Here is a 72089-nt window from a genome sequence, read left to right on the forward strand (position 1 = left end):
GAGCTTAGAGAGTTTTAGGTCAGTTGTCTAAGGTCAACAGCTAACATAGTACAGATCAGGAGTCCCATGTGGGTCTGTCTGACCCCAGAGGTGGTTCTTAGCAGAATGCTGCTTCAGGGCCTGGCCGGGCTGGGACTGGACATGACAGCCAGAGCCTCAGATCACGAGGCAAGATCAGACTTGGCCCTGGGGAGTGTTCTCTTGCTGAAGGGAGGGGAAGCAGAGGGCTGGGAGTGCCTGCGACTTCTTTCTTGTGGCACTGAGGTACCAAACCCAACATCAGTCCCGAACTGAAAATGCCACAGGCCGGTTCAAGCAGGTGTGTACCTAGGGCAGATGTGCTATATATGGGACACCTTTGCTTCACTACACACATAACTGGCCACTTAAAACATTTCTTTTCCAAATAGCTACCCCCACATATTTGGGCAGTTTAAAGGGTGGGGTGAGCTACAGATCATTACAACTCTTTGATCCTGATTTCTTACTGTTCATTCATAACTTATAAGTTACTGCCTGAAAAAGGAAAGGAAGAAGAAAGAAAGAAAACAAGTGGGAAGAAAGAAAGAAAGTTTATTCAAGGAAGGTAGGAAAAGAAGACAAGGAATGGGGGAAAACTATGTGATCCAGAGTGGAATAAAGTGGCGTGAAACCGAGGTCTTTGACATCTTCTCCCCCCACCCAATACCATCCCATAAATCTTTACATTACATTCCACTAAATGTGTCAGAAATGTAACTGCACTTGCAAATAATTGCTGCTATTGAATGAATCCACCCTGGCGTATCCATTTGAGCTCAAAATAACCCGTGTAACCTAAGAGTAAATCAGTGACTGGACACCCAGTGCCAAGCATAATCTCAAGCAACATTTAACTAGGTTCAATATTTATTTCCCTGCCTTGAGTCACTTTGAAATGATCTGGACTCAGTTCAGACAGGACCAGCCCTAATTTTATGGTGCTCTTGGAACCCTTCCAGCAGCACAAGGGCTCAGATGTCAGGGAGTTCCAGAAAAATGAGATCCCTCACAGAAGATTTCACAATTTAAGGCACCCTCCTTTCAATATTTTGCAACATGTGGGCCTTTTGACTGAAGATATAATTTTTTGAGAAGGCTTTGAGCATCCTTAAGAAGTATGCCTCACCCACACCCTGACTCCTACCTCCTCCCTAGGGATGGGGTGGGTAAAACTAACCGGGTTAACAGCTTGCGTAAATAAAATCTCTGAATATCCACAAGTAGGAAAAGAGTAGCCCACAATTTACCACCATTTTCCAAACAAGTGCCATTTTCCACACAATCATGGAAGCCAGATTTGGGAAGCTTTGAGACACATTCAAACAGCAGATAACGTGGCTCCAAGTTTGATGGATACAGGAACACATCAAATAAATAGCAGCCAATTCTCAAGCTTTTGTATCTCAAATGCTCAATCAATAGAAAACCAACCAATTTTAGTGTACATCAGAGATAACTCTCAAGATGGCAGGATTGACTTATAGCTCCCTGTTAAAGGGGGTATTGAGCTGACATTGAGTGACCTCACACTCAGCCAAAACATTTATTTTAGAAGTCTGACGTGGTTAAGTGAAATGATTGATATCGGCCCATTCTGCTCTAAGTGCAGGCTTTCATGTGTTTTAGTTGGGAGAAGAGTCAAAGACCTCACTTATGAAATCAAACATTTCCCTTTTGTTTCTCCTTTATCTATAGATGATTAATCTTAATACAGAATAACAGCATGCATTCTGGAGCCTGAGAGACCTAGTTCATGTCCTAGGAGCATCATTTGCCAGCTTTTGAGCAAAATTTTAAGTTTCTTGCAGGGGCAGTTTTCTTATCTATAGAGTTAGGAGGATGGGGATGGAAGAATGTATTTAAAGCAATTAGTAAAGTGTGCAGGCACATACTCAAGAAATTCTAGTCATACTATTGTTCTAATAATAATGTCATTGCCATTACTAAAGCAATGACATTATTATTATTATTAAGATGTTGGGGGTAGGAGTTTTATTAATTAATTAATTTATTTTTGCTGTGTTGGGTCTTCGTTTCTGTGCGAGGGCTTTCTCTAGTTGTGGCAAGCGGGGTCCACTCTTCATCGCAGTGTGCGGGCCTCTCACTATCGCGGCCTCTCTTGTTGTGGAGCACAGGCTCCAGACGCGCAGGCTCAGTAGTTGTGGCTCACGGGCCTAGTTGCTCCGCGGCATGTGGGATCCTCCCAGCCCAGGGCTCGAACCCGTGTCCCCTGCATTAGCAGGCAGATTCTCAACCACTGCACCACCAGGGAAGCCCCAGCAATGACATTATTAACTAAAGTTATTTTGGCTCCTGACTTCACAGTTCCATAGACTGTTATGCTATCAGCAAAGATAATAATGACAATAACAACAATAATAATTATATTACTTTCTCCATACCTGCTAGTTACCAGGCACTACACTCAATGCTTAAAATATATTTTCTCATTTAAATCTTACGACAACCCTTTGAAGTTGGTTGTTGTTATTATCCCAGTTGTTAGAAATGAGGAAACTGGGGTTCAGGGAAATGAACAAAATTACTTGAGATCACACAGTTGGCAAACATCCAAACACACTACATTACACTGGCCTCCCTGCCCCACGTCACATAGATTATTGCTTTTTGTATTATTACAATCCATAGGGGAATAGAAAACTTTAATAATTTGGGGGAAGTCGTTTTATCTCTCTGGACCTTAGGTTTTCCATCTGCCAAATGAAAAAGTTGGAATGGATTATATCCAAGATTTTAGGATTTCAGGATTCTAATGCAGTAAGTTGCTGTCAAGGGAGAAATGCTTGGAAAATGTGTGTATTGGATTTTTTTTTTTTTTATGATTGAAAAGGAGATGGTGTACAAGTCTGACGTGGTTGCTTCCTCCAATAGGGCTGGAAGGAAGAACATCATTGCCCTTTCCATAATGGCCTGATTCCCTCTTCTCAAGCTGTCCTTTCAGACTCTACTGTGGAGGAAGCTGTCAGCTCACCCAGTTACATTTGTCTGCTGTGTCCATGGTATCGTAGCAGAAGCTAGGACGATCCTTCATTTGGATTGACCTTTACTCCCTGATCCCAACCTTGATTCCTCTGAGATGCTTAACAATATCTCCTTCTTCCCAAATGCTAAAGTAAATCCTCCTGTCATTCTGGGACTAATGTTGAGATTAAAAAGTTATTGATATTGGGTCCTCACACTTCAGGGTAGCTGTAAAATGAAACCACTGATCACTGTTGTTGTTGGGTTAGAGTGTTTAAAATATTTCACATCCTGGCCACAAGCTAAGCAGTTTCCAGATACAGCCTGTTTTGGGGCTGGGCTTCCAGGCTAGAGAAGGTCGGCAAATGTAGGGAGAAGTGGCTTGAGGATGGAAGGGTCTGGAGGTTATAGAGGGGAGTCTGAGCCTCAGTTTCTGGCTGGATGCAAGCCCTGGGCATTTCCTGGTGACCTGTGTCTAGTGCCATGACATAGACCTAGTGTCCTGGCTCTGAGCCCTCAATTTCGCTTCTTGACCATGGCTGTCTGCTGGTTTTGGCGTCTTGAACCATTGTTTTATCCTGGTAGTGAGAAGGGCATGCAGAAATATTGTATATGATGGATTGGCTCTTCAGAAATAGTCAGGACTCCACATTTTGGCCTTTCACTCTTTTGGGTTTAGACTAAGGAAAAAAAAAAAAACCCATCTGTCTTCAGGTCCTAGGGCTAATCCCTGTATAATGTGTTTATATAGACAGGAACCTGTGAAGAGGATCATTTGATCACTCCAATAATTTCAATCAAACCATAGATTGTTGGGGGAAAATCAGAATTAAACAACTTATTGAAACTAGGGATACTAAAAAAAAAATTTTTTTTTTAATGTGTGTGCTTTAATCGACTTACATGTGAGGACCCAGACCAGGTCAGGGTCCAGGCAGATGCATGGGAAGTTCCAGATGGCCATTTCATAACTTCTGACAATTTGAGGAATATAAATAGAAATAGGCATTGGGGAGGGGGACAGAAGTTGATGGTGTGCTTTATGGAATATTCTTTCAACATGGCATTAGAAACCAAGAAAACTCTTGAATATTTGCTATTGATTTATCTTTAAAATAAATAAGGATATATATATATATATATATATATATATATATATATATATATATATATATATATATATATATATATTTAAAAAAAGAAACCAAAACAACTCTTAATCTGAGAGTGATTGGTTCTGTTACTTTGTGCCTGCCCATTAAAATTCAGAAAATTACTCATTTTTTGGTATTTTCCATGGGAGGATTAGAATTAAGTTTTTAAGCAAGATTTTTTGTCTTTTAAATATTATTTACTGAAAATGTGACCCAACTTTTTATGGAAAATGTACAAAAGACATTAAAATGTTTTTTTTTTTTTTTTTTTTCTTGAGGTCTCGCTAATCCTTGCAGTTCAAGTCTTGTAGAGATTTTACCAAACCTGTTTTTCAGGGACTTGAAATCTGCTCATAAAAATTAACTGCAGGCCTTTATTCAGGTTAAAAACAGAATTCATGTGGTTTTTAAAAAAACTTGTAAGCCTTTAAAAGAAGGACTAAGAAAAATATACCTTCCTAGATGGCTTTTCCTGTGGCTACATGGCCTGCTTAAGGAACCATTACAGTTCAGTAGATCATCTTACCCCTGCCCCCCAGCAGGACGAAGTATTTCCGGTTTTATTCGAAGCCCTCAATGGAAAATGCCAGCTGTTCTTTTTGTTTGTTTGCTTTTCCTACTGAAAATTGAATTAAGAGCTCAGGAAAAGTATAAGATAACTTCACAGTGCAGAGCTTGAATTCTTGTGTGGGTCCCAAGGGGGCTGAGGTCTCACTCACCCTGTGCTCAAGAACGGATTATATTGTCCTTGGAGCCACAGTGTGGAACATCAATCTTATCCTCCCAGGCGTTGGAGGCCAGACCTGTCCATGGCCCAATCCGGTTTCTTTTGGGTCCCCATAACAAAGGAGGATGTGCTTTCAAGGTCATAGATCATCTCCCGATCCAGGGTCAGCTTGGCCCAATGGGAAGCTAAGAAAATACCTCTGGGCTACTTCAGTCATTCTTAGGAGAAGGAGAAACTTCCATGACTGCTGAGGACAGCCTCTTTGGACTCTGCTCAGTACAGCTCCTGCTGATGCTTTTGGCTTGTCTTAGGGTGATGTCACAATGCCCTACCCCTGTGGGATTATGGGAATGAACCAAGATTAGCTCTTTGGTGGGAGGAAGAACTATATTACAGAAGATACAAAGGTACATTCATTCATTTACTCATTCATTCAAGCTTATAGTGAACATGTACCCTGCGCAAGACACAATTCTCAGTGCTGAAGTCACGAGCTGAGAGATGTAAGCCTTGTCCTCATGGAGCTGGAGCCTCCAGGTGAGGAGAAGCACACTGATATGGTACAGTGTGTATAGTGAGTAACTCAGTACTAGGATAGGGGGCTGTGGGGTGGAGGAGTGGCATCTAACCCACTCCTCTCCCCACAGGTGAGGAGGGGTTTATGGAAGGCTTCCTGGAGGGCATAACTCATGGGTGAGGTTTGAGGAACAGATACAAATGAAAAGTCTGGTATCATCATTACAATCAATAATTCATTTCCAAGATAGGGATTTTGATGTGATGACTGTAATTGAGTCCCAAAGGGTATAGCCTTTTAGGATGTAGCCTGGAATCCTTCCTTTCTAGCTGCTTCTTCTTTTTTTTTTTTTTTACATCTTTATTGGAGTATAATCGCTTTACAATGGTGTGTTAGTTTCTGCTTTATAACAAACTGAATCAGTTATACATATACATATGTCCCCATATCTCTTCCCTCTTGCGTCTCCCTCCCTCCCACCCTCCCTATCCCACCCCTCTAGGTGGTCACAAAGCACTGAGCTGATCTCCCTGTGCTATGCGACTGCCTCCCACTAGCTACCTGTTTTACGTTTGGTAGTGTATACATGTCCATGCCACTCTCTCCCTTTGTCACAGCTTACCCTGCCCCCTCCCCATATCCTCAAGTCCATTCTCTAGTAGGTCTGTGTCTTTATTCCTGTCTTACCCCTAGGTTCTTCATGACATTTTTTTTCTTAAATTCCATATATATGTGTTGGCATACAGTATTTGTCTTTCTCTTTCTGACTTCACTCTGTATGACAGACTCTAGGTCCATCCACCTCATTACAAATAGCTCTATTTCGTTTCTTTTTATGGCTGAGTAATATTCCATTGTATATACGTGCCACATCTTCATAAGCTCAAAATGGATTAAAGACCTAAATGTAAGGCCAGAAACTATCAAACTCCTAGAGGAAAACATAGGCAGAACACTCCATGACATAATCACAGCAAGATCCTTTTTGACCCACCTCCTAGAGAAATGGAAATAAAAACGAAAATAAACAAATGAGACCTAATGAAACTTCAGAGCTCTAGCTGCTTCTTTGAAGAAGGAACCATTTTATTCCCTAACACCCAGTGTGGTCTCCAAAGGACTTTATCCCATTTACTATCAAAGCCCCTAAGATTAGATTACAACTTGACCAAGCTCAGATACCCATCCCTACTTTCTGTTATTTCTATATGTAGGACTAGACTTGTCACTGCTGCTTGGCCAGGTCACACTGTCTGTCTCATAAAGGATCTTACCAGAGATGCGTCTCAGGAAAGGGACTCTATCCGTTACGTGTCCCAGCATAGTGCTTTAACTACAGTTCCCATGGAGTAAGAATTAACTACTATGTGGTATCAAGGAGGGTTCCTGCCCCCAAAGCTGAGACAGAAATCTAAATGATGTTGCCTTCTGAGTGAAGAAAAGCTTCCTTATTCTGAAAGGGAGAAATCCAGTAGCTTCACCCATCTATGACTTAGAGCCTAGTAACTAGCAGGTAACATGAGCTCATGCCCTTTCCTCAAGGGGGCAGCTCAGGTCCCCTCTAGACTTGTAACTTTATTCCTGATTTTAATAGGTTTGGGTCTCTTGTTTCTCAGCCCCCAGATGTTAGCTGCAACAAGCAAAGAAAGGGGAAGGAATGAAGGAGTTGGCTTCTAGAGAGGACCAGCAGAGACTGTAGTCAGTGGGGCAACAGGGAAAGAGGAAGAGGAGACCCATGAGAAGCAGACACTAGAATTTAAAACATAAGGAAGTTCTGGCCAAGTGGGCTGGAGGTAGAGATTCGGTAAGAACCTTGAGTTTTTCCTTTCTTCAATGAGTCTTGGATTCTGCTTTCCTGGCATTTTGTCCAATTGAAAAATGCACTAAGCATTTTCCTAATTTTTAATTGACATGAAAATTATGGTAATTTGTGAGAAGAAAGGACTTTCTCAAGTCACTTTATAAGTCATTACAAAGGTATTGCTCTCCTTGAGGAGAACTAAGGTAGAACCATATTCTTTTAAGTACTCTTTACTTAAAGGAAAGTAACAAGGCTTAATGGATGAGCAGCAGATTGTTTATCTGGAACCTGTTTCTAAACTGTTTCTGGCTTTGCTTTCTCTAACTCTGAAAATAACTCTACCCTCCTCTTCTGTGTTGTTGTTGTTGTTTTTAATGGGGCTGGTTGCCCTGACAGAAACTTATGAGTGATACACTCTTGTAACAGAGGTGTGCATGCAGAGAGGTTTTTAGAAACATAGTGTATATTTATATGAGACTTGGGAAAGGAAACTCAGGCCATCAAATGAATATCAGATGATATCTAGAAGGTAATAAGGGAATAAAAGAGGTTGCGTTCTTCATCGTACAGATGGGGAGACTGACGCACAGCAAGGTGAAGTAATCTGGTTGAGGTTCTATGAAGGGCAATGATGGAATTTATATGAACCCCCTCGGATCCTGAGATTTTCCATCAGATTATGATATTAACATTAAATTTGTATGCCATTCAAACTAGTTGACCCTCCCTTTAATTTTTATGCATGTCCTATATTTTATTTATTATGTGTTGGAACTCTTCTCTTGACACTGCATTTGAAATTATGTTATGGCTCAAGCTTGAAGGTTTATAATGCAATGGCCAGACTTTCATTTGGCACTATTTCCCAATGATCTAACTAAGCCATTTAAAGCTTAGCAAGGGAGCCCAGTAAGACATTGAAGTTCTGTCCTGGAGCTGATTGGCTGGATGAGTCTTGGCTCCCCAGAAAAACCTCAGGAACAATGATTGGCACCATCACACTACTTTTGTGGCCAAGGTGGTACATCTCCTGGGAACTTCCCTGACACTGCTTCTGTGCCAGGTTTCACATGGCCCCACCTGGTACTGAGGGGCTAAGAGAACCACAGTGAACCCAAGCAAGAGGATTTATCGACTATTAGGGGCTCTTTCCACACATCACCATCACCCGGCCCTTTCTTCTCCATCCATCACAGTCTATTAGGATCGTTCTTATAAAGCCTTTGAGAACCTTGAAGAAATATGCCCATCCATTCATTCTATATCCATTCACAAATACTAGGCACCTACTAAGTGTCTTGCCCCATGCTAGACAAATATAACATGTGATCCCCATTCACCAGTGGAGTAAATGCCATTGTCCAGGTGAGGCATAAGCACATAGAATAAGGTATAAAAGGATACAATGCAAGTATATTGTGAGGTAGTGCAGAGAATGGAGTATGGAATGTGGGAAAGAGCATGGGCTTTACAGATGACAGATCTGGGTTGAAATCCCATCCCTGCCGCTCACTGATTCTGTCACCACAGTTTCCTCTAATGTAAAATAGGTTGTGGTAGCTATGAAGATTCAATAAGATAGCATATATGAACTGCTTAATATAGGCCCTAGTATGTAGCGAGTAGTCAATACATATGTGCATGCATAAAATATTATTATTCTATAGATTGTAAGAACTACAAGAATTCAGAAAAGTGGGAGCTCAGTGCAGGCTGGCTGAGAGGAAGAGACCTATACACTGGGAAGCTGTTGGTCCTTGAGGAATGAGTTCAAATTAGACAAGGATGGGGTTAGAAGAAGGGCACCCCAGGCAGTCCCAGACACACAGGAGAGCAAAGGTCTGGAGGCATCAGGGAAGGTCTGGAGGGCTTCCTGGGAGAATCCAGGGGTGGGGCCCTTGGGGAGCACGGAGATGAGGTGTAACCAGATTTTGGCGAGGCAAAGCCTCCATCTCCTCTCTCAGGTAGCCTTTACTGGCCTTGGTCTGCTTCAAAAGCTACAGGCTTTCGAAATGTTCTTATAACTGTCACTTCTACCACGTTTTAGCAGAGGTAATCCAAAGTCTAATAAGCAAGAATGTTTTTTGTTGTTGTTGTTGGGGGAAGTGGAAATACCAGATATACTGACTGAGAAGAAAGAGCTAGCAGAGGAAAAAAGATCATGGAAGTGAAAGAGCATCTGTCATTTTCTTACGGGGTCTCCCTCTCTCCTTCCAAGGCCCTTGTAAAGTCCTGCTGATTTATGACTTTGGCAGACTTATGACGTTCTTGACACTAGAAAATTATCCTCTACCTCTACTCCCAAATGGCACAATGAATATGGTTTAGACTTATTTGTTAGTGTATTTTCAGTTGGGCTTCTACAAGTTGTCTTCTTCTGCTATTTCTTCCTAATTACATATCATGGTAAATTCCTCCCACCCCCAGAAAACCCAGAGGCATTAGCTATCTCCATTACCATTCACAGACCTGCTTAGCTGAATGGGCAGAAGCCTGCTATAGCCAACTTGCTATCCTGAAAGAATGATTATGTGTCCCTTGGGAATTTTGTGAAGTGTGTTTCTTGACAGCCTCGCAGAGCAGAGAAGCAATATACATTTCCCACCCAGATCTGTGTGCAAAGCTCCTTGCAAATGAGTTTCTGAAGTTAGGGGTCAATAATAGCTGGCACCTGGGTCATCTAGCTAGTGCTTTTCTTAAAATAGGGTAATGGAAATAGCTCAGTTCCCAATGTCCACCCTCAGCAACCCCTTGCTCTTTTATTTTAAAAAGGAATTAGTATAACCTTTGGAATTGTCATTGTGACTCATTAGGTCACAGAGAAACAGCCTGCAAAATCCATGGGTTGCAAACTCATTACATATTAGCTGCAAACTAGAGAGACCAAGCTATTTGGTGCAAGGATGTCATTTTATCCCCTCTTCCCTCCGTGATCCATGTTGTGCAAACAGAAAATAAGATGTTATTTACCTACTGATCTCTTGGGATGATGCAGAGCTGTCCAAAAACAACGTGTAGGGGGTTGTTTAAATTTGTTTGAAAGTTGGTATTATTCCGTTTATTTCTTCTATTTATTTATTTATGGCTGCATTGGGTCTTCGTTGCTGCGTGAAGGCTTTCTCTAGTTGAGGCGAGCGGGGGGCTACTCTTCGTGTGGTGCGCGGGCTTCTCATTGCAGTGGTTTCTCTTGCTGCAGAGCACGGGCTCTAGGCACACGGGCTTCAGTAGTTATGGCTCGCAGGCTCTAGAGCGCAGGCTCAGTAGTTGTGGCGCACAGGCTTAGTTGCTCCACGGCATGTGGTATCTTCCCAGACCAGGGCTCGAACCTGTGTCCCTTGCATTGGCAGATGGATTCTTAACCACTGCGTCACCAGGGAAGTCCCTCTTCTATTTTTAAAATAACTGTTTCCTTTGCTGCATTGGCTTCAGGTACAGCAACAAAGAATGAACATTTTCTAATAAATAAGATGTTAAATAGCAACAGTGATTCAACTTATTGTTTTAAGTACATAAACTGCATTCCTGGGTTTTTCCTATGGGGAGAGAGGGTAATGAAAATGAATGGCTCCCAAGCTTGATATCTATTTGAGAGTCACAGGGATTCTGTATCATTATTAAAAAGACGAGTGCCCTAACCTCATATGCTTCTTAGTGACTCAACCATAACCAACTCCAAACAAATCAGCAGATCTAACTTGTGATTAAGAAAGAGGCAGCTTCTCTGTTATAAATGTGTTAATATTTATTGTGCTACGGGGGTGGTGACGTGGAGGAGGGAGAGGCTGGGGACTCTACTTGTAGCAAAAATGATAGGAAAACCTCCAGGCAGAGGCTTCAAGAGGAACAGTACAATCCCGTGCTAAGGTCCTAATTCACAGGTGCTTCCCAAGAAATAAAAGAAGGGGCTTCTCTCTTGTGTGTGATGTGGAGGTCATGTCAAGTCTCTTTCATGGGCAGCGTCTGCCACAGCAGACAAGCATCCTGTCTGCCAAAATATTTATGGTGAAAGAAATCCTAAGGATGGGCCCATTAAAGGGGAAAAAACAAAACAAAATAAAACAAAATACCTCATTTTAGAATTCAGCTATCTCTTGCATAAAACAAGCCCAGTCTCTTGATTTCAATTTTCTTTTTTTAATCACCACCTCTTCAATTTTTAATCCCTGAGAAAACAGACAATTGCTAGTACCTTAGGCCTCTTTGGGGGGATATTAAGAATGACTCCTACATTTAGCCCTATTTTCAGAGCTGATTATTCCATTTTCTTGGAATCTTATGTCAAGGAGCTCTTGAAATAGTCTCTTTCTCAAGAACAAATCTTGGTCAGTTTCCCCAATTTGTCAGGTCCTGGTGCCGATTAATTACAGTCTCTTTGATTATCTCTTTCTGTTTTTTTTTTTTTTTGTGTGTGTGTGTGTATGTGTGTGTGTGTGTGTGCTTTTTTCCCTCCTGATCACTTTTCTCTTGTATTTTATTTTCTGCTGCCATGTTGCAGCAAGCCTCAAGTTGATATTTCTCCCATTATTTCTCTGGCGTTAGTCTGTCAATTTCGTGCCCATCAGAACATATCAACAACTAAGACTAAAACTTAGGTCCCACAGCTACAGGTTCTATAGCAAGAAATACAAAGATAACATCCCACTGTAATTAGGGAATGTGGCCATGCATCACAATTACAAAAAGGAAGCAGGTCCCCTGCTGCAAGTGCAGTGACTTATTGAAAGTTCATCATGAGTATTAATTGGTGCAACTCTTTTGGAAGACAATTAGACAATATCTATCGCATTGGAAAAGGCACATACATTTGACTCAGCAATTCCACTGTTAGGAATTTATCTTATTGATATATAATAGGTCTACAATACATAAATATGTACACAGGAATTTAATCGAGCGTTGTTTGAATAAGACTAAAAATTAAACTGACTTAAATATATTAAAAATAGGACTAAATAAATAAAATATGAAACATCTTTACAGTGAAATATCAATGCTGATATGGAAAGTACAGATTATGAGATTCAAAAAGTTTCAGAACTATTCGCATAAAATGGTTTTATTTATATTAAGAATAGTGGCATAGTATCACACTATAACCCAGGGTATAAAGTAAATACACGAGTCCATACTGATATAAGTAAATAAATAAGGATTTTTTTCCTTCAGAAGAATTCCAAATAATATATATAGATATCATCCCCTCAGGAGGTAGAGCTTAATTCTGTTTTCTTTGAGTGTGGGCCAGAGTAAGTGACCTACTTCCAAAGAATGGAGTATGGAAAGGGAACAATACTAATGTAACAGAGGAGAAAATGGGTAGATATTACCCATATCACCATTATCAACATGGTGATAAGCCATGTTGATAGTATGTACCCTCTGATATAGAGTGATGAGAAGGGCACTTCAACTCTGTGGTATTCTGCTTCCCAACCCATAACACCAATGAATTCATGAGAAAAACACCAGGCAAATACAAATTGAGAGGCATTCTATAAAATATCTGACCAGTACTCCTCAGAACTGCCTGTGGTAATGATAAAAACAAAAGATCAGAAAACAGAGCAGAGGAGATTAGGAGAGATGACAACTTAATGCAGTGTAGATCCTGGTTGGACTCTTGGAACAGTAAAAAGGACGTTAGTGAAAAAAGGAGTGAAATCTCAATGAAATCTGTAGTTCAATTAATAGTAATGATTCCATGTTAATTTCTTAGCTTTGATAAATGTACCATGACTATGTAAAATGTTAACAATAAGGGTACCTAGATGAAGGGTATATGGGAATTCTCTGTAACTTTTCTGTACATCTAAAATTATTTTTTTGAAGTTAATCTTCAAAAGGCAAGGGAGGGTTTTGATAAAACACTCACGCACAGAAATTTCTGGAAGTCTAGCCAAGAAACTGTTAATATAGTTTACTTCTGAGAAGCAGGATCGTGGGGAGGGCCTGGGAAATGAAGAGAGAGAGAGAAAGACAGAGAGAGACAGAGACAGAAAGAGAACAAGAAGGGCAAAAGTAGGAATTTTATATTTTCACTTTTACTACTTTTCACTCTTTGATTTTTTCCCCGTGTTTGACTTTTATATGGCCACCATGACTGTCAAACCACTCTCCTCCCTCAACACACTCTCAGCTCATCTTTCCAAAACAAAAGGGGAGACATTTCATTTAGCCATTGTGCTTAAGAACAACTGTGGGCATATAGCTCTGTGCACTGGTATTAGCTTAATATCTATGCCTGTCATATAATGGATCTCATACCCTGCATCTCACATTTCAAGGTTTTAGTTCTCCTCAGATTGCCATTTATCATAACATTAGTTATAAGGGAACAATCCTTCAAATCAACAATCCCCCTTGCTAGAGATTTATTCAAGCCCAAAACATTTATGTTCCATCCCTAGTAAATTTTTTTTAAGTTGACTCTTGCGTATAGATTGCCATACCTAATTCATTGTAATAATAACAAAAAGTCGTTAGTCCTCACTGGCATCATCTTGAGGTCATGGATTGTTTTAGCAGAGGAGAACTTCTCAGTGAGAATCACATCCAATTAATTGTTTGGGAAGAGGAGAAAATGATTGTCAATTAGAGGATGTTAAACTTCTAGCTATCTAGAAAACAATAAAATAGATAATGGAAGTGAAAGCCACTTGATATAATTTAGTTCATAAATAGAAGTCAATCAGAGACCACCTTTCCTACCTCGTCTCAAGATGCAACAAAGATTGTAATGTTCAATTAAAGAGTTTGGGCTGGGGTCAAGAATTTTTGAGACTGTGTAAGAAAACTGGTGCACACACCTTGCCTGATGATTAGGCTTGAGGAGAAGAAGGAGGAGCATGTTTGCTCAAAGAGGAGTTAGAAGGAAGGGAATAAGACTAGTGATGTCTCACTTCTGGGTAGAATAATTATATGTTAATGGAGGTAGGTTGAATGTAGAAAATTATCTTGGCATCTGGCTAAAAATCAGTGAATTGTGTCTGCTGTTCTGACCATAAAGTTCAAAAAGTTGACAGAGACTGTTTTCTCAAACACGGACTTTTGTGTAGATTTGTCAAGTTTTCTTCGTAGTTTTGCTTTATTTTTGTTTTATGGTTTAGACAGGACAGGTTCTCTTTTGTTTCTTGGTTTCTTTATATTTAAACTACATCTCTAGTAACTGGGTCTCTTTTTCTCCATTCTAACTATCTCTGTTTAGTCTGTAAACAATTAATGAAACTATTGATATGGTTGGATTTAGGTCTACCATTTTATTATTTTCTGTTTTGTTGTTTCTCTTTTCTTTGTTTTTCTTCTTTTGTCATATTTGAATTGGCTTAAAAATGTTTATAATTCTCTACTGTATTTTCAGATAATACCTCTTTACCTTGTTTCTAGTGGCTATTCTGGTGATTAAAATATACATACATGCGTACCTTGGAGATATTGCAGGTTAGGTTGCAGACCACTGCAATAAAGCTAATATGACAATAAAGCAAGTCACATGAATTTTTTGGTTTCCCAGTGCATATAAAAGTAATGTTTATTCTATTATAGTCTATTAACTGTGCAAATACTTTATGTCTAAGAAAACAATGTACATACCTTGATTAAGGATACTTTATTGCTAAAAACTGCTAACCATTCATTTCAGCCTTCATTGAGTGATAATCTTTTTGCAATAGTAACATCAAAGACCACAGATGACCATAACAAATATAATAATAATGAAAAAGTTCAAAATTTTTGGAGAATTACCAAAACGTGACACAGAGACAAGAGGCAAGCAAATGCTGTTGGAAAAATGGCACCAATAGACTTGCTCAATGCAGCGTTGTCACAAATCTTCAATTGGTAAAAAAGTGCAGTATCTGTGAAGCATAATAAAACAAGGAATGCCTGTACTTAACTTTTCACAGTCTACTACTTAGAGTTAATATTCTACCACTTCATGTAAAATATAGAAACCTTACAACTGTGTGAGTCCATTTTCTGCCTTCCTATCCTTTGTGCTATAATTTACATGTATCATCAACACACATTATGAGATATGAGACAATGTATATATATATATATATTTTTTAAATTAATTAATTAATTAATTTATTTATTTTGCTTTGTAACAAATTTAATCAGTTATACATACACATATGTTCCCATATCCCCTCCCTTTTGCGTCTCCCTCCCACCCTCCCTATCCCACCCCTCCAGGCGGTCACAAAGCACCGAGCTGATCTCCCTGTGCTATGCGGCTGCTTCCCACTAGCTATCTACCTTACGTTTGGTAGTGTATATATGTCCATGCCGCTCTTTCACTTTGTCACAGCTTACCCTTCCCCCTCCCCATATCCTCAAGTCCATTCTCTAGTAGGTCTGTGTCTTTATTCCTGTCTTACCCCTATGTTCTTCATGACATTTTTTTTTTCTTAAATTCCATATATATGTGTCAGCATACAGTATTTGTCTTTCTCTTTCTGACTTACTTCACTCTGTATGACAGACTCTAGGTCCATCCACCTCATTACAAATAGCTCAATTTCATTTCTTTTTATGGCTGAGTAATATTCCATTGTATATATGTGCCACATCTTCTTTATCCATTCATCCGATGATGGACACTTAGGTTGTTTCCATCTCCGGGCTATTGTAAATAGGGCTGCTATGAACATTTTGGTACATGTCTCTTTTTGAATTATGGTTTTCTCAGGGTATATGCCCAGTAGTGGGATTGCTGGGTCATATGGTAGTTCTATTTGTAGTTTTTTAAGGAACCTCCATACCGTTCTCCATAGTGGCTGTACCAATTCACATTCCCACCAGCAGTGCAAGAGTGTTCCCTTTTTTCCACACCCTCTCCAGCATTTATTGTTTCTAGATTTTTTGATGATGGCCATTCTGACTGGTGTGAGATGATATCTCATTGTAGTTTTGATTTGCATTTCTCTAATGAGTAAAGATGTTGAGCATCCTTTCATGTGTTTGTTGGCAGTCTGTATATCTTCTGTGGAGAAATGTCTATTTAGCTCTTCTGCCCATTTTTGGATTGGGCTGTTTGTTTTTTTGTTATTGAGCTGCATGAGCTGCTTATAAATTTTGGAGATTAATCCTTTGTCAGTTGCTTCATTTGCAAATATTTTCTCCCATTCTGAGGGTTGTCTTTTCGTCTTGTTTATGGTTTCCTTTACTGTGCAAAAGCTTTTAAGTTTCATTAGGTCCCATGTGTTTATTTTTGTCTTTATTTCCATTTCTCTAGGAGGTGGGTCAAAAAGGATCTTGCTGTGATTTATGTCATAGAGTGTTCTGCCTATGTTTTCCTCTAAGAGTTTGATAGTGTCTGGCCTTACATTTAGGTCTTTAATCCATTTTGAGCTTATTTTTGTGTATGGTGTTAGGGAGTGATCTAATCTCATACTTTTACATGTCCCTATCCAGTTTTCCCAGCACCACTTATTGAAGAGACTGTCCTTTCTCCACTGTACATTCCTGCCTCCTTTATCAAAGATAAGTTGACCATATGTGTGTGGGTTTATCTCTGGGCTTTCTATCCTGTTCCATTGATCTATCTTTCTGTTTTTGTGCCAGTACCATACTGTCTTGATTACTGTAGCTTTGTAGTATCATCTGAAGTCAGGGAGCCTGATTCCTCCAGCTCCATTTTTCGTTCTCAAGATTGCTTTGGCTATTCGGGGTCTTTTGTGTTTCCATACAAATTGTGAAATTTTTTGCTCTAGTTCTGTGAAAAATGCCAGTGGTAGTTTGATAGGGATTGCATTGAATCTGTAGATTGCTTTGGGTAGTAGAGTCATTTTCACAATGTTGATTCTTCCAATCCAAGAACATGGTACATCTCTCCATCTATTTGTATCATCTTTAATTTCTTTCATCAGTGTCTTATAATTTTCTGCATACAGGTCTTTTGTCTCCTTAGGTAGGTTTATTCCTAGATATTTTATTCTTTTTGTTGCAATGGTAAATGGGAGTGTTTCCTTGATTTCACTTTCAGATTCTTCATCATTAGTATATAGGAATGCCACAGATTTCTGTGCATTAATTTTGTATCCTGCAACTTTACCAAATTCATTGATTAGCTCTAGTAGTTTTCTGGTAGCATCTTTAGGATTCTCTATGTATAGTATCATGTCATCTGCAAACAGTGACAGCTTTACTTCTTCTTTTCCGATTTGGATTCCTTTTATTTCCTTTTCTTCTCTGATTGCTGTGGCTAAAACTTCCAAAACTATGTTGAATAAGAGTGGTGAGAGTGGGCAACCTTGTCCTGTTCCTGATCTTAGTGGAAATGGTTTCAGTTTTTCACCATTGAGGACGATGCTGGCTGTGGGTTTGTCATATATGGCCTTTATTATGTTGAGGAAAGTTCCCTCTATGCCTACTTTCTGCAGGGTTTTTATCATAAATGGGTGTTGAATTTTGTCAAAAGCTTTCTCTGCATCTATTGAGATGATCATATGATTTTTCTCCTTCAATTTGTTAATATGGTGTATCACGTTGATTGATTTGCGTATATTGAAGAACCCTTGCATTCCTGGAATAAACCCCACTTGATCATGGTGTATGATCCTTTTAATGTGCTGTTGGATTCTGTTTGCTAGTATTTTGTTGAGGATTTTTGCATCTATGTTCATCAGTGATATTGGCCTGTAGTTTTCTTTCTTTGTGACATCCTTGTCTGGTTTTGGTATCAAGGTGATGGTGGCCTCGTAGAATGAGTTTGGGAGTGTTCCTCCCTCTGCTATATTTTGGAAGAGTTTGAGAAGGATAGGTGTTAGCTCTTCTCTAAATGCTTGCTAGAATTCGCCTGTGAAGCCATCTGGTCCTGGGCTTTTGTTTGTTGGAAGATTTTTTATCACAGTTTCAATTTCAGTGCTTGTGATTGGTCTGTTCATATTTTCTATTTCTTCCTGATTCAGTCTTGGCAGGTTGTGCATTTCTAAGAATTTGTCCATTTCTTCCAGGTTGTCCATTTTATTGGCATAGAGTTGCTTATAGTAATCTCTCATGATCTTTTGTATTTCTGCAGTGTCAGTTGTTACTTCTCCTTTTTCATTTCTAATTCTATTGATTTGAGTCTTCTCCCTTTTTTTCTTGATGAGTCTGGCTAATGGTTTATCAATTTTGTTTATCTTCTCAAAGAACCAGCTTTTAGTTTTATTGATCTTTGCTATCATTTCCTTCATTTCTTTTTCATTTATTTCTGATCTGATTTTTATGATTTCTTTCCTTCTGCTAACTTTGGGATGTTTTTGTACTTCTTTCTCTAATTGCTTTACGTGCAAGGTTAGGTTGTTTATTCGAGATGTTTCCTGTTTCTTAAGGTGGGATTGTATTGCTATAAACTTCCCTCTTAGAACTGCTTTTGCTGCGTCCCATAGGTTTTGGGTCGTCGTGTCTCCATTGTCATTTGTTTCTAGGTATTTTTTAATTTCCTCTTTGATTTCTTCAGTGATCACTTCGTTATTAAGTAGTGTATTGTTTAGCCTCCATGTGTTTGTAGTTTTTACAGCTCTTTTCCTGTAATTGATATCTAGTCTCATAGCATTGTGGTCGGAAAAGATACTTGATACAATTTCAATTTTCTTAAATTTACCAAGGCTTGATTTGTGACCCAAGATATGATCTATCCTGGAGAATGTTCCATGAGCACTTGAGAAAAATGTGTATTCTGTTGTTTTTGGATGGAATGTCCTATAAATATCGATTAAGTCCATCTTGTTTAATGTATCATTTAAAGCTTGTGTTTCCTTATTTATTTTCATTTTGGATGATCTGTCCATTGGTGAAAGTGGGGTGTTAAAGTCCCCTACTATGATTGTGTTACTGTCGATTTCTCTTTTTATGGCTGTTAGTATTTGCCTTATGTATTGAGGTTCTCCTATGTTGGGTGCATAAATATTTACAATTGTTATATCTTCTTCTTGGATCGACCCCTTGATCATTATGTAGTGTCCTTCTTTGTCTCTTCTAGTAGTCTTTATTTTAAAGTCTATTTTGTCTGATATGAGAATTGCTACTCCAGCTTTCTTTTGGTTTCCATTTGCATGGAATATCTTTTTCCATCCCCTTACTTTCAGTCTGTATGTGTCTCTAGGTCTGAAGTGGGTCTCTTGTAGACAGCATATATATGGGTCTTGTTTTTGTATCCATTCAGCCAATCTGTGTCTTTTGGTGGGAGCATTTAGTCCATTTACATTTAAGGTAATTATCGATATGTATGTTCCTATTCCCATTTTCTTAATTGTTTTGGGTTCGTTATTGTAGGTCTTTTCCTTCTGTTGTGTTTCTTGCCTAGAGAAGTTCCTTTAGCATTTGTTGTAAGGCTGGTTTGGTGGTGCTGAACTCTCTCAGCTTTTGCTTGTCTGTAAATGTTTTAATTTCTCCATCAAATCTGAATGAGATCCTTGCTGGGTAGAGTAGTCTTGGTTGCAGGTTCTTCTCCTTCATCACTTTAATTATGTCCTGCCACTCCCTTCTGGCTTGTAGAGTTTCTGCTGAGAGATCAGCTGTTAACCTGATGGGGATTCCCTTGTGTGTTACTTGTTGTTTTTGCCTTGCTGCTTTTAATATGATTTCTTTGTGTTTAATTTTTGACAGTTTGATTAATATGTGTCTTGGCGTATTTCTCCTTGGATTTATTCTGTATGGGACTCTCTGTGCCTCCTGGACTTGATTAACTATTTCCTTTCCCATATTAGGGAAGTTTTCAACTATAATCTCTTCAAATATTTTCTCAGTCCCTTTCTTTTTCTCTTCTTCTTCTGGAACCCCTATAATTCGAATGTTGGTGCGTTTAATGTTGTCCCAGAGGTCTCTGAGACTGTCCTCTGTTCTTTTCATTCTTTTTTCTTTATTTTGCTCTGCAGCAGTTATTTCCACTATTTTATCTTCCACCTCACTTATCCGTTCTTCTGCCTCACTTATTCTGCTATTGATCCCATCTAGAGTATTTTTTATTTCATTTATTGTGTTTTTAATCGATGCTTGATTCATCTTTAGTTCTTCTAGGTCCTTGTTAACTGTTTCTTGCATTTTGTCTATTCTATTTCCAAGATTTTGGATCTGGGAAATAGAATCTTGGATCATCTTTACCATCATTATTCTGAATTCTTTTTCAGGTAGACTGCCTATTACCTCTTCATTTGTTAGGTCTGGTGGGTTTTTATCTTGCTCCTTCTCCTGCTGTGTGTTTTTCTGTCTTCTCATTTTGCTTATGTTACTGTGTTTGGGGTCTCCTTTTTGCAGGCTGCAGGTTCGTAGTTCCCGTTGTTTTTGGTGTCTGTCCCCAGTGGCTAAGGTTGGTTTAGTGGGTTGTGTAGGCTTCCTGGTGGAGGGGACTAGTGCCTGTGTTCTGGTGGATGAGGCTGGATCTTGTCTTTCTTGTGGGCAGGTCCACGTCTGGTGGTGTGTTTTGGGGTGCCTGCGGACTTTTTATGATTTTAGGCCACCTCTCTGCTAATGGGTGGCATTGTGTTCCTGTCTTGCTAGTTGTTTGGCATAGGGTGTCCAGCACTGTAGCTTGCTGGTCGTTGAGTGAAGCTGGGTGCTGGTGTTGAGATGGAGATCTCTGGAAGATTTTCGCCGTTTGATATTATGTGGAGCTGGGAGGTCTCTTGTGGACCAGTGTCCTGAGGTTGGCTCTCCCACCTCAGAGGCACAGCACTGACTCCTGGCTCCTCAATTTGGGATGATTTGTTGTCTATTCATGTATTCCACAGATGCAGGGTACATCAAGTTGATTATGGAGCTTTAATCCGCTGCTTCTGAGGCTGCTGGGAGAGGTTTCCCTTTCTCTTCTTTGTTCTCACAGCTCCTGGGTCTCAGCTTTGGATTTGGCCCCGCCTCTGCGTGTAGGTCGCCGGAGGGCGTCTGTTCTTCGCTCAGACAGGACAGGGTTAAAGGAGCAGCCTCTTCGGGGACTCTGGCTCACTCAGGCCGGGCGGGAGGGAGGGGCACGGAGTGCGGGGCGAGCCTGCAGCGGCAGAGGTCGGCGTGACGTTGCACCAGCCTGAGGCGCGCTGTGCGTTCTCCCAGGGAAGCCGCCCCTGGATCCTGGGACCCCGGCAGTGGCGGGCTGCACAGGCTCCCGGAAGGGTGGTGTGGACAGTGACCTGCACTCGCACACAGGCTTCTTGGCGGCGGCAGCAGCAGCCCCAGCGTCCCACGCCCGTCACCGGGCTCCACGCTTTCAGTCGTGACCCGCGCCCGTCTGTGGAGCCCCTTTAAGCAGCGCTCCTAATCCCCTCTCCTCGCGCACCAGGAAACCAAGAGGGAAGAAAAAGTCTCCTGCCTCTTCGGCAGCTCCAGAGTTCTCCCGGACTCCCTTCCGGCCAGCCGTGGCACACTAGCCCCCCTCAGGCTGAGTTCTCGCCGCCAGCCCCAGTCCTCTCCCTGCGCTCTGACCGAAGCCCGAGCCTCAGCTTCCAGCGCCGCCCGCCCCGGCGGGCGAGCAGACAAGCCTCTCGGGCTGGTGAGTGCCGCTCGGCACCGATCCTCTGTGCGGGAATCTCTCCGCTTTGCCCTACCCAGGTATGTGGGGAGTTTCTTGCCTTTTGGGAGGTCTGGGGTCTTCTGCCAGCGTTCAGTAGGTGTTCTGTAGGAGTTGTTCCACGTGTAGCTGTATTTCTGGTGTCTATATTTTTTTAAATACTCATGCATTTCAGAGAAATAAAGGGAAAAAGGTCTTTTATGTTTACTCAGATAGTTAACCAGATGTAAACGATTTCTGATGTTTTATATTCTGTTTTGTAAAGTTGAAAAATTTCCATTAGCTTTTCTTATAGTGCAGATCAGCTGACAATAAAGTCTCTTAGTTTTATTTTATATGAAAATATCTTTGTTTTTATTTATTTATTTGATAGATCTTTATTGGAGTATAATTGCTTCACAATACTGTGTTAGTTTCTGTTGTACAACAAAGTGAATCAGCCATATGCATACATATATCCCCATATCCCCTCCCTCTTGAGCCTCCCTTCCATTCTCCCTATCCCACCCCTCTAGGTCATCGCAAAGCACCAAGCCGATCTCCCTGTGCTATGCTGCTGCTTCCAACTAGCTAAATATTTAACATTTGGTAGTGTATATATGTCAATGCTACTCTCATTTCGCCCCAGCTTCCCCCCCCCGCCAACGTGTCCTCAAGTCCATTCTCTGTGTCTTTATTCCTGCCCTGCCACTAGGTTCATCAGTACCTTTTTTTTTTTTTTAAGATTCCATGCATATGTGTTAGCATATGGTATTTGTTTTTTCTCTTTCTCACTTACTTCACTATGTATGACAGACTCTAGGTCCATCCACCTCACTAAAGATAGTTCAATTTTGTTTCTTTTTATGGCTGAGTAATATTCCATTGTATATCTGTGCCACATCTTCTTTATCCATTCATCTGTCGATGGACAGTTAGGTTGCTTCCATGTCCTGGCTATTGTAAATAGTGCTGCAATGAACATTGTGATACATGTTTCTTTTTGAATTATGGTTTTCTCAGGGTATATGCCCAGTAGTGGGATTGCTGGGTCATATGGTGGTTCTATTTTTAGTTTTTTAAGGAACCTCCATACTTTTCTCCATAGTGGCTGTATCAATTTACATTCCCACCAACAGTGCAGGAGGGTTCCTTTTTCACCACACCCTTTCCAGCATTTATTGTTTCTAGATTTTTTGATAATGGCCATTCTGACTGGTGTGAGGTGATACCTTATTGTAGTTCTGATTTGCATTTCTCTAATAATTAGTGATGTTGAGCATATTTTCATGTGCCTCTTGGCCGTCTGTATGTCTTCTTTGGTGAAATGTCTATTTAGGTCTTCTGCCCATTTTTTAATTGAATTGTTTGCTTTTTTGATATTGAGCTCCATGAGCTGTTTGTATATTTTGGAGTTTAATCCTTTGTCCGTTGTTTCATTTGCAAATATTTTCTCTTATTCTGAGGGCTGTCTTTTCATCTTGTTTATGGTTTCCTTTGCTGTGCAGAAGCTTTGACATTTAATTAGGTCCCATTTGTTTACTTTTGTTTTTATTTCCATTACTCTAGGAGGTGGGTCAAAAAAGATCTTGCTGTGGTTTATGTGAAAGAGTGTTTTTTCCTATGTTTTCCACTAAGAGTTTTACAGTGTCTGGTCTTACATTTAGGTCTTTAATCCATTTTGATTTTATTTTTGTGTATGGTGTTAGGTAGCATTCTAATTTCATACTTTTATTTTTATTTACTTATTATTTTGTTTTCACACACACATACTGTATTTTATTTTCACAAGAGATGAATAAACTGACACCAAGCATTGTAAATGGATGACCACAACAAAAGCAACAATGATTGCTATTACCAAACACGAAACACACTCATACTATGTCATAATATTGATGTTCAGTCCAGTAATCCTCCACTGTAACAGATCCTTTAATTGCAGTGAAAATTGATTTGTATATTTTTTACCTCTGAGTCCTTGTGGGATTTTTTTTTTCATTCAAACAGAAAGTCACAAAAATTATAATCATCCTCATCAGTTCACTCAGTCCCATGTAATTAATTTTTTTCATCTTGATCTTTTGTTAGCACTTTTATGAATTCATCAGTTTTCCATTAGAGTTCTGAAAATGCTTATTCATTCAGTTCAGCAGTATGATCAGTTACCAGAAAACTGTACTTATCAGAGTCTTTTCCACGAATTCCTTGAAGATGAAACCCTTTTATAGGAACATATTTGCAAAAGCATCAGAGTACACCCAGAACTGTCTGTAAATGACAAAAGACTTAAAAATGACCACAGTTAAAGATTTGATTAAAGTTCATAATAATGCAATTGACAAGGAAATTTAGTTATTTCTGAGATATACATTTAAAGTAATAGCTAGAATTATGACTTATAACATTATACCAGAACATATAAGATTTTTCAAAATTTCATGTAATGTCTGAAACATTTATATTAACATATTTCCATACAAATAACCCAAAGAAAGTTTAGTATTAGTTGTTTTTTGTTTGTTTGCTCTTTATACTGCAGGTTCTTATTAGTCATCAGTTTTATACACATCAGTGTATACATGTCAATCTCAATCGCCCAATTCAGCACACCACCATCCCCACCCCACCGCAGTTTTCCCCCCTTGGTGTCCATACGTTTGCTCTCTACATCTGTGTCTCAACTAATGCCCTGCAAACTGGTTCATCTGTACCATTTTTCTAGGTTCCACATACATGCATTAATATATGATATTTGTTTTTCTCTTTCTGACTTACTTCACTCTGTATGACAGTCTCTAGATCCATCTATGTCTCAACAAATGACTCAATTTTGTTCCTTTTTATGGCTGAGTAATATTCCATTGTATATATGTACCACAGCTTCTTTACCCATTCGTCTGTCGATGGGGATTTAGGTTGCTTCCATGACCTGGCTATTGAAAATGGTGCTGCAGGGCTTCCCTGGTAGCGCAGTGGTTGAGCGTCTGCCTGCCGATGTAGGGGACACGGGTTCGTGCCCCGGTTCGGGAAGATCCCACATGCTGCAGAGCGGCTGGGCCCGTGAGCCATGGCCGCTGAGCCTGTGTGTCTGGAGCCTGTGCTCCACAACAGGAGAGGCCACAACAATGAGAGGCCCACGTACTGCAAAAAAAGAAAAAAGAGAAAATAATGCTGCAATGAACATTGGGGTGCATGTGTCCTTTTGAATTCTAGTTTTCTCTGGGTATATGCCCAATAGTGGGATTGCTGGATCATATGGTAATTTTATTTTTAGTTTTTTAAGGAACCTCCATACTGTTCTCCATAGTGGCTGTATCAATTTACATTCCCACCAACATTGCAAGAGGGTTCCCTTTTCTCCACACCCTCTCCAGCATTTGTTGTTTGTAGATTTTCTGATGATGCCCATTCTAACTGCTGTGAGGTGATACCTCATTGTAGTTCTGATTTGCATTTCTCTAATAATTAGTGATGTTGAGCAGCTTTTCATGTGCTTCTTGGCCATCTGTATGACTTCTTTGGAGAAATGTCTATTTAGGTCTTCTGCCCATTTTTGGATTGGGTTGTTTGTTTTTTTAATATTGAGCTGCATGAGCTGTTTATATATTTTGGAGACTAATCCTTTGTCTGTTGATTCATTTGCAAATATTTTCTCCCATTCTGAGGGTTGTGTTTTCGTCTTGTTTATGGTTTTCTTTGCTGTGCAAAAACTTTGAAATTTCATTAGGTCCCATTTGTTTATTTTTGTTTTTATTTCCGTTACTCTAGGAGGTGGATCAAAAAAGACCTTGCTGTGATTTATGTCAAAGAGTGTTCTTCCTATGTTTTCCTCTAAGAGTATTATAGTGTCTGGTCTTACATTTAGGTCTTGAATCCATTTTGAGTTTATTTTTGTGTATCGTGTAAGGGAATGTTCTAATTTCATTCTTTTACATGTAGCTGTCCAGTTTTCCCAGCACCACTTATTGAAGAGACAGTCTTTTCTCCATTGTACACCTGCCTCCTTTGTCAGAGATTACTTGACCATAGGTGCATGGGTTTATCTCTGGGCTTTCTATCTTGTTCCATTGATCTATATTTCTGTTTTTGTGCCAGTACCATATTGTCTTGATTACTGTAGCTTTGTAGTATAGTCTGAAGCCAGGGAGTCTGAATCCTCCAGCTCTGTTTTTTTCCCTCAAGACTGCTTTGGCTATTGGGGGTATTTTGTATCTCCATACAAATTTTAAGATGATTTGTTCTAGTTCCATAAAAAATGCCACGGGTAATTTGATAGGGATTGCATTGAATCTGTACATTGCTTTGGGTAGTATAGTCATTTTCACAATATTGATTCTTCCAATCCAAGAATATGGTATATCTCTCCATCTGTTGGTATCATCTTTAATTTCTTTCATCAGTGTCTTATAGTTTTCTGCATACAGGTCTTTTGTCTCCCTAGGTAGGTTTATTCCTAGGTGTTTTATTCTTTTTGTTGCAGTGGTAAATGGGAGTGTTTCCATAATTTCTCTTTCGGATTTTTCATCATTAGTGTATAGGAATGCAAGAGATTTCTCTGCATTAATCCTGCCATGTTACCAAATTCATTGATTAGCTCTAGTAGTTTTCTAGTGACATTTTTAGGATTCTCTATGTATAGTATCATGTCATCTGCAAACAGTGACAGTTTTACTTCTTTTCCAATTTGTATTCCTTTTATTTATTTTTCTTCTCTGATTGCCATGGCTAGGACATCCAAAACTGTGTTGAATAATGGTGGTGAGAGTGGACATCCTTGTCTTTTTCCTGATATTAGAGGAAATGCTTTCAGTTTTTCACTGTTGAGAATGATGTTTGCTGTGGGTTTGTCATGTATGGCCTTTATTATGTTGAGGTAGGTTCCCTCTATGCCCACTTTCTGGAGAGTTTTTATCATAAATGCATGTTGAATTTTGTCAAAAGCTTTTTCTGCATCTATTGAGATGATCATATGGTTTTTATTCTTCAATTTGTTTATATGGTGTATCACATTGATTAATATGCGTATATTGAAGAATCCTTGCATCCCTGGGATAAATCCCACTTGATCATGGTGTATGATCCTTTTACTGTGTTGTTGGATTCTGTTTGCTAGTATTTTGTTGAGGATTTTTGCACCTATATTCATGAGTTATATTGGTCTGGAGTTTTCTTTTTTTGTAGTATCTTTGTCTGGTTTTGGTATCAGTGTGATGGTGGCCTCATAGAATGAGTTTGGGTGTGTTCCTTCCTCTGCAATGTTTTGCAAGAGTTTGAGAAGGATGGGTGTTAGCTCTTCTCTAAATGTTTGATAGAATTCACCTGTGAAACCATCCGGTCCTGGACTTTTGTTTGTTGGAAGAGTTTTAATCACAGTTTCCGTTTCATTACTTGTGATTGGTCTGTTCATATTTTCTGTTTCTTCCTGGTTCAGTCTTGGAACGTTACACCTTCCTAAGAATTTTTCCATTTCTTCCAGGTTATCCATTTTATTGGCACAGAGTTGCTTGCAGTGGTCTCTTAGGATGCTTTGTATTTCTGCGGTGTCTCTTATGACTTCTCCTTTTTAATTTCTAATTTTATTGATTTGAGTCCTCTCCCTCTTTTTCTTGATGAGTCTGGCTAATGGCTTATCAATTTTGTTTATCTTCTCAAAGAACCAGCCTTTAGTTTTATTGATCTTTGCTATTGTTTTCTTTGTTTCTATTTCATTTATTTCTGCTCTGATCTTTATGATTTCTTTCCTTCTACTAACTTTGGGTTTTGTTTGTTCTTCTTTCTCTAGTTCCTTTAGGTGTAAAGCTAGATTGTTTACTTGAGATTTTTCTTGTTTCTTTTTCTTTTTTTTTTTTGCATTACGCGGGCCTCTCACTGTTGTGGCCTCTCCCGTTGCGGAGCACAGGCTGCGGATGCGCAGGCTCAGCGGCCATGGCTCACGGGCCCAGCCGCTCCGCGGCATGTGGGATATTCCCGGACCGGGGCACGAACCCGTGTCCCCTGCATCGGCAGGCGGACTCTCAACCACTGTGCCACCAGGGAAGCCCTTTTCTTGTTTCTTGAGCTTGGCTTATATAGCTATAAACTTCCCTCTTAGAACTGCTTTTGCTGCATCCCATAGGTTTTGGATCATCGTGTTTTCATTGTCATTTGTCTCTAGATATTTTTTGATTTTCCCTTAGAGTTCTTCAATGATCTCTTGGTTATTTAGTAACGTATTGTTTAGCCTCCATGTGTTTGTGTTTTGAACATTTTTTTCCCTGTAATTTCTTATCTCATAGCGTTGTGGTCAGAAAAGATGCTTGATATGATTTCAATTTTCTTAAATTTACTGAGGCTTGATTTGTGATCCAAGAGGTGATCTATCGTAGAGAATGTTCCATGCACTCTTGAGAAGAAACTGTAATCTGCAGTTTTTGGATGGAATGTCCTATAAATATCAATTAAATCTCTCTGGTCTATTGTGTCATTTAAAGCTTCTGTTTCCTTATTTATTTTCATTTTGGATGATCTGTCCATTGGTGTAAGTGAGGTGTTAAAGTCCCCCACTATTATTGTGTTACTGTTGATTTCCTCTTTTATAGCTGTTAGCAGTTGCCTTATGTATTGAGGTGCTCCTATGTTGGGTGCATATATATTTATAATTGTTATATCTTCTTGGTTTGATCCCTTGATCATTATGTAGTGTCCTTCCTTGTTTCTTGTAACATTCTCTATTTTAAAGTCTATTTTATCTGATATGAGTATAGCTACTCCGCTGTCTTTTGATTTCCATTTTCTTGGAATATCTTTTTCCATCCTCTCACTTTCAGTCTGTATGTGTCCCTAGGTCTGAAGTGGGTCTGTTGTAGGCACCATATATATGGGTGTTGTTTTTGTATCCATTTAGCAAGCCTGTGTCTTTGGTTGGAGCATTTAATCCATTCACGTTTAAGGAAATTATTGATATATATATTCCTATGACCATTTTCTTAATTGTTTTGGGTTTGTTTTTGTAGGTCCTTTTCTTCTCTTGTGTTTCCCACTTAGAGAAGTTCCTTTAGCATTTGTTGTAGAGCTGGTTTGGTGGTGCTAAATTCTCTTAGCTTTTGCTTGTCTGTAAAGCTTTTGATTTCTCCATCGAATCTGAATGAGATCCTTGCCAGGTAGAGTAATCTTGGTTGTGCATTCTTCCCTTTCATCACTTTAAGTATATCATGCCACCCCCTTCTGGCCTGTAGAGTTTCTGCTGAGAAATCAGCTGTTAACCTTATGGGAGTTCCCTTGTATGTTATTTGATGTTTTTCCCTTGCTGCTTTGAATAACTTTTCTTTGTCTTTAATTATTGCCAATTTGATTACTGTGTGTCTCAGCGTGTTTCTCCTTGGGTTTATCCTGTATGGGACGTGCTGCACTTGCTGGACTTGGGTGGGTGGCTATTTCCTTTCCCATGTTAGGGAAGTTTTCGACTATAATCCCTTCAAATATTTTCTTGGGTCCTTTCTCTCTCTCTTCTCCTTCTGGGACCCGTATAATGTGAATGTTGTTGCATTTAATGTTGTCCCAGAGGTCTCTTTGGCTGTCTTCATTTGTTTTCATTCTTTTTTCTTTAGTCTGTTCCGCAGGAGTGAATTCCACCATTCTGTCTTCCAAGTCACTTATCCGTTCTTCTGCCTCAGTTATTCTGCTATTGATTCCTTCTAGTGTATTTTTCATTTCAGTTATTGTATTGTTCCTCTCTGTTTGTTTGTTCTTTAATTCTTCTAGGTCTTTGTTAAACATTTCTTGCATCTTCCTGATCTTTGCCTCCATTCTTTTTCCGAGGTCCTGGATCATCTTCACTATCATTATTCTGAATTCTTCTTCTGAAAGGTTGCCTATCTCCACTTCATTTAGTTGTTTTTCTGGGGTTTTATCTTGTTCCTTCAAGTCTTATATAGCCCTCTGCCTTTTCATCTTGTCTGTCTTTATGTGAATGTGGTTTTTGTTCCACGGGCTGCAGGATTGTAGTTCTTCTTGCTTCTGCTGTCTGCCCTCTGGTGGATGAGGCTATCTAAGAGGCTTGATGGGAGGGACTGGTGGTGGGTAGAGCTGACTGTTGCTCTGGTGGGCAGAGCTCAGTAAAACTTTAATCCACTTGACTGTTGATGGGTGGGGCTGGGTTTCTTCCCTGTTGGTTGTTTGGTCTGAGGCAACCCAACACTTGAGCCTACCTGGGCTCTTTGTTGGGGCTAATGACAGACTCTGGGAGGGCTCACGCCAAGGAGTACTTCCCAGAACTACTGCTGCCAGTGTCCTTGTCCCCACGGTGAAACAGAGCCACCCCCCACCTGTGCAGGAGACCCTCCAACACTAGCCGGTAGGTCTGGTTCAGTCTTCCCTGGGGCTACTGCTCCTTCCCCTGGGTCCCGATGCGCACACTACTTTGTGTGTGCCCTACAAGAGTGGAATCTCTGTTTCCCCAAGTCCTGTCGAAGTCCTGAAATCAATTTCTCCATGGCTTCAAAGTCTGATTCTCTAGGAATTCCTCCTCCTGTTGCCGGATCCCCAGGTTGGGAAGCCTGATGTGGGGCTCAGAACCTTCACTCCAGTGGGTGGACTTTTGTGGTATAAGTGTTCTCCAGTCTGTGAGTCACCCACCCTGCAGTTATGGGATTTGATTTTACTGTGATTGCGCCCCTCCTACCGTCTCATTGTGGCTTCTCATTTGTCTTTGGAAGTGGGGTGTCTTTTTTCGTGAGTTCCAGTGTCCTTTGTCAATGATTGTCCAGCAGATAGTTGTGATTCTGGTGTTCTCGCAAGAGGGAGTGAGAGCACGTCTTTCTGCTCTGCCGTCTTGGTTCCTCCTCCATCAGTAAGTTATTCTTAAGGAGCAGTTTCATGTGAGGCAGTGTATTTACTGGAATGGAATGGAGTGGGGTGGGGGTGACTAAATCCTAGCATGCCAGGGGGAAAAGCTCAGAGTAGAACTGTGGCATGATAAGAGATATATCTGGTCTTTGTCTCTGGTTACTGGTGCAGAGTTCTAATTTCATTCTTTTAAATGTAGCTGTCCAGTTTTCCCAGCACCACTTATTGAAGAGGCTGTCTTTTCTCCATTGTATGTTCTTGCCTCTTTTGTCATAAATTAGGTGCCTATATGTGCGTGGGTTTATCTCTGGGCATCCTATCCTGTGCCATTGATCTATATTTCTGTTTTTGTGCCAGTACCATACTTGCACAAAGTAATCGTGTCTTGATTACTCTAGCTTTGTAGTATAGTTTGAAGTTGGGGAGACTGACTCCTCCAGTTCCGTTTTTCTTTCTCAAGATTGCTTTGGGTATTTGGCGTCTTTTGTGTTTCCATACAAATTTTGAAATTTTTTTTTCTAATTTTGTGAAGAATGCCATTGGTATTTTGATAGGGATTACATTGAATCTGTAGAATGTTTTGGGTAGTATAGTCATTTTCAGAATATTGATTCTTCCAATCCAAGAATATGGTATATTTCTCCATCTGTTTATGTCATCTTCAGTTTCTTTCATCAGTGTTTTATAGTTATTTGAGTGCAAGTCTTTCACCTCCTTAGGTAGGTTTATTCGTAGGTATTCTATTCTTTTTCTTGCAATGGTAAATGGGAGTGTTTCCTTAATTTCTGTTTCAGATTTTTCATCATTAGTGTATAGGAATGCAAGAGATTTCTGTTCATTAATTTTGTATCCTGCTACTTTACCAAATTTATTGATTAAATCTAGTAATTTTCTGGTAACATTTAGGATTTTCTATTTATAGTATCATGTCATCTGCAAACAGTGATAGCTTTACTTTTTCTTTTCCGATTTGGATTCCTTGTATTTCTTTTTCTTCTCTGATTGCTGAGGCTAGGACTTCCAAAAGTATGTTGAGTAAGAGTGGTGAGAGTGGACATCCTTGTCTTGTTCCTGATCTTAGTGGAAATGCTTTCAGTTTTTCACCATTGAGTATGATGTTTGCTGTGGGTTTGTCATATATGGCCTTTATTATTTTGAGGTAGGTTCTCTCTATGCCTATTTTCTGGAGAGTTTTTATAATAAATATGTGTTGAATTTTGTCAACAGCTTTTTCTGCATCAATTGAAATGATCATATGGTTTTTATTCCTTAACTTGTTAATATGGTGTATCACATTGATTGATTTGAGTATATTGAAGAATCCTTGCATCCCTGGGATAAATCCCATTTGATCATGGTGTATGATCCTTTTAATTTGTTGTTAGATTCTGTTTGCTATTATTTTGTTCATGATTTTTGCATCTATGTTCGTCAGTGATATTGGTCTATAATTTTCTTTTTTTGTGATATGTTTTTCTGGTTTTGATATCAGGGTGATAGTGGCTTTGTAGAATGAATTTAGGCGTGTTTCTTCCTCTGCAATTTTTTGGAAGAGTTTGAGAAGGATGGGTGTTAGCTCTTTTCTGTATGTGTGATAGAATTCCCCTGTGAAGCCATCTGGTCTTGGAGTTTTGTTTATTGGAAGATTTTTAATTACAGTTTCAATTTAATTACTTGTGATAGATCTGTTTATATTTTCTAATTCTTCCTGATTCATTCTTGGAAAATTGTACCTTTCCAAGAATTCATCCATTTCTTCATGGTTGTATATTTTTTTGGTATAGAGTTGTTTGTAGTAGTCTCTTATAAATCTGTGTGTTTCTGCAGTGTCAGTTGTGATTTCTCCTTTTTCATCTCTAATTTTACTGATATGCGTCCTCTCCCTTTTTTTCTTGATGAGTTCGGCTAAGGATTTATCTATTTTGTTTATCTTCTCAAAGAACCAGCTTTTAGTTTTATTGATCTTTGCTATTGTTTTCTTTGTTTCTATTTCATTTATTTCTGCTCTGGTGTTCATGATTTCTTTCCTTCTACTGACTTTGGGTTTTCTTAGTTCTTCTTTCTCTAGTTGCTTTAGGTGTAGGGTTAGATTGTTTATTTGAGAGTTTTCTTGTTTCTTGACGTGAGATTGAATTGCTATAAACCTCCCTCTTAGAACTGCTTTTGCTGCATCCCATAGGTTTTGGGTTGTTGTTTGTTCATCGTCATTTGTTTCTATGTATTTTTAAATTTCTTCTCTGAGTTCTTCAGTGATCTCTTGGTTATTTTTTAGCACACTGTTTAGCCTGCATGTATTTGTAGTTTTTACAGTTGTTTTCCTGTAATTGATTTCCAATCTCATAATGTTGTGGTCAGCAAAGATGCTTGATATGATTTCAATTTTCTTAAATTCCCCAAGGCTTGATTTGTGACCCAAGATGTGATCTATCCTGGAGAATGTTCCTTGTGCACTTGAGAAGGAAGTGTGTCTGCTACTTTTGGGTGGAATGTTCTTTAAATATCAATTAAATCTATCTGGTCTATTGTGTCATTTAAAACTTGTGTTTCCTTATTTATTTTCTGTTTGGATGATCTGTCCATTGGTGTAAGTGGGGTGTTAAAGTCCCTTACTGTTTTTGTTTGTTTGTTTTCTTGTGACTTTATTTCTTCCTTATCATCAAGATGTACACACCAATAATTCTATCACAAGCAAACCAAATTTTCGATTGTAAAGTTGCTTGTGAGAGGCAAAGTTTCTCAAGATAATTGTAAAGGCCTTTAATTGTTTTGGATTTCTCTGAGCTTATCTCCAAAATTGTTCCCACTTTAGTTTATCACATTCAACTGTCCACTCGTATTCTGAGTGACCAGAGGCCCAAGACCAAAGCTTTATTTGGAAGGTTGATTGGTTTGAAGGGCACCGTGTTTTGTTAAAGTCCCTTACTCTTATTGTGTTACTGTCTATTTCCCTTTTCATGGTTGTTACCATTTGCCTTATATATTGAAATGCACCTATGCTGGGTGCATAAACATTTATAATTGTTATGTCTTCTTCTTGGATTGATCCTGTGATCATTGTGTAGTGGCCTTCTTTATCTCTTGTAACAGTCTTTATTTTAAAGTCTATTTTGCCTGATATCAGTATTGCTACTCCAGCCTTCTTTTGATTTCCATTTGCATGGAATATCTTTTTCCATCCGTTCACTTTCAGTCTGTATGTGTCCCTAGGTCTGAAGTGAGTCTTTTGTAGACAGCATATATATGGGTCCTGTTTTTGTATCCATTAAGCCAGTCTGTGTCTTTTGGTTGGGGCATTTAAACCATTTACATTCAAGGTTATTATCAATATGTATGTTCCTATTACCACTTTCTTAATTGTTTTGGGTTTGGTTTTTTGGGCCTTTTTCTTCCCTTGTGTTTCCTGCCTAGGGAAGTTTCTTTAGCATTTGTTGTAAAGCTGGTTTGGTGGTGCTGAATTCTCTTAGTTTTTGATTGTTTCTCTTAGTTTTGATTGAAAAACTTTTAATTTCTCCATCAAATCTGATTGAGACCCTTGCTGGGTAGAGTAATCTTGGTTGTAGGTTTTTCTGTTTCATCACTTGAAGTATATCCTGCCACTCCCTTCTGGCCTGCAGAGTTTCTGCTGAAAAATCAGTTGATAACCTTATGGGAATTCCTTTGTCTGTTATTTTTTGTTTTTCCCTTGCTGCTTTTAATATTTTTTCTTTGAATTTAATTTTTGTTGGTTTTATTAATATGTGTCTTGGTGTGTTTCTCCTAGGGTTTATCCTGTATGGGACTCTCTCTGCTTCCTGGACTTGGGTGACTACTTCCTTTTCCATGTTAGGGAAGTTTTACACTATAATCTCTTCAAATGGTTTCTCAGACCCTTTCTTTTTCTCTTCTTCTTCTGGGACCCCTATAATTTGAATGTTCGTGTGTTTAGTGTTGTCCCAGAGGTCTCTGAGATTGTCTTCAATTATTTTCATTCTTTTTTCTTTATTCTGTTCCTTGGCCGTTATTTCCACCATTTTGTCTTCCGGCTCACTTATTCGTTCTTTTCCCTCATTTATTCTGTTATTGATTCCTTCTAGTGTATTTTTCATTTCAGTTATTGTGTTGTTCCTCTCTGTTTGTTTGTTCTTTAGTTCTTCTAGATCATCATTAAACATTTCTTGTATTTTCTCAATACATGACTCTTTTCTATTTCCAAGATTCTAGATCATCCTTACTATCATTACTCTGAATTCTTTTTCAGGTACATTGCCTATTTCCTCTTCATTTATTTGGTCTTGTATGTTTTTACCTTGCTCCTTCATCTATGACATATTTTTTTTTCCTTTTTTTTATGAGTGAGATTGTGTTCCTGTCTTACTGGTTTTCTGGCCTGAGGCTTCCAACACTGCAGTTTGTAGGCTCTTGGGTAGAGCTGGGTCTTGGTGCTGAGATGAGGACCTCCAGGACACCTCACTCTGATAAATATTCCCTGGCATCTGAGGTTCTCTTTTAGTCCAGTGGTTTGGACTCAGAGCTCCCACTACAGGAGCTTTGGCCCCACCCCTGGCTTGTGAACCAAGAAACTGCAAGCTGTGTGTGGCAGCCAAAAAAAAAAAAAAGAAAAGAAAAGGAGGACAATAACAAAGTAAAAATAAAATTAGAGTAGGAAACTAACAGCTGTGTTAGAAAAAATATAAAAATAAAAATATAGATGAAACAACAACCGGAAGGTAAAACAGAACCACAATAGTAAAAAAGAGGAGCAGAAAAAAAAAGGGCAGATCAGCTGACAATTCTCTTAGTTTTATTTTATATGAAAATGTCTTTGTTTTTAATTCTTGAAAAATATTTTCACTGGATGCTGAATTTAGGATTAATGTTTTGTTTGCTTCTTACACTCTCTACTGTCTTCTGTAATTTCCAGTGAAAATCATTGAGTTTGCACATTGGCTTCCCTCTGTGTAACGGGTTTTTATCTGACTGCTATCATGATTTTCTCTTTATCTTTGGTTTCATTTTCAGCAATGTTAGTACAGTGAAACTAGGCATAGTTTTCCTGTTTTGAGTTCACTGAGCTGCTTGGATTGGTAAAGTTAAGTCTTATACGAAATTTAGTAGATTTTCAGCCATTATAGCTTTAAATATTTTTTTTCTTGTGCCTAAAGTTTTTATATATTTATGTTTTTACATCTTTATTGGAGTATAATTGCTTTACAATGGTGTGTTAGTTTCTGCTTTATAACAAAGTGAATCAGTTATACATATACATATGTTCCCGTATCTCTTCCCTCTTGCATCTCCCTCCCTCCCACCCTACCAATCCCACCCCTCAAGGTGGTAACAAAGCACCAAGCTGATCTCCCTATGCTACGTGGCTGCTTCCCACTAGCTATCTGTTTTACCTTTGGTAGTGTATATATGTCCATGCCACTCTCTCGCTTTGTCACAGCTTACCCTTCCCCCTCCCCATATCCTCAAGTCCATTCTCTAGTAGGTCTGTGTCTTTATTCCTGTCTTACCCCTAGGGTCTTCGTAACATTTTTTAAAAATTCCATATATATGTGTTAGCATACAGTGTTTGTATTTCTCTTTCTGACTTACTTCACTCTGTATGACAGACTCTAGGTCCATCCACCACATTACAAATAGCTCAATTTCGTTTCTTTTTATGGCTGAGTAATGTTCCATTGTATATATGTGCCACATCTTCTTTATCCATTTATCTGATTATGGACACTTAGGTTGTTTCTATCTCCTGGCTATTGTAAATAGAGATGCAATGAACATTTTGTACATGACTCCTTTTGAATTATGGTTTTCTCAGGGTATATGCCCAGTAGTGGGATTGCTAGGTTATATGGTAGTTCTATTTTTAGTTTTTTAAGGAACATCCATACCGTTCTCCATAGTGGCTGTACCAATTCACATTCCCACCAGCAGTGCAAGAGTGTCCCGTTTTTCCACACCCTCTCCAGCATTTATTGTTCCTAGATTTTTTGATGATGGCCATTCTGACTGGTGTGAGATGATATCTCATTGTAGTTTTGATTTGCATTTCTCTAATGATTAATGATGTTGAGCATTCTTTCATGTGTTTGTTGGCAGTCTGTATATCTTCTTTGGAGAAATGTCTATTTAGGTCTTCTGCCCATTTTTGGATTGGGTTTTTTGTTTTTTTGTTATTGAGCTGCATGAGCTGCTTGTAAATTTTGGAGATTAATACTTTGTCAGTTGCTTCATTTGCAAATATTTTCTCCCATTCTGAGGGTTGTCTTTTTGTCTTGTTTATGGTTTCCTTTGCTGTTCAAAAGCTTTTAAGTTTCATTAGGTCCCATTTGTTTATTTTTGTTTTTATTTCCCTTTCTCTAGGAGGTGGGTCCAAAAGGATCTTGCTGTGATTTATGTCATAGAGTGTTCTGCCTATGTTTTCCTCTAAGAGTTTGATAGTTTCTGGTCTTACATTTAGGTCTTTAATCCATTTTGAGCTTATTTTTATGTATGGTGTTAGGGAGTGATCTAAGCTCATACTTTTACATGTCCGTGTCCAGTTTTCCCAGCACCACTTATTGAAGAGGCTGTCCTTTCTCCACTGTACATTACTGCCTCCTTTATCAAAGAAAAGGTGACCATATGTGCGTGGTTTTATCTCTGGGCTTTCTATCCTGTTCCATTGATCTGTATTTCTGTTTTTGTGCCAGTCCCATACTGTCTTGATTACTGTAGCTTTGTAGTATCATCTGAAGTCAGGGAGCCTGATTCCTCAAGTTCCGTTTTTCATTCTCAAGATTGCTTTGGCTATTCGGGGTCCTTTGTGTTTCCATACAAATTGTGAAATTGTTTGTTCTAGTTCTGTGAAAAATGACAGTGGTAGTTTGATAGGGATTGCGTTGAATCTGTAGATTGCTTTGGGTAGTAGAGTCAACTTCACAATGTTGATTCTTCCAATCCAAGAACATGGTATATCTCTCTATCTGTTTGTATCATCTTTAATTTCTTTCATCAGTGTCTTATAATTTTCTGCATACAGGTCTTTTTTCTCCTTAGGTAGGTGTACTCCTAGATATTTTATTCTTTTTGTTACAGTGGTAAATGGGAGTGTTTTCTTGGTTTCACTTTCAGATTTTTCATCATTAGTGTATAGGAATGCCAGAGATTTATGTGCATTAATATTGTATCCTGCTACTTTACCAAATTCATTGATTAGCTCTAGTAGTTTCCTGGTAGCATCTTTAGGCTTCTCTATGTATAGTGTCATGTCATCTGCAAACAGTGACAGCTTTACTTCTTCTTTTCCGATTTGGATTCCTTTTATTTCCTTTTCTTCTCTGATTGCTGTGGCTAAAACTTCCAAAACTATGTTGAATAAGAATGGTGAGAGTGGGCAACCTTGTTTTGTTCTTGATCTTAGTGGAAATGGTTTCAGTGTTTCACCATTGAGGACGATGTTGGCTGTGGGTTTGTCATATATGACCTTTATTATGTTGAGGAAAGTTCCCTCTATGCCTACTCTCTGGAGGGTTTTTATCATAAATGGGTGTTGAATTTTGTTGAAAGCTTTCTCTGCTTCTGTTGAGATGACCATATGGTTTTTCTTCTTCAATTTGTTAATATGGTGTATCACATTGATTGATTTGCGTATATTGAAGAATCCTTGCATTGCTGGAATAAACCCAACTTGATCATGGTGTATTATCCTTTTAATGTGCTGTTGGATTCTGTTTGCTAGTATTTTGTTGAGGATTTTTGCATCTATGTTCATTAGTGATATTGGCCTGTAGTTTTCTTTCTTTTTGACACCCTTGTCTGGTTTTGGTATCAGGGTGATGGTGGCCTCGTACAATGAGTTTTGGTGTGTTCCTCCCTCTGCTGTATTTTGGAAGAGTTTGAGAAGGATAGGTGTTAGCTCTTCTCTAAATGTTTGGTAGAATTCGCCTGTGAAGCCATCTGGTCCTGGGCTTTTGTTTGTTGGAAGATTCTTAATCACAGTTTCAATTTCAGTGCTTGTGATTAGTCTGTTCATATTTTGTATTTCTTCCTGATTCAGTCTTGGCAGGTTGTGCATTTCTAAGAATTTGTCTATTTTTTCCAGGTTGTCTAGTTTATTGGCACAGAGTTGCTTGTAGTAATCTCTCATGGTCTTTTGTATTTCTGCAGTGTCAGTTGTTACTTCTCCTTTTTCATTTCTAATTCTATTGATTTGAGTCTTCTCCCTTTTTTTCTTGATGAGTCTGGCTAATGGTTTATCAATTTTGTTCATCTTCTCAAAGTACCAGCTTTTAGTTTTATTGATCTTTGCTATCATTTCCTTCATTTCTTTTTCATTTATTTCTGATCTGACCTTTATGATTTCTTTCCTTCTGCTAACTTTGGGTTTTTTTTGTTCTTCATTCTCTAATTGCTTTAGGTGCAAGGTTAGGTTGTTTATTCAAGATATTTCCTGTTTCTTAAGGTAGGATTGTATTGCTATAAACTTCCTTCTTAGAACAGCTTTTGCTGTATCCCATAGGTTTTGGGTCATTGTGTCTCCATTGTCATTTGTTTCTAGGTATTTTTTGATTTCTTCTTTGATTTCTTCAGTGATCACTTTGTTATTAAGTAGTGTATTGTTTAGCCTCCATGTGTTTGTATTTTTTACCAATCTTTTCCTGTACTTGATATCTAGTCTCATAGCATTGTGGTCGGAAAAGATACTTGATACAATTTCAATTTTCTTAAATTTACCAAGGCTTGATTTGTGACCCAGATATGATCTATCCTGGAGAATGTTCCATGAGCACTTGAGCAAAATGTGTATTCTGTTGTTTTTGGATGGAATGTCCTATAAATATCCATTAAGTCCATCTTCTTTAATGTATCATTTAAAGCTTGTGTTTCCTTATTTATTTTCATTTTGGATGATCTGTCCATTGGTGAAAGTGGGGTGTTAAAGTCCCCTACTATGAACGTGTTACTGTCGATTTCCCCTTTTATGGCTGTTAGTATATGCCTTATGTATTGAGGTGCTCCTGTGTTGGGTGCATTAATATTTGCAATTGTTATATCTTCTTCCTGGATCGTTCCCTTGATCATTATGTAGTGTCCTTCTTTGTCTCTTCTAATAGTCTTTATTTTAAAGTCCATTTTGTCTGATATGAGAATTGCTACTCCAGCTTTCTTTTGGTTTCCATTTGCATGGAATATCTTTTTCCATCCCCTCACTTTCAGTCTGTATGTGTTCCTAAGTCTGAAGTGGGTCTCTTGTAGACAGCATATATATGGGTCTTGTTTTTGTATCCATTCAGCCAGTCTGAGTCTTTTGGTGGGAGCATTTAATCCATTTACATTTAAGGTAATTATTGATATGTATGTTCCTATTCCCATTTTCTTAATTGTTTTGGGTTTATTATTATAGGTCTTTTCCTTCTCTTGTGTTTCTTGCCTGGAGAATTTTCTTTAGCATTTGTTGTAAAGCTGGTTTGGTGGTGCTGAACTCTCTCAGCTTTTGCTTGTCTGTAAAGGTTTTAATTTCTCCATCAAATCTGAATGAGATCCTTGCTGGGTAGAGTAATCTTGGTTGCAGGTTTCTCTCCTTCATCACTTTAAATATGTCCTGCCAGTCCCTTCTGGCTTGCAGAGTTTCTGCTGAAAGATCAGCTGTTAACCTTATGGGGATTCCCTTGTGTGTTATTTGTTGTTTTTCCCTTGCTGCTTTTAATATGTTTTCTTTGTATTTTGTATTTTTTGACAGTTTGATTAATATGTGTCTTGGCATGTTTCTCCTTGGATTCATCCTGTATGGGACTCTCTGTGCCTCCTGGACTTGATTAACTATTTCCTTTCCCATATTAGGGAAGTTTTCAACTATAATCTCTTCAAATATTTTCTCAGTCCCTTTCTTTTTCTCTTCTTCTTCTGGAACCCCTATAATTCGAATGTTGGTGCGTTTAATGTTGTCCCAGAAGTCTCTGTGACTGTCCTCTGTTCTTTTCATTCTTTTTTCTTTATTCTGCTCTACAGTAGTTATTTCCACTATTTTATCTTCCAGGTCACTTCTCCGTTCTTCTGCCTCAGTTATTCTGCTATTGATCCCTTCTAGAGTATTTTTAATTTCATTTATTGTGTTGTTCATCATTGCTTGTTTCATCTTTAGTTCTTCTAGGTCCTTGTTAAATGTTCCTTGCATTTTCTCTATTCTATTTCCAAGATTTTGGATCATCTTTACTATCATTACTCTGAATTCTTTTTCAGGTAGACTGACTATTTCCTCTTAATTTGTTAGGTCTGATGGGCTTTTATCTTGCTCCTTCATCTGCTGTGTGTTTTTCTGTCCTCTCATTTTGCTTATCTTACTGTGTTTGGGGTCTTCTTTTTGCAGACTGCAGGTTTGTAGTTCCCGTTGTTTTTGGTGTCTCTCCCAAGTGTCTAAAGTTGGTTCAGTGGGTTGTGTAGGCTTCCTGGTAGAGGGGACTAGTACCTGTGTTCTGGTGGATGAGGCTGGATCTTGTGTTTCTGGTGGGCAGGTCCACATCTGGTGGTGTGTTTTGGGGTGTCTGTGGACTTATTATGATTTTAGGCAGCCTCTCTGCTAATGGCTGGGGTTGTGTGCCTGTCTTGCTAGTTGTTTGGCATAGGGTGTCCAGCACTGTAGCTTGCTGGTCATTGAGTGAAGCTGGGTGTTGGTGTTGAGATGGAGATCTCTGGGAGATTTTCGCCATTTGATATTATGTGTAGCTGGGTTGTCTCTTGTGGACCAGTGTCCTGAAGTTGGCTCTCCCACCTCAGAGGCACAGCACTGACTCCTGGGTGCAGCACCAAGAGCCTTTCATCCACACGGTGTCACCTGAGCAGGCAGCAAATCCACAGCCATTCTTTCCTTCTTAGTTTTCCTGAAATAAATTTCTTCTTTTGGTTATCTCATATAATGAGAACACCAGAAATGAGCAGCACAGGGTCAATATGGAGGCTCCATAATGTCATCAGAGACCAGCCTCTTTTTGTTTTTGCTGCTATAGTTGGAAGGTCTCCTGCAGAGGCAGGGGGTGGCTGTGGTGCACTGTGGGGACAAAGACAGTGGTAGCAGTAGTTCTGGGAAGTCGCTTTAATATTTTTTAATGCCTCTTCTGTACCTCTTCTCCTCATGAAACTCCAACTATACATATGTTAGACTTTTATTCTTGTTCTTCAGGTCCATGAATTCATGAGAATCTGTTTCATTTTCCCCAATCTGTTTCTTATCTGTCTTTTAGATTGGATCATTTCTATTTATCTGTCTTCAAGTTTACTGAGTCTCCTGTATTTTCCATTCTACTACTAAGAACATACTGTGAATTTTAAAATTTTAATTATGGTGTTTTTAAGTTGTAGTATTTCTATTTAGTTCTTTTTTAGAAATAGTTTTCATTTCTCAGCAGAGATTTTCTACCTTTTCATTCATTGTGATAATATTTTTCTTTATTTTGTTGAGGATAGTTTCTTTATATGGTTAGAATTTTGGGATTATACCCTGCCCATTGTGAATAATTAGTTGTAGATATCCTGCAGTCTATTATTTCTTCTGAAGTTAATTGTTGTTTTGCTTCAGAATATAATTAATTTGATGACTGAAATGGCAAACTCTGTCTCGTGTATAGTAGCTCAAACCTTAGTGGTTTTTTGTTTGTTTTTCTTTGCTGGTTTGCTTAGCGTCTATCATATGCCTGTATAATTCACGTGTCATCCAGATACTTGGGAAGAGTGTATGTATAAATTTTGGGCTCTGCCTCTCTGAATCACTCCTTGTAGGAAAGTTTCTGCTCACTTTCCAGTAGCTGTGGTTGCCCTACATTCTGTTCTTTGGTCCTTTTCTTCAAAAAAGACTTAATTTTTCTATTAAAGATTTTCTCACCCTGAGTGACACTGACTTCAGCCTGCCTTTAGACAGAGGCATACAAATTATTAACTCACTTGTACCAATCCCTTCTATGAAATCTCAGCTCCTATCCAGAATTTGACTGCTTGAGTTTACGCCCTAGCACCTTTGGATATTTGATTTTTATTTGCATATTTTATCCATGTTTTACAGTTAGCTGTCATAGGCTAGGGTCTGGTAGGAGCTTTCTTGGCCATATTAGAAGTGGAAACATAATATAAAATAAAACCAATTTCTTCCCTTCTAAGATGGAAAAACTATGATCTACCCATTATCCATGGAATCTCACAATTTGGTGCTAAGAGTATATTTGAAAAAGAATACAAACCCAGTTAAACTCTACTATGTAAAAATTACCAGAAAACTATGTAAATAGGTAAACATAAATATAAAGTATAATAAATACTTCAGATAAAATTCTGCTTCAAATTCATTAACAATATTTAAGGAGCCTAGTATGAATTGTGAGATATAACATTTAAGAATAGATGAGAGAAGATTCGTCCAAAGCTTCTGAAAATAGGTACTAGTCCACTGATATTCTCTAAGCCTTTAAGTGGTTCTTCCTGGAACTCTAAACCCCCAAAGGTCATCTCAGATGAAGTTCTCTAATATTGGCTATAGAGTGGGGAGAGAGAAAGTAATACTAATGTACATGAATCCAGTGATGGCAGTGGGAAATAGTTATCTGTGGAGTTATGTCAGATTCCCAAAGAAGTATTTGTGGAACGAATGCAAGAACCACTGGTTTAAACTTCTATTGAAACATGAATAGGAGGTATGAATGGAAAAGTTATTTTATATAATTGAGGAGTTCTATATGGGATATATATTAGGTCTGCATGCATGACTTCTGAATCAGAAGTAGAAGGAGGAAGCTTTTTAAGAGGAAGGAAAGCTGAGTTTCTTGATCTTTTCTGAAATGTAGCCCGTTTTCTGTCTCCAGTCTGTTTCATTGCTGATTGTCCAATGACAATCAGGAAAGGACAGGAATCTGAGAGGCTGAAAGGGAGGGAAACTGTACAGTTCTAAACTCTGACCCACAGCTCAAAAACAATTCATTAATCTTTGACAAGTATAAAATTTAGTTGCTGGTAATGTGAAAAACTTAAATTATTGCAGCTGAATGTCTTTATAGCCCATGAGCTTGGAAAAGGAAAATTAGATCTGGGTGCATTCATGAGCTGGACCAGGCTGGTTTACCAGTTTAAGCATCTCTGCTGATGGTGTACTTGCTGTTGGTGGGGACGTGGCAGTCCATGAAAAGGTCTTTGAAAGGCTCCAGGAGAGCTCTGTGTTCTGCTCCTAGAGGAGTCCCCAGCCATGCAAACTTGGAGGGTCTAGAGTTTTACTGGAAACCAGGGGCTTGCCGTGACTCAAAGAAGCTTTTGCAAGTGTTCATTATGGAGCCTCCCCTTGAAAGGTCTCCATATTTTTATTCAGCTTGATGTTTTAGTTGGCCTGGGGTCACTTTGGCTAGAGAATTTCTGCCTTTTCTTTAGGCTGTTTTCTGGAGAACAAAGTCACTCTTTCAGTTCCCTTTACAAAGGTCCCAGCAACCCCCAGGCTGTATTGACCCTTTCAAGCCTCTGTAGGTATCCCAGTATTCACCTCTCTTTTTGAGGCGAGATGGTCAGAATGGCCAAGGATTTACTTACTACCCTTGCAAAGATATTTATCTGAATAAGTGAGTGATTTTCTGCTTGCATTAAGAGGAGTGAGTAGAAATCCTCCTAGGAGGGCACCCTCTAAATTATCTGCCTCTTGTCTTTTTATAATTTCTGATCCCCAAAACTTTACCCATTACCCAATACTATGTCACCGTCTGATTTTGTGACAGCTAGTGTGTCAGGTCTTTGTAGTAAAATGGATGCTGATTGGGATGTAGGGTTACTCTGGGATGTAGGGTTACTCTGGAGACATCATGTGGTGACAGCAATGGAGACATCACTGGCCACAGTCAGACACCAAAGACATCCAAGCCCTCTCATTTAAAGGCAGTCATATCTTTCTTTTTTTCTTTCCAGATTTATTGAGATATAATTGACATACAACATTGTGTAAGTTTAAGGTGTACAGCATAACAAGGTGACTTACATACAACATGAAATGATTATCACAATAATTTAGTCAACATCCATCATCTCATATGGTTACAAAATTAAAGGAATAGAAGAAAACTTTTTTCCTTGTAACGAGAACTCTTAGGATTTATTCTTATCAAATCTCATATATATATAACATTCAGCAGTGTTAATTATATTTATGATTGACATACAATACTATGTTAGTTCCTGTTACACAATACAGTGAATTGATATTTCTATACATTTCAAAATGATCACAATGATAAGTCTGGTTATATCACCATACAGAGATATTATTTAGTTATTGACTATATTCTCCTTATTGTACATTTCATATCCATGACTCATTTATTTTGCAGCTGGAAGTTTGTACCTTTTAATTTTCCTCATCTATGTCATTCCTCTCCTCACCTCCTCACCTCTGGCAACCACCTATTTGTTCTCTGTATCTATGACTGTTTCTGGTTTGTTATATTTGTTCATTTGTTTTGTTTTTTTCAGATTCCACATATAAGTGAAATCATACATTATTTGTCTTTATCTGACTTATTTCACTTAGCATAATACCCTCTAGATCCATCCATATTGTCATAAATAGCAAGATTTCATTCTTTTTTATGGCTGAGTAATATTCCATTGTATATATATATATATATATATATATATATATATATACACACACCACATCTTTATCCACTCATCTATTGATGGGCACTTAGGTTGCTTCCATATCTTGGCTATTGTAAATAATGCTGCAATGAACATAGGGATGCATATATCTTTTTGAATTAGTGTTTTTGTTTTCTTTGGATAAATACCCAGGAGTGGAATTGCTGGATCATGTGGTAGTTCTCTTTAATTTTTTGAGGAATCTCTATACTGTTTTCCACAGTAGCTGCAACAGTTTACATTCCCACCAACAGTGCACAGGGTTCCATTTTCTCCACATCCTCACCAACACTTGTTATTTGTTGATAATAGCCATCCTGACAGGTGTGAGGTGATATTTTATTGTGGTTTTGATTTGCATTTCCCTGATGATTAGTGATGTTGAACATCTTTTCACATGCCTGTTGGCATCTGTATGTCTTCTTTGGAAAAGTGTCTATTCAGTCATTTTTTAATCAGTTTTTATGTTGAGTTGTATGAGTTCTTTGTTTATTTTGGACATTAACCTTTTATTGGATGTATTGTCTGCAAATATCTTCTCGCATTCAGTAGGTGGTCTTTTCGTTTTGTTGATAAAGCAATCATATTCTTGAGCATCATCCTGTTCCAGTCTGAACTGGTGAGTTTTCATCATTTCTCTAGACTCTAGCCTTGGGAATTCTGAACTTAACTCTGGAATTTCACATTCCCTCTGTTTCTGCCCATTGTGGTGTTTACCTCAGAACCTATCCTCCGTGTTTCTCACTCTAGACTTCAGAGCTAATTTCCAATTTTGATCTGCCTAGAGAGGGTGTTTCAACAGGAAACTTTGTTTCTCAATACCAACAGTCTTTGTGAGATAATTTATTTGCGAGTATTCTGGGGAGATATCTTAAATAGAAAGAAAGAAAAAATGGCAATTTTTTAAAGAATATTGTGTGTTAAAAAGAAACTATAAAGAGTTTCTTTCATTTGGAGTGCAGTAAAAACAGAGTAACAGACACTACGATGGGAATGTAGATTGGTACAGATTTCCTGAAGGGCAATATAGAAAAATATTTGAGGAAACTTAAAAATGTGCTTATCTGCAAATTACCCTTCTAGAAATTTTATCCATATAAGATAAATTGAGACACTAAATATTTATTTTAACTGATTTCATTATAAGTAATTAACATAACCCAAGTGCTCCAAATGGGAACTAGATAGATATTAAATTGAACTATATGAAATTACTGATAGTTGACAAATGTTGACCCACAAAACAGCTTTTTTATGGTTCAACCTAATGAACTGTGGAACGTTCACATGATAGACTTCTATGCAGGTATTGAAAAGCATATTTTAAAAGAATATTTAATGCTCATGAATAATTATTGTGTAAAAAAGGTAGGATATAAAAATAAGTATATAGCCTGAGATCTCCATTTTATTTTATTAAAATACACTTACATACACGGTCAGAAAAATGACTGAAAGAAAACATTCATATTAATAGTAGTTCTGTGAGTGATTGGATTATTAATTTTTTGTTTTATGTTTGTCTTTATACTTTGCTGTCTTCCCCAAATTTGTGTGGTTATAATAATACTAGTATTCTTCATTTCCTCCTAAAGTCATACAGTTAGCATTTTCCATGATATTGCATATTTTCCCAGATCATTTTAATGGATTCATAATAATCTCTGCAGTAGAATTCCATCAATTATTTAAATATCTCTCAATAGTAGGCTTTTAGGTTGTTCCCTCCCTCCCTCCCTTCTCTCCTTCCTCCCTCCCTCCCTCCCCTTCCCCCTTCCTTCCCTCCCTCCTCCTTTCCCTCCCTCTCCTCCCCCCTCCCTCCCTTCCCTCCCCCTCCCTCCCCCTCCCTCCCTCCCTTTCCCCCCTTCCTTCCCTCCCTCCTCCTTTCCCTCCCTCTCCTCCCCCCTCCCTCCCTCCTTCTTCCTTCCTTCCTTCCTTCCTTCCTTCCTTCGCTTCTTATATAAATAAGGCAAGATTCTCTTTCCCACATTTTGGATTATTTCCATAAAATACAGACCCAGAGTTAAAGTGTCTGTTAGGCATGGAAGGGGGAGGTGGAGAGAATGTACTAGAAGCTGAATGTTGCCAAGTACTTCTTGAGAACCTTACCCCAAACCCTGTCAGCCTTTTGAAGTACTGGAAAGACACTGTTGTAACACTGTTCTTGTTGTTAGTGGAAATGTGATCATTTTCCACGTTTCTGGTTCCAAGGCAGCAACATTTTAAAAGCTTAGCTCAGGTGGAACAGCTTATTAGTGTTTGCATTCCTGCTAAACCTGGGAGAAAAACTTACAGAATCAGATAAAAACATTGCCAATGTGTCACACATAACTTCCCAGTTTTCATTCTTTCTCTTGTTCAGATAGCATTTATATACCTTCAGCTGCCCAGTGCTTGCTTGGCATAAATCCACCTGGTAGCCCACATCTGAGGGGTCTGGAGGGAGACTGTGTTAGCTCTGGGCTGCTTAGAGCCCTTTCGCTTGTGAGGAAGTTCTGCTGTGTGATGAAGATCAGTGTGATAAAAGAGGCATTGTGTTCTTCACCCATCGGTAAAACATGGATTGGAGAAATACTGTCTCCTCGTCAGAAAGCTTTGGTGCCTGGACACATGACTTTCAACCGGTAGCCCATCTTGTCTTTGCTTGAACACAGGAGGGTATAGGAAGTCACAATACACACAAGGGCAGCATCCCATAGCTTTCATGGTATTTGGGAGATAGACCACCTCCATCCCTCAGACCTGGGTGCCCCATGTGAATGGGTGTCTGCTGAGGGCCTGGCACAGCTGGGGGGCTGCTAGACCAAGCCAGCTGCAGGAGAACTTGGGGGTGTGGGAGCTCTCTTAAGGGACAGTTAACAGCTGTATGGCAAAGCCCAGGAGAAAGCAGCCACTGTCTGCTGGTTTGTTCACAAGCATTTATTGAGCTTTTGCTATGTATCAGATGTTATGCTGGGCCCGGAAATAGCAGCTGAATAAAACATCCTTCCTGCTTTCCAGGAGCTCATGTGAATGGATGAGACAGGCAAGTAAATGGATCATTTAGAGCCCAGGGGGTCATTTAGAGCCCAGGAGAGAACACAAGAGGAAGAAGGAGAGTATTATGGGGGACACACAGGAAAAGTGCCAGGATTGGGAAGTTTCCAGAGGAGGCAAGATATTGAAGAATGAGAAGTATGCTGCTTCCAGGTGGTGGAAAATAAAAAGAAGGACACGCCCTTCCACAGAGGGGCAGCCAAAACTGCGAGGCTGGGGTTGTGGAAACATCTCTCTGAGTGCTGGGCAGACACATTTGCTGACCCCTTGATTGTATCACTGACTTTGCAGCCACCGACAGTGAGCTGTGGCTGCCTCATTTGTAGCCTCTGACAGCAGAGTAAGGGGCTACCTGAAGGAAATAAATCATACATGTCTGAGTCTGAGCACCAGCAGTGTCCTTCTTTCTTCATTAAGATCTTTTTTTTTTCCTTCTTGAAGTTCTTGAGTGACAATAATATGATTAGCTATCTCTAATTATGAAAATGACTCATGCTTATCATTAAAACTTCAAACAATACATGAAAATATAAGGAAGAAAGTAGGCATCACCTCAAATCCTTCAATCTGGAGATCACCACTTTGGCAAACATCCTTCCACATGTCCTTGTATATACCCACACTGAAACACTTCTACAGAAATGGCATGCATTTCAGATTAGCAGACATTTATTGTACCGGGGCTGTGCAGGCATTTGGCATCCAGCAGTGAACAAGACAGGGAGGGGCCCTGCCTAGTAGAGTTTCACTCCCAGTCTTAAGGTGGACTCCCAGAATGGTGAAGCTGATTACAAAACCCCATGGGGACCAGGAGTCCCTTCCCTTTATAGTAGAGCCTTTGCACAAGCTGGTTTCTCTGCCTGCATTGCTTCTCTCCATCCCCCCTACTATGGACAGATTTCCATGTTAAGAGATATAATTCTACAGTATATTAAATGTAAGTATATTTTCTCTCATATAGATGAATCATTGATTCATTTTTATTTTTAACCAATGACTTATTGTTAGATTTTAGATTGTTTCAAAACTTTTTTCTATTATGAACAGCTGTGTAACAAACATCCTTTTATATACATCTTGACCATTTATTTTAGGATAAATTCCTAAAAGTGGAATTACTAGATCAAATGATATACACACTGCTGATACATGTTGCCAAATACATGTTGCCCTTCTGAAAGGTCTGTCAACAGTATGTAAATTACCATTTCCCATACCCTACCAATACTAGGAAACCTCAGTTTATAAAACCTTTGACCACCTGATGAAATTTACTTTTACTTGTTAGTAGTTTGGTTGTTTTTCATCTATTTATTCATTCTTTATATGTCTTCTTTTGTGAACATTCTGTTAATATCCTTTGCCTATTTTTTTTCTATTGAGATACTGGTTTTTTTCATATTAATGATTTATGAGTGCACTTTATATATTAAGGGTGTTAACACTTTGCTATACCTATTGCAAATGTTTTTTCCACATATTTCACTTTTAATTTTTTATGTTGTCTTTTTGTCGTTGAGAGGTTAAAAAAAGTGGTCATATCTAATCACCTTTTTGTTCATTGTTTTGTATTTTTATGTTATTCGCTTCATTTCTGATTATATTGTCTCATTGCTTGTGTCCCACTGAATTTGAGGCTTGGGTGAATGCCAGATGGCTAAGAATTCATTTTAATAAGGCAAGGGACCATGTTGGTAAAGATGGGGAAATATCTAGAAAATATGTCTGAGATCATCTCTGTTCTCTCATTCAGAGGCATGACTCTTGTCTTTTTCCCCATAGATTGTGATGTTCCCATGCTGTGGTTCCTGAGCAGTCTGAGGGCAGGCATATGTAAGATCACCTTTCTACAAACACACAAAATGAAGAGAACCATCTCTTCTTTAAGAAGAGGGTCCTCTGCCATTCCCAGTTTGGACATGCCAATGTCAGTGTGGACAGGGCAGTACTAAGGACTGAACTTAGCTTAAGTAACAGGAAAATTTGAGGAAAATTGATGTAGAAGATAAAATCCATTCTGGAGAGCTAATGTAAAATAGTCATCATCTGTTACGTATCTACTCTGTGTCCTCCAACATCTTACATGATATATAATCTTGTCCTCATCTTGTGTATCTTAAAAACTAACCAACAAACAAGGCTTTTAGAGGTGAAATGATTGGCCAAAGGGCATATAGCTAGTAAGTAGAAGAGCTGGGATTTGAACTCTGATTTGAGCTGAGTCCAAAGCTAGAAACAGCAACAAAAGTTAATATTATTGAGTACTCATCTGGACAGGTATTGTGCTAAGTGCTTTACATCTATTAGCTTTTTTAATATGACAGCAACCATCTGAGGTAAGCATTTCTATTTTAAAGAGAAGAACACAGAAGCCCAGAGCAGCTAAGTAGCATGCTCAAGGTCACATAGCTAATAAGTTGCAGGACCAGGAACTGAACCAACACATTCTGACTTCGACACCTGTACTTTTTTCTTCATGCAGATCTTTTCTTTCTTTTTAAATTTTATTTTAAACAAAATAACTTCATTATTTATAATTATGAAATGCTCACACTTATTAAAATTTCAAATAATTCATGAAATAAATCATTGTTGTTTCCATCACTCCATGCTGCTTGCTCCTGACATGTTCTGAATCAGCAGTTGTCCTTGGGAGAACTTAGCACCCTATTTCCACTCCCCATGCTTTGAAAGTTATCTTCTTTTTCATGAAAATATATTTTTGGGGGTAACTACTGAATGGGGAAAAGGAATAATTTATATAATTACTAGGCAATCTTGGTGTTGTCAAGTGTGACCAAAGTACCTGGAAAAGTTAATAAGTGAGTGATTGTTTAATTACTTAACTACTAATGATTTTCCAGGAATCGAACCATTTGGTTTTGCACCTGAACATTTTTTATTAAGTTGATTGGAAGTAACCTGTGAGACAGCAGAGTTCTGAGCTCCAAAGGTCATTGCATTCAGGTCACCATTATTGATTCCACCATGGGGTTCCACTAAATCATTGACTGGGATATTGACCAGTTATTTTAATGCATTCTCTCTTTTAGTGGGCACAAGTAACACACTGGGTGATCAAAAAAAATTGTGCTTTCCAAATCTTGCTCCCCAGACTGTAGCCATTTTCTTTGATGTGCTTACATTTTCTTTCGATTGGTGACCTTACTAGAAAATATGTTCCTAAAGCTTGGTCATATGCTAAATTTGATTTTGTAAATAATGAACACCAGATTTCCGGAAACCTTTTGATGCATAGAGATCCTTTGTATTGATATTTGGGCGTTTCCCCCAGTGCTTTTCCCAGCACATACTAAGACTCATATACATAACCTTACCACCCCTACAGTTTCTCCCGCCCCTCAACTAATTGGTTTTGAGATAGTCACCAAGGACTGGAGGATAAATAGTTCAATGTGAGTTATTAGAAAGAAACAAAGGGGACCAAATATGTATTCCTGGATACAAAGAGAATGTTTCTTATCCTTAGAGTAGGGCCTCTTAGCAGGTATCAGAATCACCCGTAGGGCTTATTGAAACATAAGTTCCTGGGTCCCACTCTTAGAGAGTCTGGCTTGGTGGGTCTATAGTGGACCCTAAGAACATGCATTTCCCATAAGATTCCATGTGCTGCTGATTGTGGTGGTCTTAAAACATGGCCACAAATTCTTCAACACTCCTCCTTCCCTTTGAGCTACCCCATACCTCTACTCTCCCTCACCACCATATTCAGTTAACCAAGAAGTCCTGTAGATTTTACCCTTTAAACATTTCTCACACCTGCTGATTTCTTTGCATTGACTTCCATTGATCAAATTCCTACCCTCTTCATCTCTCACCTGGTCTATAATAATCATCTCTTTATTGTTCTCCATACCACAGATACTCCCCTTTAAATCCATCTACCACTCTGTAGACAGTGTAATCATCTAATTCTAAAATCAATTCCTTCTTGTCTTTCTTTTCTATAAAGTTATCATTTATCTTTTAAAACTTCAGAAATTTTCTCCTCAAGCAAGCCTTCCTTGAAACCCCTGCTGGGTTAGATGGTTCTCTCTGTCTCACATATCCCCCTGTGCATACTTGTAACTTAGTTTATTTTCCATTTACTGAAATTGTGTGCAGTGGTCTCTTGCATTATAATGTAAGGCCCTTCAGGCAGAAACCATAGCTTATTCCTCTCCCTACCACAACCACCTAAGATAATAGTTGCTTAATAAATGTCATACGGCACTAAGCAGTGACACTGGATTAGGCTGTGAGGGCATGTTGGGCAGCATGCAATTCATTCATTCATTCAACAAATATTTATTAAGCACTGTTATGGGCTAAATTGTGTCCTCCCAATGCCCTCAGATTCACATGTTGAAGTCCTACCTCCCAGTACCTCAGAATGTGATTATATTTGGAAATAGGGTCTTTAAAGAGGTAATTAAGTGAAAAATGACACCATTAAGGTGGACCCTAATCCAATATGATTGGTGTCCTTATAAGAAGAAGAGATTAAGACACAGACACAAGGAGGGAAGCCCAGCTACCAGCTAAGGATAGAGGTCTAGGAAGAAACTAACCCTGCCAACACCTTGATCTTGGACTTCTTGCCTTTAGAAATGTGAGAAAATACACTTCTGTTGTTCAAGTCACCTAGTCTGTGGTACTTTGTTATGGCAGCCCTAGAGAACTAATACAAGGCACCTACTATGTATTAGGTGTTATTCCAGGTCCTTGGGGGATTTAGATGAATCTCACATACCAGGCCCCTGCCCTCCCAGAGCTTGCAGTCTACTGGGTGTCTCCTAGATGTGAATGACTCTTCAACACACTAAGTGGGCTCTGCATGCGTGGCCATGGGTACACACAAGGATGTGTACACACACCAAATACCTGAGCTCAGGAAATTTGCAACAGAGCTGCAGAGACAGTTCTTAACATCACAGTAAAATGAAGAGACAATTCTAAACCAACTACTGCAGAGAAAAATGTCCTTAGGAATCCCAAAGTGGGGAGGGATTGTTTAGGAGAGATTATCTAAAAAGACTTGAAGGAGGTAGAACTTCAGATAGGCAGGGCTTAGGCTGAGAGGAACAGGGTCTTTACCCAGAGAAAAGAACAGCAGGAGCAAAGATCTGGAAGTGGGTACCTGATGCTTTCAGTGGGTGGAGCGAAGGCTGTAGCAAAACCATTTGTCAGAGAATAATGAGAATAACAGTAATTGCCACTGTTTATATTTGTTTTCTATGTGCCAAGCACTGGGCTAAATGCTTTGTAAACATTGCCTCATTTAATCTTTAAGGCAAAGGAGGCATTATTATTCTCATTTTACCATTTGAAGCCCAAGACTCCAAGCAGTAAAGTGGTTATCTATAGCTATTACAGGTCGTTTGTTAAAAGAGTATATAAAAGAAGAGATGATGCCTCTCAAAAATTGGGAAGGAAACGTGAGATCTTTTAATAGAAGAAATAATAAAATGAAAATAATTGAAACCCTGATCTGGTGGCCATTTGTAAGGTGGTATAGGTAAGTGGTTCTAAAACTTGGCTGTATATTAGAATCATCTGGAGAGCTTTGAAAATTCCAGATGTCACCCCAACACACAAAATCTTCACCAGAAATCTCCCCTCCAAATCCTTCCTCCTTATCTTCTCCTCTCGCATACACACTGCCCCAGTTCCCTCCATCTCTTCCATTTCCGTTGTGGTTATTTTTATTTTATTTTGCCTATTCTCCTTATCAGACTAACTCTTTTAAAAATGTGATGCCCAGTATGAACTTTCCTCTTGTGGCAATTCTACTGAGTACTGACCATCTCTTAATGAAGAGATTATCAGAACATTATCAGATTCAGAACAATCAAGTCACAGACCCTCTTTAAATTTTCTCCCAGTTCCTGAGCAGATGTGGAGACTGTCTGTGTCTTCTGTCCATCCATCTGTCCATCCATCCATCCTTCCTTCTTTCCATCCATCCATCCATCCAACCAACCATCCCTCCAACTTTGGCACTTGTAGGGCAGGGTAACTCTGGTAAATATTGTAAATATTTAATCCTCTCTTCTTAATTCATTGATGTCTCTGCATAGTTATCCTATCTCCTATACCTATCATGAACTTCTTTTTCTCTGTCTGCCTATTTTTGCTTCTTTTACCAACTGAATGCTCCAAGTGTTAAGAACCACACCTTTTAAATTTACCCTAAACAACAACTAGCACAAAGCAGCTTCCCAGATAGTAGTAAATATTTTTTCAAGACATATATCAATAGCCCTTTCTAAAAAGAAAGGTTAAGGGCCTAAATAGCCCAGTTGAGCATATTAGCTCTAGCTTCAGTGTGAATTTTAAATTAAGATGGAAAACACAGCTGGCATGGTGAGAGCTTATGTTTTCTCCTGCCCACCAAGGCTGAGCATGGCCAAATGCTCTATAATTGCAGCAGGGGCACATGTACACAGGTAGGCTCAGAGAGCCTTTTGATCTGGCTTGCAGCACAATGATTCTGCCTGAATGATCCATCTTCACTCCAGTTCTATTTTCCTATGGGAAACACAGTCAATCCTCTTAAACAGTGGTTCTCAGATTCATTACCCCAGGAGTTCATACTGGCTGAACATATAAATAGAGTCAAGAAAAGTTTAGATAAAGAAAGGCAGGTCCACTGATTTATGTTTTTGAAGGGAAAGGGAAGTTAGAGATGTGAGTTATCCCTACCTCTGAAATTATCACGCAGAGGACCCCTCTTTTTTTTTTTTTTACATCTTTATTGGAGTATAATTGCTTTACAATGGTGTGTTAGTTTCTGCTTTATAACAAACTGAATCAGTTATACATATACATATGTTCCCATATCTCTTCCCTCTTGTGTCTCCCTCCCTCCCACCCTCCCTATCCCACCCCTCTAGGTGGTCACAAAGCACCGAGCTGATCTCCCTGTGCTATGCGGCTGCTTCCCACTAGCTATCTACCTTACGTTTGGTAGTGTATATATGTCCATGCCTCTCTCTCGCTTTGTCACAGCTTACCCCTCCCCCTCCCCACATCCTCAAGTCCATTCTCTAGTAGGTCTGTGTCTTTATTCCTGTCTTACCCCTAGGTTCTTCATGACCTTTTTTTTTTCTTAACCTCTCTTAACAAATGTCTGCTTGACCCTGTTCTCAGGATGCCAAACTTAATTTCTTATGTGTCAGGAGTACAGACATACAGTGAGGTCACTGATTCTGCATATATCTGGGATGATTTCAGTCTGAGACACTCATGTGTGAGTAAATGATGCTGCCCTTTATGTTATCACGAAATCCCTAACAACAAATGGAGATTTCAGAAAGTCCTGGAGGTGTCTCCTATCCTGAGTCCTTACGTTTTTGTTTTGTTTTATTTTGTTTTTGACTTAAAACAACAGAAATGTATCATCTCATAGTCTTGAAGGCCAGAAGTCTGTAATCAGTCTCCCTGGGCTGACATCAAAGTGTGAGCAGGGCCACTCTCCCTTGGGAGGGGCTAGAGCAGAATGTGCCTTATTTCTTCTAGCTTCTGGTGGCATCCAGCGTTCCTTAGCTTGTAGTCACATCACTCCAGTCTTCACATCACCTTCTGCCCTGTGTGTCTAATCTCCCTCTGCCTCTCTCATATAAACACCTGATGGCAATTAAGATCCACCCAGATAATTAAGAATATTCTCATCTCAAGACCCTTAACTTGGGCTTCCCTGGTGGTGCAGTGGTTAAGAATCTGCCTGCCAATGCAGGGGACACAGGTTCGAGCCCTGGTCTGGGAAGATCCCACATGCCACACAGAGCAACTAAGCCCATGTGCCACAACTACTGAGCCTGCGTGCCACAACGAATGAAGCCCGTGCACCTAGAGCCCATGCTCCGCAACAAGAGAAGCCACTGCAATGAGAAGTCCGCACACCGCAACGAAGAGCAACCTTCGCTCGCCGCCACTAGAGAAAGCCCGTGTGCAGCAACAAAGACCCAAAGCAGCCAAAAACAAATAAATAAATAAATTTAAAACAAAAAACTTAAAAAAAAAAAAAAGACCCTTAACTTGATCATACCTGCACAATCTTTGTCACCCAAGGTAACATTTACAGATTCGAGGGATTAGGACCAGGGATTGAGATATCTTAATCCAGGGGTTATAATAGACACTTATTTCTCTCATAAAAGAAATCTGGAGTTAGGCAGCCAAAGGCAGTTGTGCAATGTCAGCAGAGTGATAGTTCCTAAGTAATTGGTTAAATGCACTACAAGATAAATTTCAAGTCAGAGTTATACTAACTCCTAATAAACTACTGAGCAAGGAATCTGTGGTTGATTCTATTAATACCAATAAGAAAATCGTACAGGAGAACCTAAAGGAACATTCTGAAGAAGTGATGCCTGAGTTTCTGTGGCTAATAAACCCATCCAAAGGGATTCTTTCTTTAAGAAAAGTGCAAGCATAGTTTGCCATCAGATCACTTCAATACCCCCTTTCTGGTAAAGTGAAGAGGAGAACTTAAAATTTCTTTTAAAACATGTTGACTTTAGGCCTCATTATTTTACTTTTCAGAAATGTTCCAGACATTGCACATAACTTATGCAGAGTGAAGATTGACAGGTCAATTAGCTGCCAAATCAAGGATGAGAAGACTAGGGGAGGTTTGTACTGGAAAATTCCACTTACCTGAGCAGCTGGGGCCCAGGGGAAGCTGACATTTAGAAGATAAATACAGAGTTTCTGGTGCCTTTAATAACGTGGCAACAGAAAGAAGGAACTGAAGAAACTCAACCAAAATGAGACAATAGCAACTTCCTGTGGCTTTAAAAAAAATAATAATAACCACAACAAACTATGAGATGAAGCTCCCGCAGTAACAATAAACAAAAGAGAGGAAATACGCCTTTGAGACCTGGGGTTCGAAATGGCAATAACCACTTGCCAGGGATTGCTGTGTGGCTGCTGACCACAGACTATTTCCTTCGCCCAACAGTGAGAGCCTAAGAGCACAAGGGCACCAGGACTCTTCCTGTGTGAAAGGTGGGGCTGCAAGGCTCAGATGCTCACGAGGCCTCACATGCAAACTGAGCTGAAAAGCTTTATTTTCTTAGCAACTGAATTGTCAAATGGGTGGAGGGGCACAGGGGCTGCTCTGTTTGGAGGAAACATTCATAATCCTGGATTCAGTTAAAGAGAGAACATTTCTTAATATTCTCTGAAATTAGAAAAACAAAATGCTAATTCTTTAAGGAAATCAACTCAAAACCAGGAATGGCAAATATCATTAGGCTATTCAATTTAATATATTGGTCATGAAGGCTGATATCATTGAACAGATGGGGATAGGCTGCAAAATTATACATTTTCTTCTAAGTTCTCATGGCCTGGTTCGTTGTTTTATTTGAGTGAGTCATGGTGCTCTAAGAGTTTCCTGCATCCTAAACCCTCCTAAAGAAGGGGTGTGCCCCCTAGCAGGCAAGGCCTGTTGCAGCATTAAAACAAGTTAGTAGCTGTTCTTGCTGCCAAATGGAGGATGATTTTTCCCTAGATATGGGATAAACAGTGATAAAACTGCCCAGTTTGAGGTTTTTATTGTGAATAAAAAGTGAAAACTACTTCATCATGATGTAACACAGCATCTTAATAGTGGATCCAGACAACTTTATAAAAAAGATCCTATGGCATACCACTATGCCATAGAGAGAACACGATGCCATTGCTGATAATTATGGTCCAGAAGGAGAAGTAGTAAATAGGCTGAAAGGTGCTACATGTAAAAGTTAGGGATGATAGTTATTCTTTTGAATTATTATTTATCTTTAACACTTTTCTCTTTGGAAAAAAAATTTTTGAAGCTGGTAACATCAATTTAAACTGTAGACATTTAAACAGAATTTTATGAAGTCAAGCTCTGAAAAAAATCCCCCATATTTATTCTTACGTGTGCTAGGAAAGAATGGGGTGGAGGGTTGGAGGGTGGTTATTCTTAGGTCCCATGTTCCACAAGATGTCTACTTGAAGTCAACTAAAATTGTACAGTTCACATGAATATCCTTGATTCATTTTTAACTGCTTTGTCAAGGTTGACATATAATAACTGCACATATTTAAAAGTGTACAATTTTGATACATTTTGACATATTCATATACCCATGAAATTGTCACCATAATCAAGATAGTGAACATGGCCATCACCCCTAAATGTTTGGATCTCTTGGTAATCCCTCTCTCTCTCTCCTCCCCACCCCACTCTTCATTCCCAGGCAACCACTGATCTGTCACTATAGATTAGTTAGCATTTTCTAGAATTTTATATAAATGCAGTCATACAGTATGTACTCCATTTTGTCTGGTTTATTTCCCTCAGCATAATAGTTTTGAAATTCACCCATATGTGTGCATTTCTTTCTATTTCATATAGTATTACATTGTATGAATATACCAAAACTTGTTTATATTTTTTTATATTGCAAGTAGTATTCTGTTATATGGATATACCAAAATTTATATATTTACCTTTTGATAGATACTTGGGTTGTTTCAAAATTTTGGCAATTACAAATAAAAATTTTAAGGACATTCATGGAGAAGTCATTGGATGGACATAGTTTTCTTTCTTTTTCTTGTGGGTAAATGAGAATGAAATGTCTGGGTTGTATGGTAGGTGTATGTTTAATTTTTAAATTTTGTTCTATTTTTTTCTTCATTAAGTTCAGAATATTTCAAAATTCCTCTTGAGACTTCATTGATTCATGGGTTACTTAGAAGTTTGTTGTTTAATTTCCAAATATTTGTGAATTTTCCGGATATTCTGTTTTTGATTTCTATTTTAATTTCACTATGTTCAAAAAATATAAGTTGTACAACTGCTATTCTTTTGAATTTGTTAGTGTTTGTTCTATGGCACAGAATATGATCTATCTTGATGAATATTCCCTGTGCACTTGAGAAGAATGTGTGTTCTGCTGTTGTTGGATGGAGTGATCTATAAATGTCAATTAAGTCAGGTTGGTTGGTTGTGTTGTTAGTCTCTTCTATATCCTTACTTTTCTGTCCACTTTTTGTAACAATTACTGCAAGAGAAGTGTTGAAACTTCAAATATGATTGTAGATTTGTCTATTTCTTCTTTATGTATTTTAAAATCCCATTGTCAGATGGATACATATTTAGGATTGTTATGTCTTTGTGGAGAATTGACTTCGTTGTCATTATTTATTGTCCCAGTTTATCCCCTGTAATATTTCTCATTCTTAAGTCTATTTTTCCTGATATCAATATAGCTTTCTTCTTTTTCCCCACAAAGTATAATTACTTTTATTGAGGTAACATTGGTTTAAAACATTATATGTTTCATGTGTACAACATTATAATTTGTCTTCTGAATACACTACAGCATGATCACCACCAAGAGTCTAGTTTTCTGGGTTTCTTTTTATTAGTGTTTTTATGTCATATCTGTTTCCATTATTTTACTTTTAACCTAGCTATTAGTTTATATTTAAAGTTGATTTTTGTAGAAAGTATATAGTTGTGTCTAGTTTAATTTTTGTCTAATTGGATAATCTCTGTCTTTTCATTGATGTGTTTAGTTTACATTTAATGTTACTATTAATATGGTCAGTTTTAAATCTACCTTCCTGCTAAATGTTTCCCATTTGTATCATTTATTCTTTTTTTGCTTCTTTTTTTTTTTTTTTTTTTTTTTTTTTTTTTGTGGTACGCGGACCTCTCACTGTTGTGGCCTCTCCTGTTGTGGAACACAGGTTCCGGACGTGCAGGCTCAGTGGCCATGGCTCACGGGCTCAGCCGCTCCACGGCACGTGGGATCTTCCCGGACTGGGGCACGAACCCGTGTCCCCTGCATCGGCAGGCGGACTCTCAACCACTGCGCCATCAGGGAAGCCCTTGCTTCTTTTTTTGATTGACTATTTTTTTGCCTCTATCTCATCTCCACTACTGATTTCTTATTTATGTCACTTCTTTAAAAAAGTCCTTTCTAGTTTCTGCCCTAGGATTTACAGTAGACATATTTAATTAATCAGAAGTCAAATAATGTTATAACATTTTACCTGTCCATAAAGACCTTGTAAAAGTATATTCTCAGTTCCTCCTCCCCATCCTTTGAGTCATTGTTAACATACACAGTTTACTTTTATATATGCTTTAAACACACAATATATTCCCACTCCATTTGCTTTAGATAGTTACCTTTGCAAGCAATATTTAAGAAGTAAATTTTATTTTTGCCTTCATTTATTCGATTTACAAAGTTCTTAATTTCTTTGTGTAGATTCAGCTTTCAGTTTGGTATTTTACATCTTCTTCCTGAAGAACTTCCTTTACCATTTATTGTAGTGAAGATCTAATGGCAATGAATTAGCTGAGCTTTTGTTTATATGAGAATTTCATCATTTCCTCCGTCCTCTTTGAAAACTCTTTTCTCTGGGTTTTAGAGTTCTGAATCAGCACTTTAAAGACATTACTGCGTTGTCTTTTGGCGTACATGGTTTCTAATGAAAAGTCTGCTCTCATTCTTATCTTTGTTTCTTTGTACTTACTATGGCTTTTTTCTTCTAGCTGCCTCCAAGATTTTCTCTTTATTGTTATTGTTTTCATAGTTCAAATATCTCACTTGATGTTTTCTGAGCTTCTGGAATCTGTGGTTTGGATTCTGTCATTAAGTTTATTAGACCATTTGACATTTATTCTACAGATCTTAGATGCTCTTTTTTTCACTATTTTTTCTTTGTGCTTTTATTTGAGTTATTTCTATTGACTTATCTTCAAGGTCACTGACTTTTTCAGCTGTGGTCAAGTCTACTGATGGGCATGTGAAAGGCATTTTAAATCTCTGATTGTGTTTTCTTTCTAGCATTTGTCTTTGATTCTTTTCTTACAGTTTTCATCTCTGCACTAATATTACCCATCTGTTCTGGTGTGTTTTTCCCTCTTCCATTATTGTCTTTGATATTTTAATCAGTGTGTTATATTTTCGTGCTCTTGTTTTCTGTTTATCCCACTTTTTCTTTTTTCTCTTTCTCCTTTGCACTGATTTCTTTTGAAGTGTATTTTACAATTCTATTTTATTTTCTTTATTGGCGTATTAACTATTACTCTTTATTATGTTAGCAGTTGCAATAGTATTAATAGTACACTTAAATTGTTAACTCAGCACAGTCTGCATCAAGTAACATTTTATGCTTCACATATAGTATAAGAACTTTATAGTAATATATGTCCAGTTCTCACCTTCTGGACTTTAATCTGCAATCACCACACCTTTTACTTCTACATGTATCATAAATCTTATACTACATTATTATCATTTTTTCTTTAAATCAGGGATTGGCAAACTAAGACCCAATAGCCAAACCAGCCTGCCACCTGTTAAGGGTAAATAAAGTTTTTACTGTAACACACCCATACCAATTTATTTACATGCTTTTTATGGGTGCTTTCATAATATAACAGGAGAGTTGAGTAGTTGTCACAGAGATTGTACAGCTCACATTGCCTAAAATATTTACTTGCTGACCCTTTTCAGAAAAAGGTTTTCCAATTCCTGTTCTGAACAACCAATTATCTTTTAAAGATGTTCCAATAATAATAAATAAATCATATTTACTCGTGCAGTTACCTTTCTGATGTTTTTCATTCCTTTGTATAGAAACATATTTCTATTTGATATCATTTTCCTTGTGACAGAAATATTTCCTTTAATATTTCTTGTTGTGCAGGTCTGATGGTGATGGATTCTTTCAGCTGTTGTATATCAGAAAAAGTATTTCACCTTCATTTTTAAAAGATTTTGCTGGGTATAGAATTCTATGTTGACAGTTATTTTTTCAGTACTTTAAAGACGTTCCACTATCTTCTCATTTGCCTTGTTTTGATGAGAAATATGCTTTAATCCTTATCTTTGTTCCTCTGTACATATCATGACGACTTTTTTTGTGGCTGCTTTTAAGGTTTTATTTTTGTCACTGATTTTGAGCAATTTGATTATGCTGTGCCTTGGAACAGTTTTCTTCATACATCTTGTGTTTGGGGTTGCTTGAGTTTCTTGGACCTGTGGGTATATAGTTTTTTAACAAATTCGGAAGTATTTCAGCTATTATTTCCTAAATTGTTTCTGTCACCCTTTGAGGATTCCAATTATACATATGTTAGGTACTTGAAATTGCCTACATCTCATGAATGTTCTATTTATTTATTTTTATTCTTTTTAAAAAAATTTCCTTTGTGTGTTTTATTTTGGATAGTTTCTATTGCGGTGTCTTCCAGTTTTCTTTTGCAGTGTCTAATTTGACATCAATCCCACCTAGTGTATTTTTCATCTTTAAGAGATCATTGTGAGTCTTTTAATATATGTCTTTCATATTTCTGCAGGTCCATCTTCCCTGCAGCTTTTTGGGCATATGAATATGGATATAATCACTATGTTAAGATGTTTGTCTTTAATTTTATTATTGCTGTCAGTGCTGAGTTGGTTTTGATTGTTTGATTTATCTCCTCATTATAAGTCACACATTCCTGCTGCTTTGCATACTTGGTAATTTTTTTAGTATATGCTAAACATTGTCAGTTTTATTCTTTTGACTGCTAGATATTTCTGTGTTCCTATAGGTACTCCTAGTTTTGTTCTGGGATATGGTTAAGTAACTTGGAAACAGTTTGATCCTTTTGGGTCTTGCTTTTAAACTGTGTTAATCTGCATAAGGGCAGCATTTAGTGGAGGGCTAGTTTTACCCCACTAGTGAAACAAGACCCTTCTGAGTACTTCTGGCCAGCAGAATCCTAATATGGCTTCCATGTTTTTGCCCCTTGGTGTTACCCCCATGGTTATGTTGTGATATATGGAAATAGAGACGTTGCAGATATAATTAGTGTTACCAACAAGATGAATTTAAGATATAGAGATGATCCAGGTGGGTCTAACCTATATGAGCTTTTTAAAAGCAGATACTTTTCTCTGGGTGGTTGTAGAAGAGTAGATCAAATAGTCTAAGGACAAGGGGAATTTGATGTGTCACTACTGACTTGAAAATGTAGGGAGTCACTTGGAAAGGGTCTGAGAGAGGCTTCTAAGAGCTGAGAGCAATCCCTGGTTGCAACTGGCAAGAAAATGGGGACCTCGGTCTTACAACTACAAGGAACCAAATTCTGCCAATAACCAGAATGAACTTGGAAACATATTCTTTCCCAGAGTCTCCTGATAAGAGCCCAGCCCAAAGGACACATTGATTTTGGCCTTATGATACCCTGAGCAGAGAACCCAGTCAAGCCCACCTGGACTTTTGACCTACATCATTGTGAAATAATAAATGGGTACTGTTAAGCTGCTAAGTTTGTGGTTAATTATTACACAGTAATAGAAAACTAATATGGTAACCTACCCAATATCCTGCAAATTGAGGTTTTCCATTTCTGGTCAGTGGAAACAGACACTATTCCTTATTCCATGCATATTCTGAGTTTTGTTTCCTCTTATCCTCTTATATGGTTGTTTCCCTGGCCTCTGATACTTACCTCACATTTCTGTGCTGATCAGTACTTGGCTAAACACTCAAGGGGGTCCTTCAGAAGATCTTCAGAGTCCTCTCTTTAAACAGCACTCTCCTTTCTGGCACTCTGCTCAGCAACTTTTAACCTCACCAGACTTCCAACTCTGTTACCTCAACTCAGGGAGACTGTCAGGCTCTGCCTGGATTCTTTCTCCCTGTACTGCAGCCTGGAAACTCTGTCTAGGAAGTAAGCTGGTGATTGGGGCTCACTCAATTTGTTTAATGTTTCTCAGAGATCACTGTCCTTTGTTGCCTCATGTTTTATGTCTTGAAAGACGTTGTTTCACATATTTAGTGTCGTTTTTGTTTGTTTCAGGAAAGAGGGAAATTCAGTCGCTGTTATTCCATCTTGATCAGAAGCAGAAGTCCTTGGTTAAATACTTGGAATTAGGCACTGTCTAACTCCAAAATTTGGGGTCTAAGATGCTCAAAAATACCCACCCTGCCAACGGTGGTGTATCAGCATTGTCTGTGTTTATAGATTGAGGATACCATGTTAATTGTAGCAATCCACCATTTTGTGTGTGTGTAGATAGAGATTAAAATATTAAAACAAGAAGTCTAGTACAGTCAAAGCCTATTCTAGATCTGTTGAGTTCTGAAGGAGAAGTAGGATAGATTGTCTGCACATTGTTGGTTTCTTTACAGATCAATTTTCCTACCCCACTTTATGAATCAGCTTGATTTCCAGTTTCAGTAGTGGGGATCCACAGTTATCTGCTCTCCCCTCATGCTGAGTGAGGACTTTCTTTTTATCATTCTTGTGCTGATATCAGCTCTTAGTTTAGAAAGAGATGTCTCAATCTTGGGATCACAAAACGCCCCGTAGATTCACTAGAAAGCATTGCCTTGGATGTTCTATATCAACATCTCCTTTATTCACAAGTTTCCACAGCCAGGTGCCACAGGGTCTGGAGATGAGTGTGCAAAGATAAAATGTGTTATTATGAAACCCTCCTGATGGTTGAGACATATGAGCTATTTAGGGTCTTAATGTTATGTCACACTGATGAGAAGCATCCTTCCCTGTACCAGGGAGAGGCTGTGAGTCCTTGCTCCACCTGGGCTGCTGCTTTCTCCAGCTCACCTGCAGTGAAGCCTATGGAAGCCAATCCCTGTGTGTGTTGGGGGCTGGTGGGAAGGGCAGGGGAGATTCTTGTGTGCTTGCTTTGAAGCAAAAAACAAAACCCAAAAAATTAGCTACTAATGTCTTCCCTGAGTCATTCTGCTCATCTCACAAAGAAACAAGTACTTACAAAAGGAATAGCTTTTGTGGAACTGGCCAAATCATAGAACCTTAGACTTGGAATGGAATTGACGAGGCCAGAGCCAAGGCATTCAAGTGTATAAGTAGGTGAGAGAACCATGTGGATATAGTGGAATAAGTTTGTAAAATCTAAATACGTGCTTTAAAAGGTGCTTCTCAAACTTTAATGTGCATGTGAATCATGTGGGAAACTTACTGATACAGTAGGTCTGGGGTGGGCCCTGAGATTCTCCATTTCTCATAAGGTTCCAGGTGATGCCTATGCTGCTTTTTTGGAGACCACACTTTGAGTAACAGGGTTCTGCAGGAATGCATTCAGGAGTAAACACATGAGAAAAAAGAGAAATATAATCACAATCAATATTCATTAATTTATTCAGCATTTAAAGGTCTATTATGTATAATAAACTATACTTAGTGATATGGAAAAAAGGGGAATCAGAATAAAACCTGTTATTGCGCAAAGTATAAAGAGGTTAAAAAATATATAAGCGTTAGATTATAAGTAATATAGTGCAGAACCTAATGGTTAAAGATGCCTAGGCTTAAATCCTGAACTGTGAAAAATTGACCCAATTACTTAACCACAATATGGTTCAATTTTCTCATCTGTGAAATGTAAAAATAAGAATAATGATAACATCGACAGCATAGGGATGTCAAATGAGTTAAATGAGTTGATACACATAAAAATATATAGAACAGTGACTGGCACATAGAAAGGACTAAAAATTGTTTTTATAATAAAAGTTGAAAGATGAGAAAAGTCATAAAATAGTTTTAGATAAAATATGGAATTCAATCCCCATCAATTGTCAGTGATCATTTCTTTCCAACCATATATTTGGAAATGGAAAATTTTTTTCTGCCAATGCCAGGCAGATATAGAGGGCAGATCTTAGGTTTCCTGCTATATAGGGAGAAGATGAGGAGGAAATTTGAGAAAAAAGATTTTTAAAAGTTGTCATCAATGTTTCTTTGTATCTCTGATTTTCCTGCTTTTCTTCCATAAATCTAGAAGAACTGGCTCTGCTGCTCATTACCTGTAACAATGATACATTTCTCAACCTGTCTCTGCCTCAGTAGCCTTATCTTTAGAATGGAGATAACAATGTCTGTGCAACTGTGTCGTTATGAAAATTAAAAACAGAATTGTAGGAGGTTGAATAATAATGGCCCTGAAGATATCCAGGTTCCAATCCCTGGAAACTGTGAATTTTACTTTATATGGCAAAAGAGACTTTGCAGATGTGATTAAATTAAGGATCTTGAGATAAAGAAATTATCCTGGATTATCTGGGTGGACCCAGTACAATCACAAGTGTTCTTATAAGAGGGAGGCAGAGCAAGATTTGACACAGAAGAAGGCAATGTGACCACTGAAGCAAGATGCCATATGGCTGACTTTGAAGATGCCAGAAAGGGTCATGAGCCAATCACTGCAAGAAATACAGCTCTAGAAGGTAGGAAGGTCAAGAAAACAGATTCTTCTCTAGAGCCTACTGACACCTTGATTTTGGCCGAGTGAAACTGATTTCAGACTTCTGACCTCTAGAACTATAAAAGGGTAAATGTGCATTTTGTGCATTTTTTTAAAGCCACCAACTTTGTGGTGATTTGTTACAGAAGGAGCAGGAAACAAATACAAAAAGTATGAAAAGCAGCCATGGAGCACTTCACAAATGTTATTTTTCATCCCTTCCCTAATTAGAGAGCCATCATGAGCCTGAAAGATCTTTAAGTTAAGGCCACTGTAACAGTCCTAGTTTTCCACGAAGAAGCCCAAAGCCATGAAGTAGTCTCTTCTTGTCTATAAGATTGAGATGTACATGAAGCAGTTCTCCTGATTCTCCAGAAGGATATTAAGAACTTTAGGGACTACACTACTCTTAGAAAGAAGTCATAAGACTAGGTGACCAGATGTCCCAAATGAAAACACTTCTGGTTTTCAATTTGCCCCAGCAGGATATTTGTCCTGTGGTCTGAATCAAGTCTTACGGATACTGCCAGAAACTTCAGAACACAAAGATCTAGTTATTTCAGAAGTGATCTTCAGAAGGGAGGAAAAAGGAAGGGATAATGATCTGTGAAGTGACTGAAAAGCATTGTTTACATTTAGAATTTCTTATCCTTTCAAGTTTCAGTTTGGGGTCTAAAACACATTTTGTTTAGTTCTATTACTCTAAGTTGATATTGACAGACCTTTGGTGTTTGAGTAAGAAGGAGAAAGGTTTTGTGAAAAAGTTAATTTTTAATATGCTTGATATATATAAACCAATCACTAGTTCAGTAACACAAGATTAAACTCGTGGGCCTTTAAATCTTTAAATAAGGAAAAATGTTCAGAAAAGTTTAGTTAATCCATTAATTATAAAATGAAAGGATCTTTTTCTTCCTCCCTGAATATCTCTTCCTCCCCTTCCCCCTTAGACACAACAGCACACCCACACCAGTCTGACACATAAAGAGAGCAAAGAAAGGCAAGTCAGCAGTCAACACCAGCCTCCTTGTCTTCTCACACTACCTACTCTCTTTAACCTTCCATTCTCCACTAGCTGATTTTCTTAAAGAGATGATGTGCGTTCTCAGCACAAAGGTTTGTGATTATTCATTCAAATATTTTTGTGACTCTATCATGTTGCCATGTTAATTTCAAGTAACACCCAATAAAACACATTAGTTTTGCCAAGAGTTCAAAGGCTCCATCAAAATATAGTATTTGATAACCATTTTAGTTAACCTTGCAAGTTAGCCTAGGTATCCTTTGAAAACTCTATCCTTTGATTTGGAGGGCCCAGAATTTGATCCTCAAATGAGATATTTATGGCAACATTTGGGAAACTTTAATGTGCTATGCAAATATTAGGCAATCATCACAATAAGTGCAAAAACCACGTCCCACTAGAAAACATTTGGAGAACATTATGTATAGTGGAGCATCATGTGATCAACTATGGCCTCCTCTCTAATGGATTCCTCTTCCACAGAGAGATTCAGAGTTCCTGACTTACTCCTTCACATAGAGAACGATCTTATCTGTGTGGTCACAGTATTGAGAGCCCCTCCCCGGTAAATCCTCTCGTAACTGACAGTCAGCTTGGGTCCTGACTCCTACATCCAGTATTATGTAAGCCAGATGTCACCAACAGCAGATTTTACCTTTCTTCCTTCCCCCTTATTACACTTTTTCCTCTTTATTTTCTCCAGCCATCTCTTTTTTCCCCAGGCCATCAATCTCCCAATTCTAATCCCTATTTTAAGGACTAACTTAAACTATCATGAACTATGAATGGGGGAGGGGGAGCTGTCATGAAAATTGGTGTCACAAAGTGCAAGCATGAAGTCACATCCCAAGTAGATCAAGGTTAGAAAGGCAAACAGACCAAATCATGGAAGACTTTGTGTATTAAGTGAAGGCATTTCAACTTCATCCTGAGATTAGCAGTTGTTTTTTGAGGGAATTTTAAGTAGATTATTATGTGACTAGATTTGCATTTTAGATAGATCATTCTGAGAGTGGTAGAGATAGATGAACCTTATATTAGGTTGTGGGTTGGGTGACGTGGAGTGGGCAAGCTTGGGGGCAGATAGATTAGTGAGGAAGGTATTGTAATGGAACAGGCAAACAGTAATAAGACTGTGAACTAAAACAATTACAAAGGGAATGGAGAAAAAAGAATTAGATGGATAACTGATGACATTTAGGCAATGGAATCTATAGGACATAGAGAGTACATGAAAGTCGGGGTCCAGGAATCAAATAGAAGAATACACAAGCAGATGAGAGAGCTGGGTCAAAAAAAACCTTTCTAATTGCTCCAGATGGAAATAACAGCTCCTTCCTAGACTAAATTGTTGTTGTTTATAATTGTTGTTGTTGTTATAATTGTCCTTATGGCTCTTGTGAAATTCTACTTTGTATTTTGGCTTTCTATTAATATATTTTATTCTGCTACTGAGTGTTAAATTTTTAGGGCACAGGAACAGTTGTTTGTCCTTCTATTATACTCCTGAAATACCTAAGTCTATGTCTTAGACTAACTAAATAAGCACTAAATAAATGTGTTGAAAGAATGAGTTAGAGAATTAATTACATTTTATAGTACTCTACAATTTGTGAAGTACTTCATGTGCATAAATCATTTGATGCTCACAGTGTCTTTGGGAAAGGTGAGTATGGCAGTTGATATCATTCCCATTTTTCAGATGAGGAAACCTATGGATAGACATATTAATATAACATAGCTTGTAATTGGCAGAGCTAGGCTTAATACATCTGGCCCAGCACCCACCACTCAACTACACTGTTTTTCATTATAAAGGTCTCAATGTCCTCACTCAGGACAGTTTATTCTTAACAAATTACGTATCAGATTTTCAAGTCAGTACCATGTTAAGTGCCACAAAAATAAAAGATGGAAAGAAATGGAGTGGGACAGCTAGGCCAAACACACAGACTAAGTGTTAGAGTGTTCAGCAACTGGCCAAGAAAAGCAGGAAAACCGTATGTACCAATGAGATGTCTGTTGACATCATTGTCTCCCTTCCAAACTCTCTCCTATGTGCAAGCATTGGAAGTCTGGAGACTACATTTCCTTTTACTAGGAGGGTTCAGGTTTTGGTTTTACCAATGAGAGGTGCTTGTACAAGACACAGAATGTGAAAAAGGAGAGGCTATTTTCTAGCCAGAGCTTGAGTGGGCATGTGGACATCAGCAGACAGCAAAAGGAAGTTTTTCCAAGGACTTCCAGATAACCTCTTGAGAATCACCTGCTCTTGCACCACAGTTAGTTAAGGTCATGGGGAGCAGTCTCCTATGAAGCCTTCATTTCCTGAATTATTCAGTGCTAGCAGTGGTGTCCCTGATCTTTGCACCACCCAGCCTTTCCAATGATTTCATGTATTGCTAAATCCCTATATTAAATTCTGTCGTGCTTTAAATACCTAGAGTGATTCTGTTTTCCTAACTCATACACCATACAAAGAAAATACAAGTATTAAAAAAGTATTGCACACTTGAAACTAACACAGTAGTGTAAACCAACTATAGTTAAATACAAAAAAAGTATTGCAAGCTAAGATCATATAGTTTAGAGGCAAATGGCCCTATTTACCTCAACTACCTTTAGAACATTGTTGCAATACAATGGGGTCCTTTAAGAATACGGAGGGGTAGATCATAGATTGACAAGTATTTCTACTCAAAGTGGTTTAAATACAAACCTCCAGTAGTTTGATGCTGAGGCTTGATACTTAGAACATTTAGTTGCCTAGAAAACTTGGTTCTTCAGGTGACCTCATTCCCCTAAAGCACTGGCAGAAAGCTAAAGTTTCACCATGGGTAGAATGGCGTTTCACAGTGGCCATATGCAGGAATCAAAGACTGCTAAACTTAAAATTTCATGTATAGTCATGTTCAGATGGATTGCTGATAGATGGATTTAAAAAAAAAATTCCAGTAACCCATGGGTTGATGGAAAGATATTCAAAGGGAATGGCATTAGAGTGCCAAAAATTTCCATGCATTCCTTTGGAATTTTTTTTTTCCAAAAAAATTAAATGAAGTTTTTAATGTCTGGAAAAAACTTCCAAACAATGTGACCTCACCTTTCATCAATACTTTTATTGTCCTTTGCTTTTCTAAATTCTTCTGGTCAATGCAGATAATAAAAGCCCCCTGTCAGCCATCCAGCTATGGTGATGACCTTCCTCTCAAATGAGCATTTCCTATTCATTTGCTGCTTTGTGCTCATTTTCTAGGCTAGACAGCACACTGGCTTTGGTTCAGTTCTTAATATCTTGGTGAGGGAGGAGGGGAGCAGCTCACCTTTTTCTCAGGTCAATGGATTGCTGCCTTTTGGGGTGCTGGGGCAGGCTGAGTTATTCAATAACTCTTGGGCATTTCCACTGCACTCCCAAGGCACGTAGGCAGTTTTGGTGCTTCAGAAACTTATTTCCCCACAAATACATTTGACATTGAATCAAACCTTGATGAGCCAAGTTTCATTTTTCCAAACTCTAGGGATGGGTAAACCTGGCTTTGTGTTCAGTTCACTGAATATCTCAAAACTATTTTTCAAATGTCCTAGGTTTGGCCAAAACCAAATCTACTTTGCCAAACATTTTGCTTAATTTAATAATAACAATAAAAAACCCATCTGTATTTTAATGAAAATTTAATCCATATGTTTGATTCACTTTTTGCACTCAATCCATCAAAATATTTTGTAAGAGTTATCTGAAGTCCAAGAGGACTTCTATGCCATTTTTTAATAAATAATCCAGTGTAAGCCTTTCTCCCCCCACAATTTTTTCCCCTGCTAACAGGGAAGTTCTGTCTTCCCAGTCCCTATCTGACTCAAGCCTTATCTGTACCCTTTCTCTGACTCCCATTCCATACCAGTTCTACTCTGGTATGATCCCTGGTTGAAGTGGCTCATAGAGACATTATCCATTTTGCTTTCTTGTGCTGCTTGAAGGAGGAAATTAGTAAAAGAGCGGAAAGAAAAAAGAAGATCCTAGCGTTTCCTTTGGGGAGGAGTCTAGTTGCAAAGTAACTTGCGTCTTCTCGGGCCAGGGAGAGGAATGAAAAGCCATCTTCCCAAATTTATGCAGATGTATTCAGTGCTGAAGGGGGATAAGAGGGATGGTTAAAAGTCCCCCCTAAATATGATCTGTAGAGGTAGCTCCAACAGAGAGTTGTGGGGAAAGAAAGAAGACCAACCATTTGAAAGCAGCTGGCTAGCTGCTACTGGTTTAAAGTTTAAGATAGATCAGGACAGAAAGACACTTAGTTGGCTGTTTGGAAAAGAGACTGTAGTTTCAATACATTGACGTATTTACTTCGCAGGCTAGCTGTGCTTCACTGGGCAACTGGCAGTCCACTGGTGGCTGAGGAGAGGGAGGGCAGGCTCAGAGAGGGAGGGTCAGAAAGGGAGGTTGGTAGCCTTGGCTGCACTCTTCAATGAGGTAATCCTTTCTCGGAGCAGCCCTGCCGTCCCTGTGTCTGTTGCCAGTGCCCCAAGAGCTCCAGATGCAATTGATCTCATTATAGATCAGAACAGAATTGGCTTGGACAGCCTGTTCTTTCCTAATGATTAGGACATAGCATATTTTTCTTCCCCCTCCCCCTCAG

Source organism: Hyperoodon ampullatus (genome assembly GCF_949752795.1).
Source record: "Hyperoodon ampullatus genome assembly, chromosome: 4".
Lineage (NCBI taxonomy): Eukaryota > Metazoa > Chordata > Mammalia > Artiodactyla > Ziphiidae > Hyperoodon > Hyperoodon ampullatus.